This window comes from Arachis ipaensis, chromosome B6 (genome assembly GCF_059453495.1).
Source record: "Arachis ipaensis isolate K30076 ecotype BB chromosome B6, ASM5945349v1, whole genome shotgun sequence".
Lineage (NCBI taxonomy): Eukaryota > Viridiplantae > Streptophyta > Magnoliopsida > Fabales > Fabaceae > Arachis > Arachis ipaensis.
Genome location: NC_142441.1, coordinates 105317381 through 105389469, shown reverse-complemented (window position 1 = coordinate 105389469; position 72089 = coordinate 105317381). Strand labels below are relative to the sequence as shown.

Genomic DNA, 72089 nt, shown 5'->3' with positions numbered 1-72089 from the left:
AGAACCCATGGACGGCCATTCTTGAGATCTGGAAAGTCTAAACCTTGTCTGTGGTATTCCGAGTAGGATCTGGGAAGGGATGGCTGTGACGAGCTTCAAACTCGCTAGTGCTGGGCGTAGTGACAGACACAAAAGGATAGTAAATCCTATTCCAGTATGATCGAGAACCGACAGATGATTAGCCATGCAGTGATAGCGCATTGGACCATTTTCACAGAGAGGATGGGATGTAGCCATTGACAACGGTGATGCCCTACATAAAGCTTGCCATGGAAAGGAGTAGGAATGATTGGATGTAGACAGTAGGAAAGCAGAGGTTCAGAGGAACGAAAGGCATCTCTATACGCTTATCTGAAATTCTCACCAATGAATTACATAAGTATCTCTATCCTAGTTTATTTTTCAATTATGTTTTAATTATCAAATCTCCATAACTATTTGAATCCGCCTGACTGAGATTTACAAGGTGACCATAGCTTGCTTCAAGCCGACAATCTCCGTGGGATCGACCCTTACTCACGTAAGGTTTATTACTTGGACGACCCAGTGCACTTGCTGGTTAGTTGTGCGGAATTGTGACTAAGTGTGATTCATATTTGAGAGCACCAAGCCATTGGCGCCATTGTTGAAGATCACGATTTCGCATACCAAGTTTTTAGCGCCGTTGCCGGGGATTGTTCGAGTTTGGACAACTGACGGTTCATCTTGTTGCTCAGATTAGGTAATTTTATTTTAATTTTAAGCTTTTTATTTCTTATTTTCGAAAAATACAAAAAAATTTCTTCTTTTTTGTTCTTCCCAAAATAATTTTCAGAAAAAAAAACCAAAAATATTGTGTTTCTTGTTTGAGTCTGGGTCAAGTTTTAGGTTTGGTGTCAATTGCATCTTTTTAATTTTCTAAAAAAAATTATTTTCGAAAATTTCATGCATTGCATTCTTCATGATCTTCAAGTCGTTCTTGGCCAGTCTTCTTGTTTGATCTTCATATTTTCTTGTTTTGTGTCTTTTCTTATTTTTCATATGCATTCTTGAATTATTAATGTCTAAAGAATAAAAAATTTTTATGTTTGGTGTCTTGCATGTTTTCTTTTCTTGAAAATTCTTGAAAAATAAGTCTTGATGTTCATCTTGACATTCAAAGTGTTCTTGGTGTTCATCTTGACATTCAAAGTATTCTTGCATGCATCATGTGTTTTGATCCAAAATTTTCATGCATTGAGTCTTTTTGATGTTTTTCTCTTTCTTTATTAAAATTCAAAATTAAAAAAAAATTATCTTCCCTTTTTCACTCATAAATTTTCGAAAATTTGAGTTGACTTTTTCAAAAATTTTTAAAATCTAGTTGTTTATGAGTCAAATCAAATTTTCAATTAAAAATTCTATCTTTTTCAAATCTTTTTCAAAAAATCAAATCTTTTTCAATTTTCTTTCATAATTTTCGAAAATTTCAAATTAATTTTCAAAATCTTTTTCTTATTTTTATTCCATATTTTCGAATTCAATGCTAACAATTAATGTGATTGATTCAAAAATATTAAGTTTGTTACTTGCCTAATAAGAAAGGTTCAATCTTTAAATTTTAAAATCAAATATTTTTCTTTCTTGTTAGTCAAGTAATCAACTTTAATTTTTAAAATCAAATCTTTTTAAAATTCTTTTTCAAATCTTTTTCAAATTAAATTTCAATCACATCTTTTTCAAAATTTAATTTCAAAATCTTTTCTAACTTTTTATCTTTTCAAATTTGAATTTCAAATCTTTTTCAATTAACCACTTTACTTTTTATTTGATTCTTATCTTTTTCAAAACTACCTAACTAACTCCCTCTCTAATTTTCAAAAATCCCTTCCCTCTTTCTCAAATTTCCTTTTTAATTAACTAATTGTTTTGATTTCAATTTTAATTTTTGAATTTTAACTTTAATTTTAAAATATTTTTATTTTATTTTATTTAAATTTTCGAAAATTCTTCTCCCTCACCTCCTTCTATTTATTTATTTAATTACTAACACCCTTCTTCATCTAAGAATTCGAACCTACTCCTCACCCTTGTGTTTGGATTCTCCTTCTTCTATTCATACCATCTTCTACTCACATAAAGGAATCTCTATACTGTGACATAGAGGATTCCATATTTTCTGTTCTCTTCTTTTTCATATGAGCAGGAACAAGGATAAGAACATTCTTGTTGAAGCTGATCCTGAACCTGAAAGGACTCTGAAGAGGAAGCTAAAGGAAGCTAAAGCTCAACTCTCTGGAGAAAATCTGACAGAAATTTTCGAAAAGGAAGGAGACATGGCCGAAAATAATAACAATGCAACGAAGATGCTTGGTGACTTTACTGCACCAAATTCCAATTTACATGGAAGAAGCATCTCAATTCCTGCCATTGGAGCAAACAACTTTGAGCTTAAACCTTAATTAGTTTTTCTGATGCAACAGAACTGCAAGTTTCATGGACTTCCATCTGAAGATCCTTTTCAGTTCTTAACTGAATTCTTGCAGATCTGTGATACTGTTAAGACCAATGGGGTTGATCCCGAGGTCTACAGGCTTATGCTTTTCCCATTTGCTGTAAGAGACAGAGCTAGAAAATGGTTGGACTCTCAACCCAAGGATAGCCTGAACTCTTGGGATAAGCTGGTCACGGCTTTCTTAGCCAAGTTCTTTCCTCCTCAAAAGCTTAGCAAGCTTAGAATGGATGTTCAAACCTCCAGACAAAAGGAAGGTGAATCCCTCTATGTAGCTTGGAAGAGATACAAGGAACTGAGCAAAAGGTGTCCTTCTGACATGCTTTCAGAATGGACCATCCTGGATATCTTCTATGATGGTCTGTCTGAACTATCAAAGATGTCACTGGACCATTCTGTAGGTGGATCCATTCACCTAAAAAAATGCCTGCAGAAGCTCAAGAACTCATTGACATGGTTGCAAATAACCAGTTCATGTACACTTCTGAAAGGAATCCTGTGAATAATGGGACGCCTATGAGGAAGGGAGTTCTTGAAATTGATACTCTGAATGTCATATTGGCTCAGAATAAAATATTGACTCAGCAAGTCAATATGATCTCTCAGAGTCTGAATGGATTGAAGGAATCATCCAACAGTACTAAAGAGGCATCTTTTGAAGAAGAAGCTTATGATCCTGAGAACCCTGCAATAGCAGAGGTGAATTACATGGGTGAACCCTATGGAAACACCTATAATCCCTCATGGAGAAATCATCCAAATTTCTCATGGAAGGATCAACAAAAGCCTCAACAAGGCTTTAATAATGGTGAAAGAAACAGGTTTAGCAATAGCAAGCCTTTTCCATCATCCACTCAGCAACAGACAGAGAATTCTGAGCAGAATCCATCTAGCTTAGCAAATATAGTCTCTGATCTATCTAAGGCCACTTTAAGTTTCATGAATGAAACAAGGTCCTCCATTAGAAATTTGGAGGCACAAGTGGGCCAGCTGAGTAAAAGAGTCACTGAAACTCCTCCTAGTACTCTCCCAAGCAATACAGAAGAGAATCCAAAAAGAGAGTGCAAGGCCATTGATTTAACCATCATGGCCGAACCTACAGGGGAGGGAGAGGACGTGAATCCCAGTGAAGAAGACCTCTTGGGACGTCCAGTGACCAATAAGGAGTTTCTCTCTGAGGAACCAAAGGAATCTGAGGGTCATCTAGAGACCATAGAGATTCCATTGAACCTCCTTCTACCCTTCATGAGCTCTGATGAGTATTCTTCTTCTAAAGAGAATGAGGATGTTACTGAAGAGCAAGTTGCCAAGAACCTTGGTGCAATAATGAAGCTGAATGCCAAGTTATTTGGTAATGAGACTTGGGAAGATGAACCTCCCTTGCTCATCAATGAACTGAGTGATCTGGATCAACTGACATTGCCTCAGAAGAAACAGGATCCTGGAAAGTTCTTAATACCTTGTACCATAGGCACCATGACCTTTGAGAAGGCTCTATGTGACCTTGGGTCAGGGATAAACCTCATGCCACTCTCTGTAATGGAGAAACTGAGAATCTTTGAGGTGCAAGCTGCTAGAATCTCATTAGAGATGGTAGACAACTCAAGAAAATAGGCTTATAGACTAGTAGAGGACGTGCTAGTAAAGGTTGAAGGCTTTTACATCCCTGCTAATTTCATAATCCTAGACACTGGGAAGGAAGAAGATGAATCCATCATCCTTGAAAGACCCTTCCTAGCCACAGCAAAAGCTGTGATTGATGTGGACAGAGGAGAGTTGGTCCTTCAACTGAATGAGGACAACCTTGTGTTTAAAACTCAAGGATCTCCTTCTGTAACCATGGAGAGGAAGTATGAAGAGCTTCTCTCACTGCAGAGTCAACCAAAGCCCCCACAGTCAAACTCTAAGTTTGGTGTTGGGAGGCCACAACCAAACACTAAGTTTGGTGTTGGGAGGTTCCAACCTTGCTCTGATTATCTGTGAGGCTCCATGAGAGCTCACTGTCAAGCTATTGACATTAAAGAAGCGCTTGTTGGGAGGCAACCCAATGTTATTTAATTATATCTATTTTATTTTTTCTTTGTTATTTCATGTTTTATTAGGTTGATGATCATGTAGAGTCACAAAAACTACTGAAAAAGATCAAAAACAGAATGAAAAATAGCATTAAAAATAGCACACCCTGGAGGAGAGGTATGCTGGCGTTAAACGCCAGAAACAAGCATCTGTCTAGCGTTTAACACCAGAAACAAGCACCAAGCTGGCGTTTAACGCCAGAACCAAGCATCTACATGGCGTTAAATGCCAGAAACAAGCTGCATTTGGGCGTTTAACGCCATAAACAGGTAGCAGTCTGGCATTAATCGCCAGGATTGCACAGCAAGTGCGTTTTACACGCCTAATTGGGGCAGGGATGTTAATTCCTTGACCCCACAGGATCCCCACTTTTTCTTCTCTGCTCTTCACACCTTTTCATAACTCTCTTCCCCAAATACCCTTCACCAATCAACTCAATCACTCTTCTCCATCACCTCTTCACCACTCACGTCCATCCTCTCTTCCCCAAAAACCCACCTACCTTCAAAAATTCAAACTATTTTCCCTCCCAAACCCAACCCTAATGGCCGAACCTTAACCCTCCCCCACTCCTATATAAACCCCTCATTCTTTCTTCATTTTCACACAACACAAACCTCTCTTCTCCCCCTTGGCCGAAACAACCTCTCTCTCCCTCTCCTCCATTTCTCTTCTTCTCCTTCTTCTTTCTTTCTTCTTTTGCTCAGGGACGAGCAAACAATTTAAGTTTGGTGCGGTAAAAAGCATTGCTTTTTGTTTTCCATAACCATCAATGGCACCTAAGGCCAGAGAAACCTCAAGAAAGAGGAAAGGGAAGGCAATTGCTTCCACCTCTGAGCCATGGGAGATGGAGAGATTCATCTCAAAGGTCCACCAAGACCACATTTATAAAGTTGTGGCCAAGAAGAAAGTGATCCCTGAGGTTCCTTTCAAGCTCAAAAAGAATGAGTATCCGGAGATCCGACTTGAGATCCAAAGAAGAGGTTGGGAAGTTCTCACCAACCCCATTCAACAAGTCGGGATCCTAATGGTTCTAGAGTTCTATGCAAACGCATGGATCACTAGGAACCATGATCAAAGTGTGAACCCGAATCCAAAGTATTGGCTTACTGATGTGCGGAAAACGATCCGACACAAAACTTACCGGCAAGTGCACCGGGTCGCATCAAGTAATAATAACTCACGGGAGTGAGGTCGATCCCACAGGGATTGAAGGATTGAGCAATTTTAGTTTAGTGGTTGATTTAGTCAAGCGAATCAAGATTTGGTTGAGTGATTTGTGATTTGCAGAATTTAAATTGTATGAGAAGTAAAGGGAATGGGTAATTTGCATGAAATTAAAGAGAACTGAAATTTAAAGTGCTGAATCTTAAAGAACAAGAAATTAAATGGCAGAAACTTAGAACGCAAGAAATGTAAATTGTAGAATCTTAAAGTGCAAGAAATGTAAATGGCTTGGATTGTAAAGGGAATTGGGAATTGGATTTGCAGAAATTAAATAATGAAAAGTAAAATTCAACAAGCAGAGGAGTAAAGGATGACTTGAATTGAACCGGATCTTAAAACAGAAATGTAAATGAGCTTGAAAGCAGTAAACAGAGAATGTAAAATTTGAATTCAGATCTCAGAACCCAAGAGACTAGATAACCTAGTCTAGATCTCAATGCCTTCCTAGATCCAACAAGAACAATTGCAAAGGAAATGTAAATTGCAAAGAAAGTAGATGAAGAAGCAATTAACCGAAACTGAAATTCAATTAAGCAGAGAATTAAACAAGATCCCAAGGTGAGATTGAAACAGATTTCCTTCAATTCTCCAACCCAAGATCCAAGACAATTGTAATTGAAATTAAAAGCAAGAAAACTAAGAGGAAGGGAATTCAATTCTCCTTCCCCGAGACTTAGAAATTAAAATTCACTCAATACCAAAAGCTCTCCGAAAACTCTCTATGAAAACTAAAAGGGAAAGCTCCCCGAAAAACTTAAATCCTATGCTATTTATACACTTTCTTCAAATGGTCTTCAAGCCTTCAATTGGGCCTTTGCTCTTGATGGAATTGGGTTGATAGAGGCCTTGGTTGATTGCTCTTGGAGTTTGGAGAAGAACCGAAGTGAACCGGGTTTGGAATCATGAAAGCTTGAGTAAAAGTTTGAGTAAAAGTTTGAGGCAAACTTTTACTCAAACTTTTCACATCAGCCACCCTCTTTTGCTGATACCAACGTTGGGGCAAAAGTTTGGGGTCAAACTTTTGCTCCAACGTTGGCCTCCCCTTGTACACTCATGGCGCCAACGTTTGCCAAAAAGTTAGAGGCAAACGTTGGCGCAAACTTTTGCTCTCCACGGTGTGTTGTTCATGCGCCAACGTTCGCCAAAAAGTTAGAGGCAAACGTTGGCGCAAACTTTTGCTCTCCAGGGTGTTGATTTGTGATGCCAAAAGTTTGCCAAAAAGTTTGAGGCAAACTTTTGGTCCAGCTTTTTGCCCAAAAGTTTGCACAAAAGTTTGAGGCAAACTTTTGGTCCAGCTTTTTGCTCCCTGGTTCATTTTCACTTATTCCAAAAGTTTGAGCTAAAGTTTGAGGCAAACTTTTGCTCAAACTTTTTGTCCTCTCTTCCTCCTAGCCATTCCTCCTTGCTTCAACCTTTCTCCAAGCTTTCTTCACCTATCATTAATCAACCAAACACATCAAAGCTATGCTCAAAATCATGAGATATTCATTCTTTCATAATATGTGAAAATTATAGCATAAAACCTCATGAAATTGCATTAATTCATACATGGTTGATTAAATCAAAGGAAACATGAAAATCTACCCAATTGGCTTGCTTATGGCTCAAGAAAGTGCATAATTCAATTGAAAACAAAAGAAAAAGGCTAGTGAAACTAGGCTAAGATGACTTGTCATCACAACACCAAACTTAAAGCTTGCTTGTCCCCAAGCAAGAAATGATTTATTGAGAAGAAAGAATGAAATGGAAGAGGATGTTCATGCTAGTAGAGTGTTTTTGGTAGTTCATGGGGTTTTATGTGGATATGTAAACACTCACCTCTTATTGACTCTTAAGCCTAGAAAGTCTCCTTCAAGCTTCAAGTAACATACTGCTATGACCTCTCATTATTTCTTTATCCTTGGCTATTATTTTGTTCATAAGCTTTATTTGAGTGTCATGTGTAGCAAGTTCATTTCCTTTTCTTTATACTTGACACATTATTCACTATAGACACTTGGCTCACATTCCTTCTTAGAACATTGATGCCCAGCACCTCTTTGGGCTACTAAATTCCTTGTAGTTAGGTTGCTCTTGATAGTGGACTTTCAGCTGATGATCCCGGGTTAGTTAACCCAAGTCATCAAGTGTTGATGCACTCCAAAGAGCTTAATAATCCAAGCAGATCCTAATACAAAGACACCACAGGCATATATTCTAAGGTTCAAGCTATTGGTGTCCAGCTTTGTTTCTTTTTGTTTTTCTTTTGTTCTGCCACTCTTTGGCTATTTCTTTTTCTCCCCCCCTTTTTTTTTCTGTCTTTTTGTTTTCTGTCTTACCAAGGACTTTTATTTGATTGAGATTCATAGACAGTAGGCCACTTTATACTTAGAAGGAGACATCCTAGTTCTTTTATTCACTAAAGTGAGCTATTATACTATCACACACACACACCACCACTTACTTTTATTGTACTTCTATCTAACAGAGAACTATCTCACTTCACATTCAAACATTTCTTTTATTGAATTGAAAATGCAGGGGACAAAGCATGCGTTTTGTTCAGTGAAAGTAAACACACAAGCACACACATAGACTAGCTTACTTATTCTAAGAGTGATTTTACTTGTATTAGATGAACACTTTAACAAAACACAAGTCAAAACATTTTTCAACAGTAAGAGTTAAGTGTAAATACAACCTATTGGTTTGCAGTTCCTTTGTCCTTCCTTCTGTTGTGCCCTTTTGAGTTATGATGCATAGTGTCTTCAAATGGTGGAGAATTCCCTACATAATTCTTAAAAGTTGCTTGCTTCTCAAGCCCTTAGATGACCAGTTAGTATGCATGAATTGATTGTGGCTTGTGGATTCAATTTGGTGTGGGAACACCAAACTTAATTTCTTGCCACTTTTCTGGATACAGCAGGTTAACTCTAGGCAAAATTTTGTGTCCTTGCTAAAGGTTATGAAGTTTAAGACTAAAAAAAAAGCAGTTAAGTGGTTGAATAATCTGTTTGATTGCTTGGAACTAGCAATGTGCAGGAAGTTAAAATGTGCTTTTGAATGAGGTTTTGGTGGAACACCAAACTTGGAATCCTCCATTCTCCCTTGAGTTGTTTTTGGTGTGCAACACCAAACTTAGCTCCTTGCAATACATATTAATTATTCAACATTTTTATTGAAAAAGCTATGAAAAGAAAACTACCTCAGGTTGGGTTGCCTCCCAACAAGCGCTCTTTTATTGTCACTAGCTTGACATCTTTCAATTCCTTTCAAGAAGGCTGTAGGTTCTGGACCTCTTTTTCCTTATCCCATTGTCCTCCCAAATACAGCTTTGCTCTGTGACCATTTGCTGTGAATTGATTCTTTGTTGCTTCATCTAGTAGTTCAATACTCCCATAAGGAAAAACCTTTGTTACCAAGTATGGACCAGTCCACTTTGACTTCAGTTTGCCAGGGAAAATCTTAAGCCTTGAATTATACAGGAGCACTTGCTGTCCTGGCTTGAATTCCTTCTTTGTGATCTTCTTGTCATGCCACCTCTTAGCTCTTTCCTTGTATATCTTAGCACTCTCATAAGCTTCTATCCTGAATTCATCTAACTCATTTAGTTGCAACAACCTTTTTTCTCCTGCAGCTTGGAAATCAAGGTTGAGGAGTTTAGTGGCCCAAAAAGCTCTGTGTTCAAGCTCTACAGGGAGGTGGCAGGATTTGCCATACAATAGCTGAAAGGGTGACTTGCTAATAGGAGTTTTGAAAGCTGTCCTATATGCCCATAATGCATCTTCTAGCTTCCTAGCCCAATCTTTTCTTGTGCTTCCCACTGTTTTCTCTAGAATCTTCTTTAATTCCCTATTTGCTAGTTCAGCCTGGCCATTAGTCTGAGGGTGGTAAGGTGTGGCCACTTTATGGATTACTCCATATTTGTGGAGGAGCTTCTCCATCTGTTTGTTGCAAAAGTGACTACCACCATCACTGACAAGACCCTTGGGCACTCCATATCTTGTGAAAATATGCTTTTTAAGGAATTGGAGGACAATCTGTGCATCACAGGTGGTCGTGGCTATGGCTCCCACCCACTTTGAGACATACTCCACTGCGACTAAGATATATCTGAAAGAATAGGAAGGGGAAAAGGGCCCCATGAAATCAATTCCCCATAGATCAAATAATTCCAGTTCCAAGATGAAGTTTTGAGGCATCTCATTCCTTCTTGTTAATCCTCCTGCTTTCTGGCATTCATTACATTGGTGAACATATTCTCTGGCATCCTTGAAGATAGTTGGCCAATAGAAGCCGCTCTGCAATATCTTTGCAGCTGTTTTCTCTGGGCCAAAGTGTCCACCATAAGCTGAACCATGACAGTGCCACAGGATATCCCTCATTTCACTCTCAGGGACACACCTTCTAATTACTCCATCAGAACATTTCTTGAACAGGAAGGGTTCATCCCATAAGAATTTCTTTCCCTCATGGATTAACTTCTTCACTTGTTGCTTAGAGAACTCTTGAGGTATCTTTCTTCCCACTTTGTAGTTTGCTATGTCAGCAAACCAAGGTGCTTGCTGGATCTGCAACAGGTGCTCATCTGGGAAGCTTTCATTCACGGGTTGAGATGTTTTTTGAATTGCTTCATGTGGTAGTCTCGACAAATGATCAGCAACCCGATTTTCAGTGCCCTTCCTGTCTCTTACCTCAATGTCAAACTCTTGTAGGAGAAATATCCACCTGATAAGTCTAGGTTTAGCATCCTGTTTTGACATCAAATACTTAAGTGCAGCATGGTCAGTATAAACCACAACTTTGGATCCTATCAAGTATGATCTAAACTTATCAAATGCATAAACTACAGCTAGCAACTCCTTCTCTGTTGTGGTGTAATTTTTTTGGGCCTCATTCAACACTTTACTTGCATAGTATATGACATGATGTAAGTTTCCCTTCTTTTGCCCAAGTACAGCACCAATTGCAAGGTCACTTGCATCACACATAAGTTCAAAAGGTAACTCCCAATCTGGAGGTGTGATGATTGGTGCTGTTGTGAGTCTGTTTTTCAAAGTTTTAAAGGCATGCTGGCAGTTTTCATCAAAGACAAAAGGGTTATCAAGCACTAATAGATTACTCAAAGATTTGGCTATTTTTGAAAAATCCTTGATAAACCTTCTGTAGAATCCAGCATGCCCCAAGAAACTTCTAACAGATTTCACATTAATTGGTGGAGGGAGTTTTTCTATGATTTCAACCTTTGCCTTATCAACCTCTATCCCTTTTCTTGAAACTTTATGGCCAAGAACAATCCCTTCGGGTACCATGAAATGGCATTTCTCCCAGTTCAAAACTAAATTAGTTTCTTGGCACCGTTTCAAAATAAGGGTTAAATGGTTTAGGCAAGCATTGAAATTATCACCAAAAACAGAGAAGTCATCCATGAAGACTTCTAAAAACTTTTCGACCATATCAGAGAAAATGGAGAGCATACACCTTTGAAATGTGGCAGGGGCGTTGCAAAGCCCAAAGGGCATCCTCCGGTATGCAAAGACTCCAAATGGACATGTAAAGGCAGTCTTCTCTTGGTCCTTGGGGTCCACCACGATTTGATTATACCCAGAATATCCGTCCAAAAAGCAATAATAGGCATGGTCGGCCAACCTTTCCAGCATCTGATCAATGAATGGGAGAGGGAAATGGTCCTTCCTGGTGGCATCATTCAATCTTCTATAGTCTATGCACATCCTCCACCCAGTCACTGTTCTAGTAGGGATTAACTCATTCTTCTCATTAGTGATGACCGTCATTCCTCCTTTCTTTGGTACAACTTGAACCGGGCTTACCCATGGGCTGTCAGATATTGGGAAGATTATCCCTGCATTCCACAACTTCATTACTTCCTTCTGGACAACTTCCTTCATTGTGGGATTTAGCCTTCTTTGTGGTTAAACCACTGGTTTGGAATTATCTTCCAAGAGGATCTTATGCATACACACTGCAGGGCTGATTCCCTTCAGGTCGTCAATGGTCCATCCTAAAGCATCTTTGTGAGCTTTGAGTACATTAAGGAGTTCTCTTTCTTCCTTCTTTGTCAGGGATGAATTAATGATCACTGGGAAGCTCTCCGATGTGCCAAGGAATGCATATTTGAGATGGGTGGGTAATGGTTTCAGTTCTTGTTTTCGTACTTCTTCCTTCTTGTCTTGTTTTTCATCTTGCTCAATAGAAGTCTCAGCTACTTGTTCCTCTGTTGCCCCTTGATTTCCTTCTTTCTCTTGAGGACTTTCTTCCAGCATTTCTTCCACCAAACTCTCTATCATGTCCACTCTCACATAATCCTCTTGCTCGGGAATGTGTTGCATTGACTTGAAGACGTTTATGACCATTTTTTCATTGTGGACCCTGAAGATCATTTCTCCTTTTTCTACATCAATAGTGGCTCTTGCTGTGGCTAGAAATGGCCTTCCCAAAATGATTGAATTGTTTCCTTCCTCTTCAGTATCCAAAATCACAAAATCTGCTGGGAAAATAAACTCCCCAACCTTCACCAACAGATTCTCCACAATTCCAGTGGGTGTTTTGATTGATCTGTCAGCCATGACCAATGACATCCTGGTGGGTTTAAGCTCTTCTATAGCAAGTTTTCTCATCATTGAGAGAGGCATTAAGTTGATGCTGGCACCAAGGTCACAGAGAGCTTTGTTGAGAATTATTCTGCCAATGGTGCATGAGACTACAAAGCTTCCTGGATCCTTGAGTTTTGGTGGAATGCCCCTTTGAATCAAAGCACTGCATTCCTCGGTGAGTAACACGGTTTCCTTCTCAAGCCAACTTCTTTTCTTGTTGATAAGCTCTTTCAAAAACTTGGCATACAGAGGCATTTGCTCAAGTGCTTCAGCCAAGGGAATATTGATTTCCAGCTTTTTGAAAGTCTTAAGGAACTTATGAAAATGTTGGTCCTTAGTTTCTTTGTTGAACCTCTGGGGATATGGCAGTGGAGGTGTGATACTTTTTCCTATTTGTTGCTGTCCCTGAGTTACTTCTTTTGAACCGTGTGGTTGGTTGTCCTTCTCTTTGAGTTTCTCAATGCTCTTGTTTGGCATCACAACTTGATCCTTGCTTTCATCTGCCTTTGTTTGTTCCTCATCTTCTATTGGCCTTTTGCTGCTCTCTGCTTGCTTCTTTGTAGTGTCATTATTGCTCATCAATGTTCTCCCACTCCTCAATTGTATTGCCTTGCATTCTTCCTTAGGATTTGGAATTGTGTCACTCGGCAGAGAGCTTGAAGGTCTCTCAATAGAGATCTGCTTGGAGATTTGCCCCATCTGCCTCTCTAGGCTCTTTATGGAGGCTTCATGGTTCTTGGTTGTCATTTCCTGGTGTTTCAACATTTTATCCATCAAGGTCTCCAAGTTAGTGAGTCTTTGAGATTCAGGTGACACTTGAGGTGGGTTATGAGATGTGGGTGGTGGATGGTAGGCATTTTGGTTGGTGGGTTGGTTATTGGATTGGTACTGGTTGGGGTTGGGGTAGTTGTTTTGAGGTTTTCTGTAGGGGTTCTGGTTAGTTTGCTGCTGGTTGTGGTTTTGGTTGCTTCTTGGGTTGTTTTGGTTTGAGTTCCTCTGCCATGGTTGTTGGTTTTGGGTGTGATTATGTCCCCATCTGAGGTTTGGGTGGTTCTTCCAGGATAGATTGTATGTATCACCATACACTTCATTTGGTCCTTGGTTGTGCATATACTGCACTTGCTCTTGTTGTTGTTCTTCTTGAGTTTCTTCATTTTGCCCCCATGTGGATGATGGTTGGCTTGTGTTAACTGCTGCAACTTGGAGGCTATCAATCCTCTTGGCCATTTGCTCAAATTGTTGTTGAATTTGCTGCTGCATCATCTTGTTTTGAGCCAATATTGAGTCCACTCCTTCTAGCTCCATTACTCCTCTCCTTTGTGATGGTTGGCGATTTCTTTGGTGAGCAAAGAAATATTGATTGTTGGCCACCATGTCAATAAGATTTTGAGCTTCTTCTGCTGTTTTCATCAGTTGCAATGATCCTCCAGCTGAGTGGTCAAGTGATTCTTGAGCCTTTAGAGTGAGTCCTTCATAGAAGTTCTGTAGCTTGTCCCACTCAGTGAACATTTCTGGTGGACATTTCCTCAGCAGAGCCTTGTATCTTTCCCATGCTTCATACAGATTTTCAGCATCCAATTGTGTGAATGTTTGCACCTCAGTTTTCAGCCTGATAACTCTTTGAGGTGGATAGAATTTGGCTAGAAATTTAGTCACCAAATCATCCCAGCTAGTGATGCTTCCTTGAGGAAAAGTTTCAAGCCATTGTGCGGCCTTGTCCCTTAATGAGAACGGGAGCAGCAGAAGCTTGTAGGTCTCAGGATTCACGCCATTGGACTTGACAGTGTCACAAATCCTTAAGAAGGTAGATAGATGTTGATTTGGATCCTCCAATGGTCCTCCCCCAAACGATCAGTTGTTTTGGACCAATGTAATGAGTTGTGGCTTCAATTCAAAGTTATTTACATTGACATTAGGGGTGAGAATGCTACTTCCACAATGTCTAGCATTTGCAAAGGTATAGGAGGCCAAAACTCTCCTCTGGGGTGGGTTGTTGTTGTTATTGTCTGCTCCACCAGGTGGATTGGTTGAATGTTCCTCCATATCTTGGAATTCTTCTTCTGATTCCTCTTCTCCAACAATATTTTTCCCTCTTTCAGCTCTTCTTAACCTCCTGAGAGTTCTTTCGTCTTGTTCATGAAAGGTGGGTGTGGTTCTTCTTGTACCTGACATACAAGCAGAACATAAGAAACACTCAAACCAGTGACACTTCAATCTACTGCTAGAATGAAGTTTTAGTTAGCTTAAGCAAAAATTCAAACAGTTAGTGGGTTAGTCAAAAATTAAAGAAATAGGAAATAAAAATGCTAGATCTAGATCACCACTTCACTTAATCATTGTCAATCTAATCAATCCCTGGCAACGGCGCCAAAAACTTGATGTGCGGAAAACGATCCGACACAAAACTTACCGGCAAGTGCACCGGGTCGCATCAAGTAATAATTTTAGTTTAGTGGTTGATTTAGTCAAGCGAATCAAGATTTGGTTGAGTGATTTGTGATTTGCAGAATTTAAATTGCATGAGAAGTAAAGGAAATGGGTAATTTGCATGAAATTAAAGAGAACTGAAATTTAAAGTGCTGAATCTTAAAGAACAAGAAATTAAATGGCAGAAACTTAGAACGCAAGAAATGTAAATTGCAGAATCTTAAAGTGCAAGAAATGTAAATGGCTTGGATTGTAAAGGGAATTGGGAATTGGATTTGCAAAAATTAAACAATGAAAAGTAAAATTCAACAAGCAGAGGAGTAAAGGATGACTTGAATTGAACCGGATCTTAAAACAGAAATGTAAATGAGCTTGAAAGCAGTAAACAGAGAATGTAAAATTTGAATTCAGATCTCAGGACCCAAGAGACTAGATAACCAAGTCTAGATCTCAATGCCTTCCTAGATCCAACAAGAACAATTGCAAAGGAAATGTAAATTGCAAAGAAAGTAGATGAAGAAGCAATTAACCGAAACTGAAATTCAATTAAGCAGAGAATTAAACAAGATCCCAAGGTGAGATTGAAACAGATTTCCTTCAATTCTCCAACCCAAGATCCAAGACAATTGTAATTGAAATTGAAAGCAAGAAAACTAAGAGGAAGGGAATTCAATTCTCCTTCCCCGAGACTTAGAAATTAAAATTCACTCAATACCAAAAGCTCTCCGAAAACTCTCTATGAAAACTAAAAGGGAAAGCTCCCCGAAAAACTTAAATCCTATGCTATTTATACACTTTCTTCAAATGGTCTTCAAGCCTTCAATTGGGCCTTTGCTCTTGATGGAATTGGGTTGATAGAGGCCTTGGTTGATTGCTCTTGGAGTTTGGAGAAGAACCGAAGTGAACCGGGTTTGGAATCATGAAAGCTTGAGTAAAAGTTTGAGGCAAACTTTTACTCAAACTTTTCACATCAGCCACCCTCTTTTGCTGATACCAACGTTGGGGCAAAAGTTTGGGGTCAAACTTTTGCTCCAACGTTGGCCTCCCCTTGTACACTCATGGCGCCAACGTTTGCCAAAAAGTTAGAGGCAAACGTTGGCACAAACTTTTGCTCTCCAGGGTGTGTTGTTCATGCCCCAACGTTTGCCAAAAAGTTAGAGGCAAACGTTGGCGCAAACTTTTGCTCTCCAGGGTGTTGATTTGTGATGCCAAAAGTTTGCCAAAAAGTTTGAGGCAAACTTTTGGTCCAGCTTTTTGCCCAAAAGTTTGCACAAAAGTTTGAGGCAAACTTTTGGTCCAGCTTTTTGCTCCCTAGTTCATTTTCACTTATTCCAAAAGTTTGAGCTAAAATTTGAGGCAAACTTTTGCTCAAACTTTTTGTCCTCTCTTCCTCCTAGCCATTCCTCCTTGCTTCAACCTTTCTCCAAGCTTTCTTCACCTATCATTAATCAACCAAACACATCAAAGCTATGCTCAAAATCATGAGATATTCATTCTTTCATAATATGTGACAATTATAGCATAAAACCTCATGAAATTGCATTAATTCATACATGGTTGATTAAATCAAAGGAAACATGAAAATCTACCCAATTGGCTTGCTTATGGCTCAAGAAAGTGCATAATTCAATTGAAAACAAAAGAAAAAGGCTAGTGAAACTAGGCTAAGATGACTTGTCATCACATACCATGGTTCGGGGGAAATGCTTAATTTCAGTCCGGAAAATGTAAGGCTGGCGTTCAACTTGCCAATGATGGAAGAGAATGCACACCCCTACACAAGAAGGGTCAACTTTGATCAAAGGTTGGACCAAGTCATCATAGACATATGTGAGGAAGGAGCTCAATGGAAAATTGACTCAAGAGGCAAGCCGGTTCAATTAAGAAGGCATGACCTCAAACCAATGGCTAGGGGATGGCTAGAGTTCATTCAACGCTCAATCATTCCTACTAGTAACCGGTCTGAAGTTACTATAGACCGAGCCATCATGATCCATAGTATCATGATTGGAGAGGAGGTGGAAGTTCATGAGATTATACCTCAAGAACTCTACAAGGTGGCTGACAAGTCCTTCACTTGGGCAAGGTTATCCTTTCCTCACCTCATTTGCCACCTCTACAATTCGGCTGGAATTGACATAGAGGGAGACATCCTCATTGAAGAGGACAAACCCATCACTAAGAAAAGGATGGAGCAAATAAGAGATCATGGACCTCAACATGAGCATGAGGAAATTCCTCACCATAAAATCCCTTAGATGCCTCAGGGGATGCACTTTCCTCCACAAAATTATTGGGAGCAAATCAACACTTCCCTAGGAGAATTAAGTTCCAACATGGGACAACTAAGGGTGGAGCACCAAGAGCACTCCATCATCCTCCATGAAATTAGAGAAGATCAAAGAGCTGTGAGGGAGGAGCAAGAAAGACAAGGAAGAGACATAGAGGAGCTCAAGAGCACCATTGGTTCTTCAAGGAGAGGAAGACGCCACCCTCACTAAGGTGGACTCATTCCTTAATCTCCTTGTCTATTTATTTTCTGTTTTTCGGTTTTTGAGCCTTATATGTTATTTATGTTTGTGCCTTTACTACATGATCATTAGTGTCTAAGTGTCTATGCCTTAAAGTTATGAATATGAATCCATCACCTCTCTTGAATGAAAAATGTTTTAATTACAAAAGAACAAGAAGTACATGGTTTCGAATTCACCCTTGAAACTAGTTTAATTATTTTGATGTGGTGACAATACTTTTTGTTTTTTGAATGAATGCTTGGACAGTGCATATGTCTTTTGAAGTTGATGTTTATGAATGTTAAATATGTTGGCTCTTGAAAGAATGATGAAAAGGAGAAATGTTATTTGATAATCTGAAAAATCATAAAAATAATTCTTGAAGCAAGAAAAAGTAGTGAATACAAAAGCTTGCAGAAAAAAATATAAAAAAAAGAGAAAAAGAAAAAGAAAAAACAAGCAGAAAAAGCCAAAAGCTCTTTAAACCAAAAGGCAAGAGCAAAAAGCCAATAGCCCTTAAAACCAAAAGGCAAGGGTAAATAAAAAGGATCTAAGGCTTTGAGCATCAGTGGATAGGAGGGCCTAAAGGAATAAAATCCTGGCCTAAGCGGCTAAACCAAGCTGTCCCTAACCATGTGCTTGTGGCGTGAAGGTGTCAAGTGAAAACTTGAGACTGAGCGGTTAAAGTCAAGGTCCAAAGCAAAAAATAAAAAAAGTGTGCTTAAGAACCCTGGACACCTCTAATTGAGGACTTTAGCAAAGCTGAGTCACAATCTGAAAAGGTTCACCCAGTTATGTGTCTGTGGCATTTATGTATTCGGTGGTAATACTGGAAAACAAAGTGCTTAGGGCCACGGCCAAGACTCATAAAGTAGCTGTGTTCAAGAATCAACATACTGAACTAGGAGAATCAATAACACTATTTGAATTCTAAGTTCCTATAGATGCCAATCATTCTGAACTTCAATGGATAAAGTGAGATGCCAAAACTATTCAAGAGGCAAAAAGCTACAAGTCCTGCTCATCTGATTGGAGCTAAGTTTCATTGATATTTTAGAATTTATAGTATATTCTCTTCTTTTTATCCTATTTGATTTTCAGTTGCTTGGGAACAAGCAACAATTTAAGTTTGGTGTTGTGATGAGCGAATAATTTATACGCTTTTGGCATTCTTTTTACATAGTTTTCAGTATAATTTAGTTAGTTTTTAGTATATTTTTATTAGTTTTTAAATAAAAATTACATTTCTGGACTTTACTATGAGTTTTTGTGTTTTTCTGTGATTTCAGGTTTTTTCTGGTTGAAATTGAGGGACTTGAGCAAAAATCAGATTCAGAGGTTGAAGAAGGACTGCAGATGCTGTTGGATTCTGACCTCCCTGCACTCAAAGTGGATTTTCTGGAAATACAGAACTCCAAATGGCGCGCTCTCAATTTCGTTGAAAAGTAGACATCCAGGGCTTTCCAGCAATAGATAATAGTCCATACTTTGCCCAAGTTTAGATGACGCAAACTGGTGTTGAACGCCAGTTCCATGCTGCGTTCTGGAGTTAAACGCCAGAAACAGGTTACAAACTGGCGTTCAACTCCAAGAGAAGTCTCTACACGTGTAAAGCTCAATGCTCAGCCCAAGCACACATCAAGTGGGCCCCATAAATGGATTTTTGCATCATTTACTCATTTCTGTAAACCCTAGTAACTAGTTTAGCATAAATAGGACTTTTTACTATTGTATTTAAATCTTTGGATTATCTTTTGATCCTCTAATCACGTTTTGGGGGGCTGGCCATTCGGCCATGCCTGGACCTTATCACTTATGTATTTTCAACGGTAGAGTTTCTACACTCCATAGATTAAGGTGTGGAGCTCTGCTGTTCCTCATGAATTAATACAAAGTACTACTGTTTTTCTATTCAATTCAAGGTTATTCCTTCTCTAAGATATCCATTCGCACCCAAGAACATGATGAATGTGATAATTATGTGACGCTCATCATCATTTTCACCTATGAACGCGTGCCTGACAAACACTTCCGTTCTACATGCAAACAAGCTAGAATGAGTATCTCTTAGATATTTAATACAGAGGACCGAGTCCGAGATATTAGAATCTTCGTGGTATAAGTTAGAACCCATGGACGGCCATTCTTGAGATCTGGAAAGTCTAAACCTTGTCTGTGGTATTCCGAGTAGGATCTGGGAAGGGATGGCTGTGACGAGCTTCAAACTCGCGAGTGCTGGGCGTAGTGACAGACGCAAAAGGATAGTAAATCCTATTCCAGTATGATCGAGAACCGACAGATGATTAGCCATGCAGTGACAGCGCATTGGACCATTTTCATAGAGAGAATGGGATGTAGCCATTGACAATGATGATGCCCTACATAAAGCTTGCCATGGAAAGGAGTAGGAATGATTGGATGAAGACAGCAGGAAAGCAGAGGTTCAGAGGAACGAAAGGCATCTCTATACGCTTATCTAAAATTCTCACCAATGAATTACATAAGTATCTCTATCCTAGTTTATATTTCAATTATGTTTTAATTATCAAATCTCCATAACTATCTGAATCCGCCTGACTGATATTTACAAGGTGACCATAGCTTGCTTCAAGCCGACAATCTCTGTGGGATCGACCCTTACTCACGTAAGGTTTATTACTTGGACGACCCAGTACACTTGCTGGTTAGTTGTGCAAAATTGTGACTAAGTGTGATTCACGTTTGAGAGCACCAAGCCATTGGCGCCATTGTTGAAGATCACGATTTCGCATACCAACGTGACACGCCACTAGAGCGCCAATCAGACGCCAGCTGGGAGGTCACACTTATTGAGCTTATTTTCCCTCCAAAATATAATTTTTCTTTTTTACTTTTGTAATTCTTTTATTTTACTAGGAGTAGTATAAATACCTCCAAGGAGTACTGAAGAAAGGGGTTGAGCAGTCAGTTTTAGATCCACTTTTACACTTCACTTTTGAGTACTTTTTGAGCTATGAGTAGCTAACTTCCCTCTCATTGAGAGAGGGAGCTCTGTTGTACTTGATGGGTTGATAATAGTGAAATTATTCTTCTCTTCATCTTCTCTTTGATTTGCTAGAAGAAATTTCATTTTTAATGCTTAGTGTTCAATTATCTTGGGAAATAGATTGAATGCAATTGGGTTTCATGGGAACCTTGGGAAAGGAAACATGAAACCATGCTTGAAATACCTTCTCACACTTGAGTAGAATATGGGTTTTGGTGTTAGGATATGTGACATATAATCCTCCCTCTACTTGGACCTATGATGGTGTGTGGTATAATCAGGGACCAAGCATATCTCTCTTCATGAGCAATTAGACCAAGGAAATGGCTATTGATCAAGATATGAGAGATTGAGTCACCAAGGGATTGGGGCTCAATCAATCATGATTGCCAAGAGGTCAATGAGTTGCATGATTGAAGAGGATATAAGCTAGATTTGATCCAAAGAGACAACATCTCCTAATCTCAATGAATTTCTCCATTCTTATCTATCCCTTTCTTTATAGCTTAATTTTACATTCAGCAATTCCCCATTCACATTTACATTCAAGTCATTTATGATTCTGCACTTTACATACTGCCATTTCTATTTCTGCACTTTATTGCTTTTCTTTATATTCTAGTCATTTACATTTATGTCATTTACAATTCTGCACTTCACAATCTTATTGATCCACTTGACTAATTCATCAATTAATTAAAACTGCTCGAATTCGCCAATCTCTGTGGATACGATCCCACTCCACTGTGGGTTATTACTTGACGATAATTTTTGTGCGCTTGCCAAAATAAATAATTCACCAATTTTTGAATGGGGTGTGAATTGGACTCATCAGAAGGCAATAGGAAAGCAGAGGTTCAGAAGCAACAAGCATCTCCATATGCTTATCTGAAATCCTACCAATGAATTACATAAGTATTTTTATTTTATTTTCTGTTTTACTTATATTTTAATTATCAAAACGTTATAACCATTTGAATCCGCTTGACTGAGATTTACAAAGATGATCATAGCTTGCTTCAAGCCGACAATCTCCGTGGGATCGACCCTTACTCACATAAGGTATTACTTGGACGACCCAATGCACTTGCTGGTTAGTTGCATCGGAGTTGTGAAAAGTGTGAATCACAATTTCGTGCACCAAATATACACACCCAAACAATGTCACATAGATGCAAATGATGAATGCCTGCCCTATGGCTGATGAGTCTCATCTGTCGGTTATAAAGCCAAACCCGACATGTCTGGTAGCTAACCCTGGACAGAACACCAAACACTGAGCAAGTGGGACAACGCTGCAACCCTTGCATCTTACCCGCGTACCCGGAGCAGGGGACAACTTCACCTACCTCTTACCCAGGTGGTGTTACAGTTCTCAACCTGGAGCAAGCAGCGATAGAATTCCACCCTTGCTTCTTACCCGGAGTTTCGAACTCTCAACCAGAGCAAGTAGATAACACCACTGCCTCTTACCCGGTATTCTCGCCTCTTACCCGGAGCAAGTGGATAACACCACTGCATCTTACCCGGAAGCATATCACAATCAAATTCAACTTATGTTCATTATCATTCCAACTCATTCATAACCATTCATAATCATTTCACACTTTCTCAACAATCCACATCAAGTAAATCATCATTCATGCCATATATTACTTTTTCCTTAAATCACCTTTCTTTGAAAACAACATTCAAACTCATATTTTTCTCAATTTCAAAATCCTTCTCATATCTCAAGCTATTTCAAGCTTCCAAGCCACTTTTTCCTCAAACTCAATTCCCTTTTTAAAAGAGAGCTACTTTATGTGACATTTTCTCAAAACTTACAAACAATTCCAAAATCATATCAAATGGAAATTTTCTTTGAAAAGACTCAAAATCCTCCTCTTTGAAACCATCCTTTTAACTGCTTTTAAACGGGAGATTTCAATTAATTATTCCGGCAAGGTCTCAAGTCTTCAAGGGAGAACAACCAAATCCCTTTTCTTAAATTTTTTAAATAGTTCAAATGAAATAATATAAGTCTTAGGTTCAAATTTTCTAAATAACTTTTCAAATAAAGTCTTGGATTTTATAGAAATTTCAGCAGCATCTCCCCTAAAATTTGGACTTTGCCACCCTTTCCGGGTCCCAACCAAAACATTCCGCAACCATTTCCAACGGATTCAAAACCAAATTAGTTTTCCAATAAAACAAAATCCAGACTTTCAAACTTTAAAAATCATATCAAACCAAACCAATTCAGAAATCTCCAATTTTAACAAATCAATTAATAATTAAATCAATACACAACCATATTCATCCAAAACAAGCCAGGCAATTCATAAGACCTGCATAATCACTAAAAATGCATTTTTGCACATCCATATCAATTTATAACAATTCCGATTACAAAATTAAGTTTTTAGAAAAAGCCCCTACCTTGACAAGCAAAACCATAACCCAAGCGCCTCACAGAAATCTTTTTGTCTCGACCCGAATTCAACAACCAAAATCCCAGCTCCGCCTCAATAGCAGAAACAGCCTCAACACCACATATAAGCTCAGTTACTAATTCCTAACACATCAATATCATGGAAATCTTAAAACTCATAACTGAAAAATAATGACGAGGATTCCGAGATAGAGGCACTTATTGGAAAAAAAAGGAACGGCATAGCAGCCACAGCAACACTTACGCGACACGCAATCATCAGAACTCAAACCTACGTTACCAAACCTCAAAGTCTTTAACCAAACATAACCGAACACTAATACAGGAGTTTTTAAAACATAAAATACTTTCTGAAATGGCAAAACGAAGCAGCGGCGGGTCTGAACTAGTTTGGCAGCGGCCCCGGCAGCCACCCCAAGCGGCAGCGGTGATCGGACTCCGGTGAGGTGACTGAAACCCACTTACAGAGACGATAAAGTTTCCGAAATCTTAAATGAATGAAAACCAAACTCAAAAACCCTTACCTACAGAATTTTCTGGCGACGGCAGCAGGGTTTCAAGCGGCAGGAGCAGCGGTGTCTGGCGCAGATCTCCCCTCTCTCTCCTCTGCTCCCGTGCTTTCTCTCTCTCTCTCTCTCTCTCTCTCTCTCTCTCTCTCTCTCTCTCCGTGCGACCCGATGGCCTCTTTCTTGACAGCACGGTGGCGGCAGAGATGACTGGGAAGTGCGATGACAGCAGCTGGCCTCGCGTTGGACGGTGACGACGAAGACGAGGTGGCTCCAAGCCCGCAACCACCCACTCGCGAGCCAGCTCTCACCGTGACTCAGCTTTGACGGCGGCTCTATGGTGGACCAGCAGCGACAGCAACGCAGCTCCACGGGACGGCGACACCTCCTCCTTGCGTGGCTCTCTCCCTCGGTTCTGGCCTTCTTCTCGATGGTGACGAGCGGCGAGCAGCTCGGCAGCGACGGCGAGGCCCACCGGTGCTGGCTCGTGCCTCTCTTCCTCTCCTTCTTCTCCGTTCTGCTCTTTCAAATCTCCCTCTCTTCTCCCCTTCCCTGATTCTGCTTTCCCTTTCCCTTTCTTTCTTTGTTTCTTGCAACAGCTGCTACTGTGTTGTGTGGTTTTGCTCGAAAGGAAAAATAGGGCAGCGGCTAAGGTTTCATTGGATGAAGGGGGAATTGTGATTTAATAAAATTAGGGTTTGGTGTATAAAAATTGGGAACTTTGGGTTTAATTTGAAACTAATTGAATCTCTAAAATTACTTTAATTGTATCAAAATATTATTTGGCTTGGAATCAAATACTCTAATTGAAAATATAATACAATATAATTAATTTTTTTTATTATTAAACCTAAAGTAGTTATTTATAAAAACATTATCATATAAAATCTCATTATTTTACAACTACTAATTTTATAATTTAAATATAGAAAATAATTCAATAATTATAAAATTAGATAAAATTCTAATTTAAATTTTCAAACATCATCATTATTGAATTTCTAAGACTTTTATATAGTAAATAGGAAAATAATCCAAAATTATAGAGTTTGGATAAAAACCTCCACTTATTTCAAATCCAATTAATCAAAACTACCTTTAATTATCTTCAATGAAACAATTTCTGAAATTAAAACTGTAAATAAAATATTATTTGAAATTAATTTAAAATAGGACTTTTTTTTGGTAAAAAATTCTGGGTTTTACAAAAATCAGTCGCTATTTTTTAATTTAGCAACCGAATTAGCAACCAAAACAAAGAAAGGAATCTTCTTGGGACTTTTAATCACAAAATCGGTCGCTATTTTTTAATTTAGCGACCGATTTTTCAACCGATCAATAGGTAAATAGAATGAAACTTGATTGGTTACTAATTCGGTCGCTAAAGTTATGGTCACTGAATCGGTTGCTAATTTTTAAGTTAGCAACCGATTTTATAAACTAATCGGTCGAAAAATCAGTTGCTAATTTAAAATATATTATCTTAATTACCCTTACTAACCCTAACTCACCCACACTCTCGTCTTCTCCAATCAGATACCATTCTCATCTTCTCTGAGCGCCATTGTTGCCTACTTCGCCGCTGTCTTCTGCGTCTCGCCGCCGTCTCCTGAGGTCCCGTCGGCGTCATCTTCTGCGGTCTCGATGCCGCCTTCTGAGGTCTCATCACTGTCTTTTTCTGCACTCTCGGTGTCGTCGCCTTCGTTGTTGAGATCTCAGCGGCGTCTTTTGTCTTCTGATATCTCGGTGCCGTCTTCGTCGTCTTCAAGTAGGTAACTTCCTAATCGTCATCTTCAAGCAGATAACCTCCTAATCGCCGATTTTGATCAATTCTGTTAGGTTTGGTTTTTTTCCCTCTGGTTAGGGGTTTCAGCGATGTGGTTCATTAAATTTGCTTGTTGATCCGTTGCTTTCTCTGTCTTGATTCCTTTTTCCGTTGATTTTGGGAGATTAACTTGTTTTTGATATGTTTTCTCTGCCGTGATTCTCATTCTCTCTCTCTCTCTCTCTCTCTCTCTCTCTCTCTCTCTCTCTCTTAGATGTTCTTAATCGATTATTGATTGGGAATTTGACTTGAGGAAGCACAGGAAGGCAAAATCATCATCAAAACGTAGTCTTCAATTTCCCACTATGTAGTTCGCCTTACACTTAAAGGATCCATCAACATGCAGGTTCACCCTTCTCTTTCGCTACACCAAAAATACGCAAACTTTATACTTAGTATTTTATTGAAGCTTTAATTCATGGTTTTGTTGGCTTTATTCTTGTGTATGGTGAAGGTTCGGGGAGGATCAGCTAGGGTTGTTGAGTCATTCTATGGAGTTATTAAGCCAATTCCTATTTTGTAAGTTTGCTTCTTGTTCTCATACTGTGTAATTTGACAAGCAAAGTGTGAATTTTATTGATGTTGTTGATTTTCTTTAGCTTTCAAAATATGGCAAATAGTGTTATTGATTTCTGGCTTCCTTATCTAAACAAAATAATAAATTGTAAATGATTTCTACCTTATTCATTTTTGCATATATGATCTTTCTTGATGGGCCAACCATAATGCATAACCTTGTAATTATAGATTTGCATATCAGTCTGCTTATTTGGGATTTGATTCAGTTTCTATATAACTATGATTAATTATTGGAATAAATTTTTACAAAAACTAGGGATTGACATTTCAAAAATAAAGAGTAGCAACATTGACTTCTTAAAAACTTTCACTGAAGTAAATAGGAAACTCTTTCCAAGTTAGAAGATAATTTTGATTCTTGTTTTTTATAAGAAGAAAAAATAAATAAACAATGCTGACATGCCATTTCATTCTGTGTATATTTTAATGAAAAGAGAATAGTACACTAGTTATATGGTAAATTCTACACTGCTCCTTTAATTATCATATACTATTCTCTTAGGTGCTTTAATAACAGTGCTTTGTGTTATGTTTTGTTCTGGATCAGGATCTGTTGTTTAATATCTGATATGATGGAAGGGAACATTAACGTGTGTGATTTTAGGGAAAAAGTGTTAAACAAAAGTTTGATAGTGTAATGAGATCTTGCTGTAGAGTAATGTTATTATGACTTATTTGATTTTAAAATTTGGAGATTACATTAATTTGCATATGAAAATTCCATTAATTAAATTGTTTGTTTTCCTAAGAATAACATTGTAATAAAATAATATAATTCAGGTACTAACAGTTGAATTAATGAAGACATGCATTTAGTGAGCCACCACGAGACCAAAGGTGGAACAATAAGTTTCATAAAGTGGGAACTTTATGTGTTAAGAAAGGTATACATAGCTTCAAAAAGTTTCATCTGATCCATTTTATTTAATAGAAGAGACCTTGAATTCAAAGCCAAGGAGAGTTGTAAATTGGAGTTACAACAAATTTCTGTTGCAGGTACTGGTAGAGTGCTTGCATTCTATATTCTCTTCCAAATCCACTCTGCTTATACCCTCCATAAGGAATGTCACTCCCAAATATGAAATAGCAGTTGATTCAAACAATGCCTGTACGAATGGATCTGGACATTGTGTTTACAATATCCAAATTCTTTGTCACAATTCCTGCTGCTAGCCCATACTTGGTGTTATTAGCCCTCATAATTTCCTCTTCAATAGTCCTGTTTCAATTTTCCATCCATTATTGTAATAGTAATAGTGTACAAAGAAAACATAAAGCAGTAACTTGTGTAACTTACTTGAATTTCATTAGTGACATCACAGGGCCAAATATTTCATCTTGTACTATAAGCATGTCCTCCTGAAAATGGTTGGTTAAGAATAGAAGGGAAATATTTGACAACATGATGGTCAGTTATCTTGTTTTCCTTAAGAAGGTTGATTCAAATATTTGACAATATGATGGTTGTTCTCACTGATCAACTGAACTTTTTGCTGTGCTCTTCATTCGGAGACCAAAAATAAGAGGAAATCAAAGTCATAAAGAGATACATAATAATTATGGCAAGAAGATTGTCCTTCTGTAAGAATCTACTTCCAATCTTGTTGCTTATTGATATAGAGTGCAATGATATGGGGTTACTCACTTTGTTCAAAGCAGCTACCAATAAAGGCATGAACAACCATGTGTTTGTTTCATATGCTTATGCTATTGCTACTATTGTTCTTATTCCTGCACCTTTCATCTCCAAAAGGTTAGAATTTATTAAATTATTCTTGTTCCAAATTGATCATATGGTTAATTATTATGCTCTCGCATCAACATGATATAATATATCTATCTACATGTTTTGTTCATTTCTGTTTGCAGATCAAGAGTGGTTCTTCCACTCGGTTTCTCCATGCTTTCCAAAATTGTCCTTATTGGGATCATAGAGTAATGAAGGCACTCTAGCTTTATTACTTTAAAGTATGATCAAAGTAATTGTTATGCCCTTTTGGTATTAGAATATTGGATTTGGATCTTTAATTTTAAACTGCTGGTTGCACTTTAGAAAGTAAAATGCATAGTATTTAAAGTCATTGATTTTTCATCATAGATTAGATTTATTAAATTACAAATATATATGTATAACCTTTTTGTGAAATTTGAAACTACGTAGATGTGAAGGCAACATTGTTTTAGTTACCAGTTTCTTACCATATAGTTTCCTTAATGATTAAAATCATAGTTTTGATACAGTATAGTTATAAAGCAATCATTTGTTTTCAGGAAGCTATTTTGGATCACTTTTGAGACATTTAAATTGAAACTAAATTTGATTTTACAGACATTAGATACATTCAGTAGTGTTAGTGTTATCGCAAAGTGCCCTATTAAGAAAAATCAAAATTGAATATATGAAAAAAAATCAAATTAAAAGAAAGAGCAACATGTGTGAGAATGTTGTGTGCTGAATTTATTGTTAATTTGCAGCCGAACTCTATCAAATCTATTCTGAATATTTCCTTCTTGTAGCTGTTGATTCATCAGAGAGAATGAGGAAGGAAAGTAAAAAAGCATACCAATTTTTGACGTGGTGCCTTCGAAAGAAGCTCGAATTATACCAGAGTGTACAAGCTGAGATAGATACAGTTGCTTGGTCTAAGTAGATATTAAATAGAGCATAGTTATGTTGTTCATGAATTATTTTTATCATGTTTTAGCCTATAATGTGGATCATAAAATTTGATGTATTTAAGAATTTTCAATATATTAAATTCTATATTTCTATGTAGACATTGTGAATATTTTGGTATTTATTTGAAAAATTAATCTATGCTTGATTCTTTTTAAATTTTGTGGAAATATAATTATTTATGGAAAATAAGTTTTAATAGTGGTAAATGTGGAATTAGTAAAAATTTATAATTATAAAATTAGGAACAACAACCGATTTAGTGACCAATTTATATTTAGTTCAGGAATTAGCGACCAATTTAGCGACCGATTTTAGATTTTCAAATCAGGCATTAGCGACCGATTTCATGGCGTCCGATTTAGCGGCCGAAAAGTTGGTCACCATTTAGCGACCGGTTATGTTAGCGACTGATTTAGCGACCGATACTCTTTGGTGAAGGTTTGGTGGCCTTGTTCAAAAATCGGTCACTAAAACCGGTCGCTAAGGGTTTAGCAACCAATTTTCAAGAAAAATCGGTCATTAAATCGGTCGCTATTCCGGTAATTTCTTGTAGTTAATTATTGGGCATGATATTGAGTTTTTAAAATAAATAGTTATCTTTCATTGTTATCTTCATTGAGATGAAGAAATATAAGCGAAAGCATGGTTAGTGGGAAGCCATTCCAAGTCTCTGGTGTGGGTAGTGGAATTTATTTTAATGATGTAACAACTAAGGTAGAATGCATGATCAAAAAGTAAATTAACTGCATGAAAAGGTAAGTAACATTAGTTCATTAACAAGAGTACAATGCGATATGGAAAGGATTGCTAAGGCATTTGCAACGGCAGATAATTTTACTGGAATCGGCACTTGGAAACGTCACGAGCGGCGGTCTCTGGGTGTAGGTCTGGTGCCTAGACCGTCCATCATGGGTTACTACAACTGGCACCGTTGTCGCGATGATGTCGGAGTTGGTCGAGGTCGAATATACGTTCGTAGAGTGCATCCTTGGTGTTAGGGACATCGTTAAGCCTAGATTGTAGGGAGCAAAGCTCTTGGGCCAAGTTGATGTACTTTGTTTTCCACGTCTCCAAGAGGTCATAGTTGTAGTCATCAACGAATGTGTCAAGAACCTCGGATAGGACACGAAGGCATAGCCTAGCCGCGTCCTCGTGGCTTGTGTCGATGTCGTATGCGTATCTGCCAGACACCACCAAGGCATCCGTTGCTCCGGAGGGGACGACAGAGGGCGAGGTGTCGATAACATCTTCAGTCATGTGGTGTTGTCTGCCTAATGATTCTGTATATTGGAGGAGGAATATCTAGTGAGTCACAAGCTTTTCTCACCCAGTCCCTCATGCTTACCGCCAACAAAGGCTCGCGATCTGGCTTTTCAGGGACCACCTCGTTGGCTAAAGGGAAAGAATATGGATTGGCAAGTAAAGATAAGTAGGTGCACGGGAGTTGTTACGTGGAAAGAGAAACACAATAGGTTAGGGTACTTACGACGGAGTTGTATTGGTGGCAGCTGGTGTCGCTCGAGGTTGTAACATTTATGCAAAGCTTTCAATGCAACCATTTGGGAAGCACGGTAGTCGTTCGTAGCAACGAGTTCAGGTGCAAGATCGTTATCCAGCCGCCACTTTCCATGCTCATGGTTGCCTCTACCAAAATATACCTGCCATGCCTCATCCGCTTCGTCTATTGTATCGTAAGTCCACCAAACGCTATTCTCGTAGTCTTCAATCTAGACATGGACATCTTCAATGGTGGTATATATGCCAGGTATCCATCCGTCGAAGACACAGTGATAGTACGGGGATAATCTAGAGTCCATTGAAGGGGTTCGATGGATAAAAGGTTTTGGAAAAAGTCGTTGGTATAGTATGGTTAAGTAGTAAGTGGTAAGGGTTGCACTATTTCGGGCAAAAATTGGCGGGTTGGGATTCAAATATATTCTTTTTCTTTTAGTTGGAGAGGATGTGAGGCTATGAAGGTGTTGAGTAAGTGGGAGGAGAAGCCTATGCGAATTTCTTGTCGTAGTTTCGGTTAGTCAGATAATTAGAGCTATAAAAAAGAATGGTTGCATTTGGGTTAACCCATGGAGGCAATGCCGACATTGTTAGCTAGCACCAATTTATGATCGGACCATCAGGGTCAAAGTGGTATGAATGGTTGTGATCTTCAAATCAATTGCATAAGGAACATAGGTAATATTTCCAATTTGTTGGTAACAGAGCAATATTGTCCATCATGGACGTTGGAGGGAGTGATGAGTCTCATCATAGAAATAGCCAATGCAAGAAAAGATAATCAGATGGATTAGATGAGATTAATATGGATCAAAGAAAGCAAAATTCAGAATCAACAGTTGAGGATATTCTCGTGATATGTTGCCAAATATGTCATTTCATGTCGACTGTGTAGAGAATGGTCCCTGCAGTCGTTCTTTCAAGTCACGTGCTGGTCAGACTATTAAAATGATGATTTGGGGTCTACTCCTAGTTTCGGTGAAGGCATTACTGCAGGAACCAGTTTGCGAGAAAAGGTGTTTCTCACCATGCCTTTAGGACTTGATGCAGAAATGTAATTTTGGAGTCCTTCACACTCATTCACAGTTTGCAAGTGTAATAGAAGGAAGTGAAAATGATAATTAACTTGGAAAAAAGAGAATATACAGGTAATACTTGAAATACACCTGAGTTGTCTAAATTATTTAGCCTAAAGTATCAACAGTAATTGCGGAGGAAAAGTTTCCAAAAAAATAAAAAAAAAATTAGTATTTTCTAAAACCAAATTTTATATCTTGATTTTTCGAAACTCTTATTCTTTTTTTTTTTTGATATAGGTATGTCGAGAGGGTTGCAAATTTTGTTGAAGTTCGCCTACTCTATTAACTGATTTAAATTAATGTACTCGGTTGATTTAAATTTTAGATAAATATATTTGGTTGTCTCAACTCTAAGAAGATTAAAATAACGAGATTTAATTTATAATTCTTTAATAGTCACCAGATTAATGTATAGCGTAAAAAAAATTATAATTTTTAATTTAAAAATAATATGAGTACATTAATATTTCATTCTAAAGTTACTAATTTTAAATAGTTAATTTTTTTTAAAATTGAATAAACATAATTAATCATTTGAGAACAAAATTATGACTAGGTTTATTTTTATGAAATTAAAGGAAATTATTAATTTAAATAACATGTGTAGAATTTTTAAGTTTGCTTAAATGATAAGTTAAATTTTCATATTATCTGAGTTAAATACTGAATAAAAATATACCAATACGACCCGAAATGTACGAATATATGAGCATGTTCGCTGCACTGGAGGATGAACTTGTTAGTTTCTGTGATGTATGTTGATGAAGTGGGCAAAGTTTAACAAAATCTGCAAGTTTGCCGATACGGTGCGCAAACTTGCTCGAGCTCGTAAAAAAAATAACTGTTAAAAAACAAAGGTGAGAAAATTTGTTTTAGGAGAATTTTTTTTGTAGATATTTTACTTGTTTTAAGTAAAAAATTTAATACTTTTTGCCATATTTGTTGAAATTCTAAGTTAAATATGAATATTGATTTTTGAAATAGAATAAACATATTTTAATTTTTTTGCATCTAAAAATAATATTCCATAAATTTTAGAATTATTTAGATTCATAAGTTATAGCGAGTATATAATTGTTTAGGATGGATTGAACTAAGTACTTATTTTTATTGAAAATACGAATTTAAAAATATCATATTCAATTCTCAATAGTCAACCTCTCATTGAATTTTTGTATGTTCAAAAGATTTTTGAAAAAATTAGGTAATTTGTAGGTATGTAATTTTTTGTAAAAATTTAATTAATTCAAGATATTTGTTATCGTTTATCAAAAAAAGTAAATTAACATGAGAATTTAATATTTCTATACTCTTAAAGTATTATTTATTTATCTTTCTAGCATTCTTTATCATGCAATTATTACATTAATATAATTTAATCCAATAAAGTTATTTACCATTATTTGACTGAATCAAAATTCTATTTTATCTAAAAATTCTAGGATTTCTAAGCCTCAAGATCATCCATGTTAAATCGTTAGGAAATATAACGGAAAGTGCAGAAGCATCCCTTCATTCGAGAGCATGATTGAGATCAGAGAGCCTGGCTACTGTGGTTCTTTGATCGTCGTTAACCAATACTGTTTGTATCCTTGACATGGCTGAATCACAATTTCACTGTGGGAAAAGAGCTACGGAAGCTAATTTGATGTCTTTGAGACCCAAATCCTGAAGTCATTATGTATATTTGAGTGTCACATTGATTAAACCCTGAAACTTAACTAAAAATAGTATCTATGGTTTTAATCTCATTTATCCAAATAAAAAATAATAACGACTTACTTAATTCTTAATTCTTGTCATGAAATGTTGCTTATCTAAATAATTCCTAGTCACATAATATATCATAGAATATAACATCACAAAGGTGATGAACATTGTAACGAAGACACCAATAGTAACTAGAATATGAAATCAGAAATTTCAGAACCAGTAATCCCAAAAATGAAAACCACAATACTCTTTCTAGAATACACAATTAAAAAAAATTACAAAATGGAGAAAACGGAAGACCTACCTCACGCTGGTGAGGGAAGCACGAACAGAGGAGACGGTGATGGGGGAACGGTGGTGGTGACAGAGGCACGGTAAACACAGTGAGAGTGCGCTCGAACAGAGGAGATGACCTCACGCTCCTGTGACGGCGCCGAACTTCCACATGCGACGGGGCTGTGGGGTTGAGGTGGCTACGGTGGTTGACCTGACTGCGGGCGGCCGGGCTGGGTCACCGGGTGGCTAAGGCTTCAATTGTTGATTCCTTTCGGTTTCAGAGAGGAGAGGGGGTGGGAGTGTTAATGCCCATTACCCAACACAAGTCTCCAAGCCGAAGCCCTCTTTTGCCATTCTATTTTAGCCACGGCTTATTTGCCATTCTAAGCAGGACAATTATGACATTTCACTTGCTTTGAGGGTTACTTTTGTCTATTCAACGTTCATTACAAGACAAATCTCTCATTGGCTACCTATTCGTACACGGCATACCTTATGCCTCTTTTTTCGATTGCTATACCTAATAACTTTCTTAACATATAAATTATCAATATAATTTTTTATTGTATAGATTAATTATTAGTTACACCTAGCTGTCATCTTTATAAGTTATTGGTTGCTAGACACAGTGGTTATTACTCACTATCCAAGCTTCTAATGTATTTGATATATTGACAACTTTAGTGATTTATATATATATTTTTAGTAATTTTTTATTATCTAAATTAAAGTTTTTCTATATTTTTATGTTTTAAATGAAGTTTTCCTGACAAATCATAAATTTAGAGTTGTTTTAAAATTATTGCCAATTGCGTCAAAACATGTATTGCCCACCCCAATGTCTGCTGTCTTGGCAGAGTTATTGATCACTTGCATCATCTACCTCTTTCCCCTATCTAAAAGGACCATAAAAATATTGTAATCTCATTCAATCAATGCAATTTCATGAGCTAAATGATGAATATTATGGTACATTGCTTTGAGATGAGTTTTGTTTGGATTCCAGGTGAAAAGATCAACAAAAGAAGAAGGAAACAAGAAAAGTGTGCTACGCGTGTGTGCTGGGCATGCCACTTGGTACAAACGCTAGCAAATTCAATGGGCGTGGCACACCAGCAAAGGGGTGTGGCACGCCAGTTGACAATCCCAGAGAAGCAAAGAGGAAGAATTTATATGGGCGTGGCACGCCAATTACCGGGCGTGGCACGTTAGTTGTCAAGACCAGAGAAGAGTCCATGAAGCTTTACTATGGGCGTGGCACGCCAGGGCCCAGTGTGGCACGCCAACTATATTTTCTAAAGAAGCAACGTTGGAGTTTTACTATGGGCGTGGCACGCCAGGGTCAGGCGTGGCACGCCAACTATATATTCCAGAGAGCATCTTTGAAGACACACAAGGGGATGTCGCACGCCAGGCTGGGCATGGCACGCCAATTCCATTATAAACACTGGGCGTGCCACTTGGGCTCAAAGGCGTGGCACGACAGTTCATTGTTCCAGAGAAAAAAGTTGAAGGTTCAATACTGGGCGTGCCACTTGGGGTTGAAGGCGTGGCACGCCAACCTTATTTGGGTCTTGGGCATGTCACTTGGGTTCTAGGCGTTGCGCGCCAAGCTTGGAGAAGCTCAATAACAAAATAGGCGTGCCACTTGGAGTCGAAGGCATGGTACACCAACCTTGCTCAAATCTGGGGTGTGCCACTTGAGTTCTAGGCGTGGCATGCCAAGCTTAAAGATTCAAATATCAACACTGGGTGTGCCACTTGACTTCGAAGGCGTGGCATGCCAGCACAAGCTCACAAAGAAAAAGAAGACTGGGCGTGCCACTTGGGAGTTTAGGCGTGGCACGCCAAGACTAGATGACCATGGGCGTGCCACTTGAATGCTGGGCGTGGCACACCAGTTTACTGGATCAAGAGGGACTTGTTCTTGCATCAAGGGCATGGCACGCAAGCTACTAGGCATGGCACGCCAATGTTACTTTCTAGAGAAGAAGAATGAAGCATCATCAAGGGCGTGGCACACCAGCTACTAGGCATGGCACGCCAGTGTTACTTTCCAGAGAAGAAGGATGAAGTGTTTACTATGGGCGTGGCACACCAGATATGGGCGCGCCACGCCAGTTCAAGATTCCAGAGAGAAAGAGGGAAGGAAAGACCCTGGGTGTGCCGCTTGGACTCGAAGGCGTAGCACACCAGGTTAGCTGGATGAAGGTGGCGTGCCACTTGGAAGCCAGGCGTGGCACGCCAAGCCAAGCTGAGGAGCTAGGCGTGGCACGCCACTCAAACGCCAAGCACATGGTGCATTTCCATTAGTTTTTCCTTTTCTTTTGAATTGTAATTTTCTTTTCTTTTTTGTACTTTTTAATTCTAGTGATAGGAGTAGTATAAATACCCCTTAGAAGTACTGAAAAGGGGGTTGGGTGGACTGGCTAGTTAGTCTTGGAGTTGATAGTTTTACTTTTACACTTCACTTAATCTTCTCCATCTCTTGTACTTTTCTCTAAGCTATGAGTAGCTAAAATCCTTCTCATTGGGAGAGGGAGCTCTATTGTACTTGATGGATTAATGATAGTGAATTTCTTTTTCTCTTCATCTTCTCTTTGATTTGCTAGAAGGAATTTCGTTTTTCATGCTAGTGTTCAATCATCTTGGGAAAGAGGTTGAATGCAAAATGGGCTTCATGGGAACCTTGGAAAAGAAAACATGAAACCATGCTTGAGATCCCTTCTCACAATTGAGTAGATCTGGGTTTTGGGATTGGATATGGTGAGATGAAATCCACCCACTATTTGGATCTATGAGGATGTGTGGTATAATCAAGGACCAAGCATATCTCTCTTCATGAGCAATTAGACCAAGGAATTGGCTGATTATCAAGATTTGAGAGATTGAATCACCAAAGAATTGAGATTCAATCAATCATGATTGGCAAGAGGTCAAAAAATTTCATGATTGAAGAAGATATGACTAGATCTAATCCAAAGAGAACAACATCTCCCAATTCCAATGAGTTTCCCCTATTCTTATCTTTCCTATTCTTTATATCTTTTCTTTAATTTCTGTCATTACCCATTCTCTATTTACTATTCAGTCATTTATGTTTCAACACTTTACATTCTTGTCATTTACTTTTCTGTACTTTATTGCTTTCCTTTACTTTTAAGTCATTTACATTTCTGTTATTTAAATTTCTGCATTCAACAATCTCTATTGATTAGCTTGACTAATTCACCCATTGATTAAAGTTGCTCAATCTACCAATCTCTGTGGGATTCGACCCCACTCCTAGTGGGTTATTACTTGACGATATTTGGTGTGCTTGCCAAAGAACAGATTCATTATATAGTGAGTGAAATCTGGTCATCAAGTTTTATGGCGTCGTTGCCGGGGATTGGTTTGAATTTGATAATGACTAAATTGATGGGTAGTTAGATTAAGCAATTTTGTTTACCTTGCTAATTCCTTTAATTTCAGTTTCTTATTTTCTTCTTTTCCTTTAGCATTTGATGTTTCCAGCTGATTCACTGTATATATTTCCATTTTAGCATACTAACCCTCTAACTGTTTGATCAATTGCACTAATCAATCTAACCATAAGTCTTAACAAGAGTGATTCCTTCACTTGTCTTTTGCTTGTTTGTTACTGAATGTATGACAGGTAGAAGAGGAGAAACTTTATCCTCTTTTGATAGTGAACCTGAGAGGACCTTCCTTAGACTAAGAAGGGAAGCAAGAGGTAAAGGAATAGTTAGAGAGGAAGTAGTGGAGGAAGATCTAGACGTTACTATGGAGGAGGAAATACATAATCATGTTGAGGAAGGTGCTGGTAACCATGTTGGGCAGGAGAGAAGAGTTCCAGGCTCTTACATCAACCCAAACTCAGGAAATTGTGGAAGAGTTCTAGGCTTTAACAATTTCGAGTTAAAGCCTCAACTCATCACCCTTATTCAAAACAACTGCTCATTTGGAGGAAGTGCACAGGAAGACCCCAACCAACATTTAACCACATTCTTGAGGATCTGTGATACAGTGAAGACTAATGGTGTCCACCCGAATACCTATAAGCTGTTATTGTTTCCTTTTCTTCTCAGGGATAAAGCATCAAAATGGTTAGAATCATTTCCTAAGGAAAGTTTAACAACTTGAGAAGAAGTAGTGAACAAGTTCTTGGCAAGATTCTACCCTCCCCAAAGAGTTAATAGATTGAGAGTTGAGGTGCAAACCTTTAGACAACAAGATGGAGAAACTCTCTATGAGGCATGGGAGAGATACAAGGAGTTGACAAGAAAATTCCCTCTGGACATGTTCAATGAATGGGTACAACTGCACATTTTCTATGAAGGATCGTCACAAGAATCAAAGAAGGCTTTAGATAAACTCTTCAGGAAGCTCACTCAACAAGAAGAAGACAATTGAAAAGGCCATAGACATAATAGAAACTATGGCCAATAATGAGTATTTCTATGCCTCTGATAGAAACCCAAGAAGGGGAGTAATGGAGCTCAATTCTATGGATGCTCTGCTGGCTCAAAACAAGGTGATTACAGCTCAACTAGCAGCCCTAACAAAGCAAATGGAGAAGAATCAAGTCTCATCTATTCATGCTCAAGCACCTATGCAAGAAGAAGATAACCCAGAAGTTGAATATGAATGGGAGCAAGCCAACTATATGAACAACTCATCCAGACCACCATATGACCCCAACGCCAAAACATACAATCCAGATTGGAAGAACCACCCAAATTTTGGGTGGGAAACCAACAAAACCACAGCCAAGATCACAAACCATACCACAACAACCAATACAACAACCCCAGCTATCAATCTAATAACCATAGACCCTACCATAACTCACAAAATGCAACCTACCACTCCAACCAACCACCATTCTCAAAATGTATCATCCTCAGCCCTACAACCATGTGATAGTAGCAACAACTTTGCAAGATTGGAGGCTGCTATGTCACAATTGGCAGAGAGTATTGCCACTATTGCAGAGAGACAATTGTAGGCTGACAAAAAGATAGAATCAATCCAAGAGAAAGCCAGATCCAACATAAGGAACCAAGGGACAACAATTTCAAAACTGGAAGCACAACTAGGGAGCTTGTCCAAATAGATACCAATGCCCATACATACATTTTCAAGTGATACCATGGCCAACCCAAGAGGAGAATGCAAGGCCATTACACTAAGAAGTGAGAAGGTAGTTGAGGAGATTTCCTCAAACCATAACTTGCAAAAAGAAGAAGCTGCAGATGACTCAGAAACCAAGAAGAAAGAAGAGACACTTGATCCAGCCCCACCAAAGCAAGTCTTGAAGCCCTATGTACCAAAAGCACCCTACCTACAAAGACTGAGAAAAGATGGAAGGGACAACCAGTTTTCTAAGTTCTTGGAGATCTTTAAAAAACTTCAAATTAACATACCTTTTGCTGAGGAACTAGAGCAAATGCCACTCTATGCCAAGTTTCTAAAGGAGCTCATGACAAGGAAAAAAAACTGGGGAGAAAAGGAAACTGTAGTGCTCATAGAGGAATGTAGCGCCATCATACAAAAGAAGCTTCCCCAAAAGATGAAAGATCCAGGAAGCTTCCAAATCCCTTGCATCATAGGGGATATAAGCATTGAAAAGGCATTGTGTGTCCTAGGAGCTAGCATCAATCTTATGTCCTTGGCCATGATGAAAAGAATGAAAATTGAAGAGGCTAAACCAATAAGAATGGCACTTCAATTAGCTGATAGAACATTCAAGTTTCCTCATGGGTGGTGGAGGACTTGTTGGTGAAAGGTGAATTCATATTCCCAGCAGACTTTGTTGTGCTTGATATGGAAGAAGAGTCCAATGCATCAATCATACTAGGAAGACCATTCCTAGCTACTGCTGGGGCCATAATTGATGTACAAAAAGGAGAGTTAGTCCTAAGGCTACATGATGAGAAGATGGTATTCAATATTTTCAAAGCAATGAGCTACCCAAAAGAGTCTATTGGTGAATGCATGATGGTGGACACAATGGAGAAGCTAGTTCAAGGAGTCCTAGAAGAGGAACAATGTGAAGAAGTAAGGAGCAAGATCAACAAGCATCAGGTGGTGAACTACCACAAGAAATCATAGAAGGCTCAATCATGCTAGACAAGACAAGCAAGAAGGAAATGGAAGCACCAAAGTTGAAGTTGAAGACCCTGCCTCCAAGCTTGAAGTATGCCTACTTGGGTGACAACAACACATACCCAGTCATCATTAATTCAAGCTTGAGTGAGGAGCAAGGAGAGGAGCTCATCAATGTACTGAGACAACACAAGGATGCCATAGGATGGACACTTTCAGATTTAAAGGGGATTAACCCTTCAATGTGCATGCATAAAATCCTTCTTGAGGAAGGTGCTAAGCCCTCAAGACAACCACAGAGAAGATTAAATCTAACAATGAATGAAGTGGTTCAAAAAGAAATGCTGAAGTTGTGGCAAGCAGGGGTGATCTACCCAATCTCAGATAGTCTTTGGGTAAGCCCAGTGCAAGTAGTCTCCAAGAAGGAAGGAATCACTGTTGTGCCAAATGAAAGAAATGAATTGATACCAACAAGAACAGTGACTGGATGGCTGATGAGCGAATAATTTATACACTTTTTGGCATTGTTTTTACATAGTTTTTAGTATAATTTAGTTAGTTTTTAGTATATTTTTATTAGTTTTTAAATAAAAATCACATTTCTGGACTTTATTATGAGTTTGTGTGTTTTTCTGTGATTTCAGGTATTTTCTGGCTGAAATTGAGGGACTTGAGCAAAAATCAGATTCAGAGGTTGAAGAAGGACTGCAGATGCTGTTGGATTCTGACCTCCCTGCACTCAAAGTGGCTTTTCTGGAGCTACAGAAATCCAAATGGCGCGCTCTCAATTGCGTTAGAAAGTAGACATCCAGGGCTTTCCAGAAATATATAATAGTCCATACTTTGCCCGAGTTTAGATGACGCAAACTGGCATTCAACGCCAGTTTCATGCTGCATTCTGGAGTTAAACGCCAGAAACAGGTTGCAAAGTGGAGTTAAACGCCAGAAACAGGTTACAAACTGGAGTTCAACTCCAAGAGAAGCCTCTACACGTGTAAAGCTCAATGCTCAGCCCAAGCACACACCAAGTGGGCCCCAGAAGTGGATTTCTGCATCAATTACTCATTCTGTAAACCCTAGTAACTAGTTTAGTATAAATAAGACTTTTTACTATTGTATTTACAATCTTTGGATTATCTTTTGATCCTTTGATCACATTGTGGGGGCTGGCCATTCGGCCATGCCTGGACCTTATCACTTATGTATTTTCAACGGTAGAGTTTCTACACTCCATAGATTAAGGTGTGGAGCTCTGCTGTTCCTCATGAATTAATACAAAGTACTACTGTTTTTCTATTCAATTCAAGCTTATTCCTTCTCTAAGATATCCATTTGCACCCAAGAACATGATGAATGTGATGATTATGTGACGCTCATCATCATTCTCACCTATGAACGCGTGCCTGACAAACACTTCCGTTCTACATGCAAACAAGCTAGAATGAGTATCTCTTGGATATCTAATACAGAGGACCGAGTCCGAGATATTTGAATCTTCGTGGTATAAGTTAGAACCCATGGACAGCCATTCTTGAGATCCGGAAAGTCTAAACCTTGTCTGCGGTATTCTGAGTAGGATCTGGGAAGGGATGGCTGTGACGAGCTTCAAACTCGCGAGTGCTGGGCGTAGTGACAGACGCAAAAGGACAATAAATCCTATTCCAGTATGATTGAGAACTGACAGATGATTAGCCCGCAGTGACAGCGCATTAGACCATTTTCACAGAGAGGATGGGATGTAGCCATTGACAACGGTGATGCCCTACATAAAGCTTGCCATGGAAGGGAGTAGGAATGATTGGATGAAGACAGCAGAAAAGCAGAGGTTTAGAGGAACGAAAGCATCTCTATACGCTTATATGAAATTCTCACCAATGAATTACATAAGTATCTCTATCCCAGTTTATATTTTATTTATGTTTTTATTATCAATTCACCATAACCATTTGAATCCGCTTGACTGAGATTTACAAGGTGACCATAGCTTGCTTCAAGCTGACAATCTCCGTGGGATCGACCCTTACTCACGTAAGGTTTATTACTTGGACGATCCAGTGCACTTGCTGGTTAGTTGTATCGAAATTGTGAAAAAGAACTAAAATTATGAACGTGCGTATTAAGTTTCTAGCGCCGTTACCAAGGAATGAACGATCACGATTTCGTGCACCAAGTTTTTGGCGCCGTTGACGGGGATTGTTCGAGTTTGGACAACTGACGGTTCATCTTGTTGCTCAGATTAGGTAATTTTATTTTAATTTTAAGTCTTTGTTTTTAATCTTTTTATTTTTGAAAACTTTTCAAATATATATATATATATTTCTTCTTTTTCATTTTTTCCAAAATAATTTTCGAAAAAAAAACCAAAAAGAAAAAATTTTACAAAATCATAAAATCAAAAAATATTTTTGTGTTTCTTGTTTGAGTCTAGAGTCAAGTTTTAAGTTTGATGTCAATTGCATCTTTTTAATTTTCTAAAAAAATTTTATTTTCAAAAATTTCATGCATTGCATTCTTCATGATCTTCAAGTTGTTCTTGGCAAGTCTTCTTGTTTGATCTTCATATTTTCTTGTTTTGTGTCTTTTCTTATTTTTCATATGCATTCTTGAAACATTAATGCCTAAAGAATAAAAATTTTTAAGTTTGGTGTCTTGCATGTTTTCTTTTCTTGAAAATTTTTCAAAAATAAGTTCTTGGTGTTCATCTTGACATTCAAAGTGTTCTTGGTGTTCATCTTGACATTCATAGTGTTTTTGCATGCATTTTTGGTTTTGATCTTAATTCTTCATGTTTTGTTTCATTCTTGCTGTTTAATGAAAAAAAAAGAGAGAAAAACATCAAAAAGATATCTTTTCATTTTTTCTCTTTCATCATAAAAATTTCAAAAAAATCAAAAAAATATCTTTCCCTTATTCTATCATAAAATTTCGAAAATTTGGGTTGACTTTTTCAAAAATTTTTCAAAATTAGTTGTTTCTTATGAGTCAAATCAAATTTTCATTTTAAAAACTCTATCTTTTTCAAAAAAAAAAAAAAAATCTTTTTCATTTTTCTTTCATAATTTTCGAAAATTTCAAATTGATTTTCAAAAATCTTTTTCTTATTTCTATTTCATATTTTCGAATTTAATACTAACAATTAATGTGATTGATTCAAAAATATTAAGTTGTTACTTGCCTATTAAGAAAGCTTCAATCTTTAAATTTTAAAATCATATCTTTTAGTTTCTTGTTAGTCAAGTAATCAACTTCAATTTTCAAAATCAAATCTTTTTAAATTTCTTTTTCAAATCTTTTTCAAAATAAATTTCAATCACATCTTTTTCAAAATCAATTTCAAAATCTTTTCTAACTTCTTATCTTTTCAAATTTGATTTTCAAATCTTTTTCAATTAACCACTTAACTTTTTGATTGATTCTTATCTTTTTCAAAACTACCTAACTAATTCCCTCTCTCTAATTTTCGAAAATCCCTTCCCTCTTTCTCAAATTTCCTTTTTAATTAACTAATTGTTTTAATTTTAATTTAATTTGATTTCAATTTTAATTTTCGAATTTTAACTTTAATTTTAAAACATTTTTATTTTATTTTATTTTTTTTCGAATTCTTCTCTTCCTCACCTCCTTTTATTTATTTATTCATCTACTAACACTTCTCCTCCACCCAAAAATTCGAACCCCATCCCCCTCTCTGTGTTCGAATTTTTCCTCTTCTCCTTCTTACATTCTTCACTTCTTATACTTGCATAAGAAATCCCTATACTGTGACATAGAGGATTCCATATTTTCTTTTGTGTTCTCTTCTTTTTCATATGAGCAGGAATAAGGATAAGAACATTCTTGTTGAAGCCGATCCTGAACCTGAAAGGACTTTGAAGAAGAAGCTAAGGGAAGCTAAAGCTCAACTCTCTAGAGAAAATCTGACAGAAATTTTCGAAAAGGAAGGAGACATGGCCGAAAATAATAACAATGCAAGGAAGATGCTTGGTGACTTTACTGCACCAAATTCCAATTTACATGGAAGAAGCATCTCAATCCCTACCATTGGAGCAAACAATTTTGAGCTTAAACCTCAATTAGTTTCTCTGATGCAACAGAACTGCAAGTTTCATGGACTTCCATCTGAAGATCCTTTTCAATTCTTAACTGAGTTCTTACAGATCTGTGATACTGTTAAGACCAATGGGGTTGATCCCGAGGTCTACAGGCTTATGCTTTTCCCATTTGCTGTAAGAGACAGAGCTAGAATATGGTTGGACTCTTAACCTAAGGATAGCCTGAACTCTTGGGATAAGCTGGTCATGACTTTCTTAGCCAAGTTCTTTCCTTCTCAAAAGCTTAGTAATCTTAGAGTGGATGTTCAAACCTTCAAACAGAAAGAAGGTGAATCCCTCTATGAAGCTTGGGAGAGATACAAGGAACTGACCAAAAAGTGTCCTTTTGACATGCTTTCAGAATGGACCATCCTGGATATATTCTATGATGGTCCGTCTGAGCTATCAAAGATGTCACTGGACCATTCTGCAGGTGGATCCATTCACCTAAAGAAAACGCCTGCAGAAGCTCAAGAACTCATTGACATGGTTGCAAATAACCAGTTCATGTACACTTCTGAAAGGAATCCTGTGAATAATGGGACGCCTATGAGGAATGGAGTTCTTGAAATTGATACTCTGAATGCCATATTGGCTCAGAATAAAATATTGACTCAGTAAGTCAATATGATCTCTCAGAGTCTGAATCGATTAAAGGAATCATCCAACAGTACTAAAGAGGCATCTTCTGAAGAAGAAGCTTATGATCCTGAGAACCCTGCAATAGCAGAGGTGAATTACATGGGTGAACCCTATGAAAACACCTATAATCCCTCATGGAGGAATCATCCAAATTTCTCATGGAAGGATCAACAAAAGCCTCAACAAGGCTTTAATAATGGTGGAAGAAACAAGTTCAACAATAGCAAGCCTTTTCCATCATCCACTCAGCAACAGACAGAAAATTCTGAGCAGAATCCATCTAGCTTAGCAAATATAGTCTCTGATCTATCTAAGGCCATTTTAAGTTTCATGAATGAAACAAGGTCCTCCATTAGAAATTTGGAGGCACAAGTGGGCCAGCTAAGTAAAAGAGTCACTGAAACTCCTCCTAGCACTCTCCTAAGCAATACAGAAGAGAATCCAAAAACAGAGTGCAAGGCCATTGATTTAACCATCATGGCCGAACCTACAAGGGAGGGAGAAGACATGAATCCCAGTGAGGAAGACCTCCTGGGACGTCCAATGATCAACAAAGAGTTTCCCTTTGAGGAACCAAAGGAATCTGAGGCTCATCTAGAGACCATAGAGATTCCATTGAACCTCCTTATGCCATTCATGAGCTCTGATGAGTATTCTTCTTCTGAAGAGAATGGAGATGTCACTGAAGAGCAAGTTGCCAAGTACCTTGGTGCAATCATAAAGTTGAATGCCAAATTATTTGGTAATGAGACTTGGGAAGATGAACCTCCCTTTCTCATCAATGAACTGAGTGATCTGGATCAACTGACATTGCCTCAGAAGAAACAGGATCCTGGAAAGTTCTTAATACCTTGTAACATAGGCACCATGGCCTTTGAGAAGGCTCTATGTGACCTTGGGTCAGGGATAAACCTCATGCCACTCTCTGTAATGGAGAAACTGGGAATCTTTGAGGTGCAAGCTGCCAGAATCTCATTAGAGATGGCAGACAACTCAAGAAAATAGGCTTATGGACAAGTAGAGGACGTGCTAGTAAAGGTTAAAAGCCTTTACATCCCTGCTGATTTCATAATCCTAGACACTGGGAAGGATGAAGATGAATCCATCATCCTTGGAAGACCCTTCCTAGCCACAGCAAGAGCTGTGATTGATGTGGACAGAGGAGAATTGGTCCTTCAACTGAATGAGGACAACCTTGTATTTAAAACTCAAGGATCTCCTTCTGTAACCATGGAGAGGAAGCATGAAAAGCTTCTCTCACTGCAGAGTCAATCAAAGCCCCCATATTCAAACTCTAAGTTTGGTGTTGGGAGGCCACAACCAAACTCTAAGTTTGGTGTTGAACCCCCACATTCAAACTCTAAGTTTGATGTTGGGAGGTTCCAACCTTGCTCTGATTATCTGTGAGGCTCCATGAGAGCTCACTGTCAAGCTATTGACATTAAAGAAGCGCTTGTTGGGAGGCAACCCAATGTTATCTAATTATATTTATTTATTTTCTATTGTTATTTTATGTTTTCTTTAGGTTGATGATCATGTGGAGTCACAAAAACTACTAAAAAAATAAAAAATAAAATGAAAAATAGCATTAAAAATAGCACACCCTGGAGGAGAGCAGTCTGGCGTTTAAACGCCAAAACCAAGCATCTGTCTGGCGTTTAACGCTAGAAACAGGCACCAAGATGGCATTTAACGCCAGAAACAAGCACCAAGCTGGCGTTTAACGCCAGAACCAAGCATCTACCTGGCATTAAACGCCAGAAACAGGCAGCAGTCTGGCGTTAAACGCCAGGATTGCACAGCAAGGGCGTTTTTACACGCCTAATTGGGGCAGGGATGTTCAGTCCTTGGCCCCACTTAATCTGTGGACCCCACAGGATCCCCTCAGGATCTGTGGACCCCACAGGATCCCCACTTTTTCTTCTCTCCTCTTCACACCTTTTCATAACTCTCTTCCCCAAATACCCTTCACCAATCAACTCAATCACTCTTCTCCATCACCTCTTCACCACTCACATCCATCCTCTCTTTCCCAAAAACCCCACCTACCTTCAAAATTCAAACTATTTTCCCTCCCAAACCCAACCCTAATGGCCGAACCTTAACCCTCCCCCCACTCCTATATAAACCCCTCATTCTTTCTTCATTTTCATACAACACAAACCTCTCTTCTCCCCCTTGGCCGAAACAACCTCTCTCTCCCTCTCCTCCATTTCTCTTCTTCTCCTTCTTCTTTCTTTCTTCTTTTGCTCGGGGACGAGCAAACATTTTAAGTTTGGTGTGTTAAAAAGCATTGCTTTTTGTTTTCCATAACCATCAATGGCACCTAAGGCCAGAGAAACCTCAAGAAAGAGGAAAGAGAAGGCAATTGCTTCCACTTCTGAGCCATGGGAGATGGAAAGATTCATCTCAAAGGTCCATCAAGACCACTTCTATAAAGTTGTGCCCAAGAAGAAAGTGATCCCTGAGGTTCCTTTCAAGCTCAAAAAGAATGAGTATCCGGAGATCCGACTTGAGATCCAAAGAAGAGGTTGGGAAGTTCTCACCAACTCCATTCAACAAGTCGGGATCCTAATGGTTCAAGAGTTCTATGCAAATGCATGGATCACTAGGAACCATGATCAAAGTGTGAACCCAAATCCAAAGCATTGGCTTACTATGGTTCGGGGGAAATACTTAGATTTCAGTCCAAAAAATATAAGGCTGGTGTTCAACTTGCCAATGATGGAAGAGAACGCACGCCCCTACACAAGAAGGGTCAACTTTGATCAAAGGTTGGACCAAGTCCTCATAGACATATGTGAGGAAGGAGCTCAATGGAAAATTGACTCAAGAGGCAAGCCGGTTCAACTAAGAAGGCATGACCTCAAACCAGTGGCTAGGGGATGGCTAGAGTTCATTCAATGCTATATCATTCCTACTAGTAACTGGTCTGAAGTTACTATAGATCGGGCCATCATGATCCATAGTATCATGATTGGAGAGGAGGTGGAAGTTCATGAGATTATACCTCAAGAACTTTACAAGGTGGCTGACAAGTCCTCCACTTGGACAAGGTTAGCCTGTCCTCACCTCATATACCACCTCTGCAATTCGGCTGGAATTGACATAGAGGGAGACATCCTCATTGAAGAGGATAAGCCCATCACTAAGAAAAGGATAGAGCAAACAAGAGATCATGGACCTCAACAAGAGTATGAGGAAATTCCTCACCATGAAATCCCTGAGATGCCTCAGGGGATGCACTTTCTTCCACAAAACTATTGGGAGCAAATCAACACCTCCCTAGGAGAATTAAGTTCCAATATGGGACAACTAAGGGTGGAGCACCAAGAGCACTCCATCATCCTCCATGAAATTAGAGAAGATCAAAGAGCTATGAGGGAGGAGCAAGAAAGACAAGGAAGAGACATAGAGGAGCTCAAAAGCAATATTGGTTCTTCAAGAAGAGGAAGACGCCACCCTCACTAAGGTGGACTCATTCCTTAAGCTCCTTGTCTATTTATTTTCTATTTTCGGTTTCCATGCTTCATGTTTAATTATGTTTGTATCTTTACTATATGATCATTAGTGTCTAAGTGTCTATGCCTTAAAGTTATGAATATGAATCCATCACCTCTCTTAAATGAAAACTGTTCTAAAAACAAAAGAACAAGAAGTACATAGTTTCAAATTCATCCTTGAAACTAGTTTAATTATTTTGATGTGGTGACAATACTTTTTGTTTTCTGAATGAATGCTTGAACACTGCACATGTCTTTTGAAATTGTTGTTTATGAATGTTAAATATGTTGGCTCTTGAAGAATAAGGAAAAAGGAGAAATGTTATTTGATAATCTAAAAAATCATAAAATTGATTCTTGAAGCAAGAAAAAGCAGTGAATACAGAAAGCTTGCGAAAAAAAAAGAAAAAAAATAGCGAAAAAAAAGAAAGAAAAAGAAAAAGAAAGCAGAAAAAGCCAAAAGCTTTTTAAACCAAAAGGCAAGAGCAAAAAGCCAATAGCCCTTAAAACCAAAAGGCAAGGTTAAATAAAAAGGATCCAAGGCTTTGAGCATCAGTGGATAGGAGGGCCTAAAGGAATAAAATCCTGGCCTAAGCGGCTAAACCAAGCTGTCCCTAACCATGTGCTTGTGGCGTGAAGGTGTCAAGTGAAAACTTGAGACTGAGCGGTTAAAGTCAAGATCCAAAGCAAAAAAAGAGTGTGCTTAAGAACCCTGGACACCTCTAATTGGGGACTTTAGCAAAGCTGAGTCACAATCTGAAAAGGTTCATACAGTTATGTGTCTGTGGCATTTATGTATCCGGTGGTAATACTGGAAAACAAAGTGCTTAGGGCCACGGCCAAGACTCATAAAGTAGCTGTGTTCAAGAATCAACATACTGAACTAGGAGAATCAATAACACTATCTGAATTCTAAGTTCCTATAGATGCCAATCATTCTGAACCTCAATGGATAAAGTGAGATGCCAAAACTATTCAAGAGGCAAAAAGCTACAAGTCCCGCTCATCTGATTGGAGCTAAGTTTCATTGATATTTTGGAATTTATAGTATATTCTCTTCTTTTTATCTTATTTGATTTTCAGTTGCTTGGGGACAAGTGATAAACCCATATTTCATGAGTTCTTTTGTGCTTAATTTGAGTGATTTATACAATCCTTCACCTACTTATTCACATTAATTGCATGGTTTTACTTTCCCTTTCTTATTACGTGATGTATGTGAAAAATATGTTTCCTAAGCTTTAAAATTAATTATTTTAATTACCTTTATTTCCATTCGATGCCGTGATTAGTGTGTTGAGTAGTTTCAGATTTTCTAAGGCAGAATGACTTAAAGGATGGAAAAGGAAACATACAAAATAGGAAGGAGAAGGCAAAACGGAGCTTTAAAGAAACTGGTATCCACGCGACCGCATGGACGAAGCGATCGCGTGCCAAGCACGAATCAGCAGCGACGCGACCGCATGACTGACGCGACCGCACGCCTTAAGCAGAACGCACATGACGCGATCGCATGACTGACGCGACCGCGTGGCAAGGAAAATCTCTGAATGACGCGACCACGTGACCCACGCGGACGCGTGATAGAGGCCACGTATCAGAATTTGCAGAAAACGCTCATAGCGATTTCTGAAGCCCTTTTTGGCCCAGATCCAAGTACAGACAGCATAGACCAGAGGTTATAAGGTGTGGGAATGCATCCATTCAAAGAGAGCTCGCATATTTTATTTTTCAATGATTTAGATTTAGTTGAGAGGGAGATCTTCTCCTCTCTCTCTCTTTTAGGATTAGGATTTAGGATTTCTTCTTGCTTTAAGAGTGACTCTCAATCCAGGTTTTATATTTCTTTGTTTTAAACTTCCCTTTCACTTTATTTATCTATTTCAGTATCTGAGTTGGCTATTTACCTTTATAATTGAATCTATGAATTCTTCCATGTTACAGACTGTTATTTGAATTAATAATAATTGAGGTATTTTCAGTTTATGATTATTCTCTTTGATTTAAGCTACCATTGCTTCCCATCTAAGGATATTTTTATTATTCCAGCAATTTTACTTTTTCCCTTTTTGGTCCTGGTTAAGAAATCAGTAACTCGACAGTTATTAAACTCAACATAACTGATAATCGTTATCTTGCTAATTGAGCTGAACTTAAGTAATCCCAACCTTTTCTTAGGAAATAAATAGGATTCAAAGGTCAATTTAATTAGTCCCCTGACTTTCCTTTGCCCTAGTAAAGGTTGACCAAGTGGAGTTTAGATTCAACTTTCATTATAGTTGAGAGAGATAACTACGTTGGACCTCAAACTTCTCTTACCTTACCAAAAATCTGCTTTACAGTATTTATTTATTTTAATTGCCATTTACTTTACTTGTCATTTAAATTACTTGCTTCTCATCTTCTAAACCCCTATTACAACCTTTATAGCCAATAATAAGAACATACTTCCTCGCAGTTCCTTGAGAAGACAACCCGAGGTTTGAATACTCGGTTAACAATTTTTAAAGGGGTTTGTTACTTGTGACACCCAACACGTTTGTATGAAAGGACTTTTGTTGGTTTAGAAGCTATACTTGCAACAAGGATTTATCCCCAAATTTCTAGACCACACAAAAGTTTTCTCATCTTTGCCCGAGTTTAGATGATGCAAACTGGCATTCAACGCCAGTTCCATGCTGCATTCTGGAGTTAAACGCCAGAAACAGGTTGCAAAGTGGAGTTAAACGCCAGAAACAGGTTACAAACTGGCGTTCAACTCCAAGAGAAGCCTCTACACGTGTAAAGCTCAATGCTCAGCCCAAGCACACACCAAGTGGGCCCCAGAAGTAGATTTCTGCATCAATTACTCATTCTGTAAACCCTAGTAACTAGTTTAGTATAAATAGGACTTTTTACTATTGTATTTACAATCTTTGGATTATCTTTTGATCCTTTGATCACATTTTGGGGGCTGGCCATTCGGCCATACCTGGACCTTATCACTTATGTATTTTCAACGGTAGAGTTTCTACACTCCATAGATTAAGGTGTGGAGCTCTACTGTTCCTCATGAATTAATACAAAGTACTACTGTTTTTCTATTCAATTCAAGCTTATTCCTTCTCTAAGATATCCATTCGCACCCAAGAACATGATGAATGTGATAATTATGTGACGCTCATCATCATTCTCACCTATGAACGCGTGCCTGACAAACACTTCCGTTCTACATGCAAACAAGCTAGAATGAGTATCTCTTGGATATCTAATACGGAGGACCGAGTCCGAGATATTAGAATCTTCGTGGTATAAGTTAGAACCCATGGACGGCCATTCTTGAGATCCGGAAAGTCTAAACCTTGTCTGTGGTATTCCGAGTAGGATCTGGGAAGGGATGGCTGTGACGAGCTTCAAACTTGCGAGTGCTGGGCATAGTGACAGACGCAAAAGGACAGTAAATTCTATTCCAGTATGATCGAGAACCGACAGATGATTAGCCATGCAGTGATAGCGCATTGGACCATTTTCACAGAGAGGATGGGATGTAGCCATTAACAACGGTGATGCCCTACATAAAGCTTGCCATGGAAGGGAGTAGGAATGATTGGATGAAGACAGCAGGAAAGCAGAGGTTCAGAGGAACGAAAGCATCTCTATACACTTATCTGAAATTCTCACCAATGAATTACATAAGTATCTCTATCCCAGTTTATATTTTATTTATGTTTTTATTATCAATTCACCATAACCATTTGAATCTGCCTGACTGAGATTTACAAGGTGACCATAGCTTGCTTCAAGCCGACAATCTCCGTGGGATCGACCCTTACGTGGGTAAGGTTTATTACTTGGACGACCCAGTGCACTTGCTGGTTAGTTGTATCGAAATTGTGAAAAAGAACTAAAATTATGAACGTGCGTATTAAGTTTTTAGCGCCGTTACCAAGGAATGAACGATCACAATTTAATGCACCAATGGCACATGTGCATAGATTATAGGAAGCTCAATGAAGCCACAAGGAAGGATCATTTTCCTCTACCCTTCATGGATCAAATGTTGAAGAAGCTAGCCGGACATGAATATTACTGTTTCTTGGATGGATACTCAGGCTATAATCAGATTGTAGTAGACCCTAAAGACCAAGAGAAGACTTCCTTTACTTGTCCTTATGGTGTCTTTGCATATAGAAGAATGCCCTTTGGATTGTGCAATGCACCTGCCATATTACAAAGGTGCATGCTATCTATATTCTCAGACATGATTGAAAGGTTTATTGAAGTGTTTATGGATGATTTTTCTGTGTTTGGTGATTTATTTTCCAAGTGCTTACACCATCTTGCCTTGGTGCTAAAGAGATGCCAAGAGACCAACCTAGTTTTGAACTGGGAAAAGTGTCATTTTATGGTCACCGAAGGGGTGGTCATTGGCCACAAAATCTCTAAGAAAGGCATAGAGGTAGACAAGGCCAAGGTGGAAGTGATTGAGAAATTACCCCCACCTTGCAATATCAAAGCAATTAGAAGTTTCTTGGGACATGCTGGGTTTTATAGAAGGTTCATTAGAGATTTTTCAAAGATGGCCAAACCTTTAAGTAACTTGCTTGTCTCTAATGTACCTTTTATCTTTGATAAAGAATGCATGCCAGCCTTTGATGAGTTAAAAAGTAGGCTCTCCTCTGCACCTATTATAGCACCACCTAGCTGGGATCTTGATAAACCCATATTTTATGATATATTTTGTGCTTAGTTTGAGTGATTTATTCAACCCTTTACCCACTTATTCATATTAATTGTATGGTTTTACTTTCCCTTCCTTATTATATGATGTATGTGAAAAACATGTTTCCTATGCTTTTAAATTAATTATTTTAATTACCTTTATTTCCATTCGATGCCGTGATTAGTGTGTTGAGTAGTTTCAGATCTTCTAAGGCAGAAATGACTTAAAGGATGGAAAAAGAAACATACAAAAATGGAAGGAAAGCGCAAAACGGAGTTTCTGAAGAAACTGGCATCCACGCGATCGCATGGGCGACGCGGACGCTTGCCAAGCGCAAATCAACAGCGACGCGGTCGCATGACTGACGCGACCGCGCGCCTAAAGCAGAAAACATATGACGCGGCCGCATGACCGACGCGACCGCGTGACAAGAAAAGCTCCGAATGACGCGACCGCGTGACCCACGCGGACGTGTGACAGAGGCCACGCACCAGAAATTACAGAAAACGCTCATAGCGAATTCTGAAGCTCTTTTTGGCCCAAATCCAAGTCCAGAAGGCATAGACCAGAGGTTATGAAGTGAGGGAATGCATCCATTCAGGGAGAGCTCGCCAATTTTTACTTTCCATGATTTAGATTTAGTTTTGAGAGAGGTTCTCTCCTCTCTCTTTAGGATTAGGATTTAGAATTAGGATTTTTATTCACTTTCAGGATTATCTCTTTTGATCAGGTTCAATATTCCTTTTATTTACTTTTGCAAGCTACTTTATGAATTCTTTCATGTTACAGATTACTCTTTTATTAATGTTAATTGAGGTATTTCAGTTTAATATTGATTTCTTTTATTTATGCTATTGTTGCTTTTACTCTGAAGACATCTTTATTCCAAGTAGATTTATTTTTCTCCTTTTGGTCTTAGTTAAGAAATCAGTAACTCAGGAGTTATCAAACTCAAACATGATTGATAATTGTTATCTTTGTTAATTGAATTCAACTTCCATAATCCCAATCTTTTCTTAGAAAATAAATAGGATTCGAAGATCAAGCCAATTAATCCCTTGACCTTCCTTTATCTTAGTAAAGGTTAACAAAGTGGAATTAAGATTCAACCATCATCATCATTGATAAGGATAGCTAGGATAGGACCTCCAATTTCTCATACCTTCTCGAAACCCCAAATTTACAAGACTCATAACAAATAATAAGAACATACTTCCCTGCAGTTCCTTGAGAAGATGACCCGAGGTTAAATACTCGGTTATCAATTTTAAGGGGTTTGTTACTTGTGACAACCAAAAACGTTTGTACGAAGGGATTTTTGTTGGTTTAAAGACTATATCTACAACGCGATTATTTTTATGACATTCTTTCCACGCTTCAAATCGAAGTGCACGGATTGGTATCATGCTCAATTGAATGGATCTCGGAAAATGTTTGGTCACTATGGTGAGAATCTACTTTCTAAACCCCCCGGATGGAAAAATATAGATCAAAACGAAGGCGGATTTAGAACCAAAGTTTGGGATCCTGGAAAATATTCTGATATTCATCACCCAGGGAGCCTGAAAATCTGTTTGAAGCTGCTCAGAAGCTTCACATGCCTAGTTTGGGACCCCGGAGGCTGCTGGCATTCCAAACATTGGTGGAGATTTCTGGATGAATTTAAACACAAGCCACCATAACAAGAAGCTCATCTAATGTTCAACTTAAGGACTTTAACTAAAAATGCTAGGTGGGAGACAACCCACCATGGTATGATCGTTCCTTTTGCAATTTTAATTTTATTTAGTTTTGTTTGTTTTTGAATTTTATTTTATTTTATTGAACCTGGAATCATGCATAGCATTCACATTAAGCACTGCATTCTGCATATTGCATTCCGCATTCTGCATAAAAAAAAGAAGGTGCGCGACGCGACCGCATCATCCATGTGATCGCGTCAATGGCGAAATACACTTCCCACGCGACCGCGTCCTCCACGCGGCCGCGTGAGCTGGAAATCGGCGTAAGGATCCAACGTCTAGAAAGTTGGGCTGGAATCGTGCGGCCATTGTGCGTCTAGCACAAAATGGCCCACGCGATCGCATGCCCCATGCAATCGCGTCACTTGCACACAATCAATCCCACGCGACCGCATGAGCGACGCGATCGCGTCGCATGGATTACACAAATCCCAAAAAGGAGACAGAGAGTTGGGCTGGAACGACGCTGGATTCGTGCGTTTAGCACAAATTCCAGCGACGCGATCGCATGCCCCAGGGGATCGCGTCCTACCCCCTTTTATCCCTTCCATGCGATCGCGCGACCCACACGATCGCGTCACCCCCCATTTCGCACCAGCCACGCGAAACCCTATTCTCGCGCCCCCCCATCCACCAGCACCACCACCCCTTCCCCTACCCCCCATTTCCCATTACCCCTTTTTTCCCCTGCCCCGAACAACCGCACCGCAGTCCCCACCACCGCCAGCCACCGCGCCAAACGCCATCACCACCACCGCCAGCCACCTTTCTGCCCAATCTCATTCTACGGCCTTCCAGGTTCCGCAAAACGTCACCCTTTTATCTATCCGTAGTTAGTTCATATTTTCTATTTATGTTCCTGTCTAGGCTAGTTAGATATGCATGTTGTAGTGGATTTTAGGTTGTTAGGTAGCCTAGGATGTGGTTAGTAGATTTAGGTCTATTTATTTGCGCTGTTCATGTTTATTGCTTTATGTTTTCGCAATCCTGCTGCCGTTGTAATGTTAGTTCATATGCTGTACTCTCCTGTATATTGCTGCTCTTTACATTGATTTTTCATGATTATATTCCTTATATGTAACTGCAAGCTTTAATTTTAATTCATATGAACTATTTGATTGCTGTTTATTTTCCGGGACAATCCAATTTTAGCCGGAATGCTGCCCAAATTTCTGTAAAATATTTCCCTTCATGTCTTGGTTTTGGCATTTTCAACTGTGCTTTCCTTATATTTCACCAAACCAATTCATGAATGCTTAGGCACGCATTCTTATTTTCTTTGATCTCCTGGTTCTAAATTGCAATTTTGATGTTTGATTCTATTTTTTGTTATTTCTATATCTATCTGAATCATCATCCACTTGTTTTCCTTGTTTGGTCTTGAGTTACTTATCGCTTCTAATTGTGAATGCTTGTTACTTAAAAAAACTTATCCTTATGCCACTTACCTTAACCCATTTTTCACTAACTCACTAATTCTAATTTTCTGACACTCTTTTTCAATTCTAACCAAACTCACCTTTTAAAATCTCTTTTCTGGTTTTTCATTTTCTTTTAACTTTCTAACCATGGCATACTGATAATTTTTCCTACTTAACATGCCTTCTATTACATTTTGGATTGTGAATTCTTCCTTTCAAACTTTTCACTCCTATACAATCCTTCATACACATTCACTTAACTCTTTACCTCATTCTAATTCTCCTTTGCCACTTTGTGTTTCTTTTGACTATTTGCCTATTTGTTTTCCTATTTTTATTATATCCTGGTTTTCTGTTTTTCAGGATGTCAGATTCCCAGAGAAAGGAAAAAGGAAAGGCTACCACTGGCAAACATAAAAGAGGAGAACCATCTTTGTCTATCATAGATCTCATGCATGATGCCTCCTGGCAGGAGAAAAACTTCACCCCGCAGGAGAAGGCTGACCAACTGCTTCCTACCACTGATCCAATAAAATTTGCAAACCGATATTGTGAGCTCAAGTATCCGGTGTTTGCAACCTCCAGGAACCTATACCTAGAGAGAACTCTGAAGATCCCAGAAGAACTCCAGCAGTACACCTCTGACCAAATCAAACAAAGAGGCTAGTTCTTCCTGGAGAGACCTCTGACTGAGGTCAATGCATCTAGGGTCAGGGAATTCTACTGCAATTACTTCAAAACCTCCCTAGATGCAGTGAACCTCAGAGGAAAGCAAATTCTGGTTACTAAGGAGGCGATAGAAGATGTTCTGAAACTTCTGCCTAAGACTGATCAGACAGATGGTTATCAGAAAGCTGAGGAGGATATGCGCTATATGCGATTTGACTGGGATGCAGTAAAGGCGAGGATCACCCTTGACCCGACAGTTCCTTGGATCATGGGTCAGAACACCACCATGTCCAAGGGAATCAAGCGGATTTACCTGAACGATGAGGCTCGGCTATGGCATCAGATATTCAGCAACTACATTATGCCGAGTACTCACGAGACTGAGATACCAGCCGCTATGATCACCCTCCTTTGGTGTGTGTTGGAGGGTAAGGACCTGTACTTGCCACGCTTTATCCGGCACTATATGGCCGGGGTCCACGTCCGAGGCACTCTTCCCTTTCCCTATCTGGTTACACAGCTGGGCCGTCGAGTTGACGTGCCATGGGAGGATGCTGATGAGAGGCCACCTGCTGCAGAATGCAAGAAGATTATCCCGCACAGCAGGAACTTTCTGGCCTTAGGCTACAGACCTCCATTCCTGACTGCCACTGCTGAGACAGCCACACCTTCTGCCGGCTCCTCTTCCTCCACAGCCACACCTGCCACCACCACTGCACCTCCACCTGCCCCAGAGCCCATCTATCTCTAGTACACCGCTTATTTCGACGACTTGACCAGATGGAGCATCACAACAAGCGACGCTATGAGCACCTGAAGCTGATGATACGATCCGGCGACATCCCCTCCGAGCCTGACACACCATCCGAGGCATCTGAGGAGGAGGCGGATGCGCCCGAGGCAGAGACCATCCCACCTCAGGAGACCGAGCAGGCAGGCACAGAGTAGGCCGCATCACAGCAGGTGGCTGAGCATCATATTCAGGCTGTAGACCCTGAGATCCCTATCCAGACAGCACCTCCTCCGCAGCAGTCAGACCCTCAGCCAGTCACCACCACAGAGACCCCAGCTACCATCTCTTCCAGTGATGACACCCTTTCACACCCTGCTTGAGTGAGCATCAGGGACGATGCTTCATTTTAAGTGTGGGGAGGTCGCCATCTCTGGCGTATTATCTTGGTGAACCACTACAGACTCTTTTTCTTTTATCTTGGATATTTTTCTGTATTTTTCTCTCTATTTTATTTTTATTTTCTGAGTATTTATACATTGTTACTTTTATGTATTTTTACTCTATTCCTGCATTCTGCATTTTTAGTTCATATTTTAGTTATTTAGTTTAGCTTGCAATTCTAACTTAGTAGTTATAGAAATTGTGGATTAATTAGTAGAGTTTACCCTTTTAGCATATGATAGCTTAGTTTAAATTGAAAATATAGAAAGGAAGTAAACTAGAGACTTTAACAGATTTAAAACAATCCACACACCTTGTATATATAGCATTACATGTTAGTTAGTTAACAACATTTCATCAAGGAGAAACATTAAAACCTTATAGGCCACCCTAAATAATTTTTTTATGAGAATAATGGGAATTTTTAACTAAACCTGCATAACATATATAAATGATATATGATGTTTGAGTTAGAGAACACACAGCCTGTGAGTCTTGAGCATTAATTGTATGGTTGCATTCAAACCATAATTTCATCCCTGTGTGTTTCGCTTCTTTTTTTATTCTGATGTTCTTTACTTTGTTTTAATCTATATGTCCAGTTGTAAAATATAGATACATACCAAGAAAGTGATTGAGGATATTATTTGATTTTAACCCACTTGTCCCAAAAATAGCCTACCTTTTACATCACCTTTGTTAGCCCCCTTGAGCCTTTAAATCCATTTTTTTTCTATAAACCACATTACTAGCCTTAAGCAGAAAAACAAATAAAAATCCCAAGTTGAATCCTTGGTTAGCTTAAGATAGAAAATCTTGTATAGTTTGAAATGTGGGAAACCTATTGGGAACATGGATGATAAAAAACAAAAGGTAGAAGAGTTGAAAAGAACAAAAATAAATCAAAATGAGAATTTTTGGGAAGCATGCTCATGAGAAATCAAATTGAAAGAATTACCATGTGCATTCAAAAAAAAGAGTTATTTATTTTTCAAGCATATGAATAAGGGGATACAAAAGAATTCCCCAAATGCAAAAATAAAAACAATGCACATGGGATAAAAAAAATAAAAAAATTGAAACATGAGCATGTAACATCAAAAGTGGGAAAAGATGGGAAAATAGGTAAAGTAGCTTTGTTTTACTAAGTATGTATGTTAGGTGAGATCTTAGTCTAATTGAGGATTCACTTATTAGCTCACTTAGCCTTATACATATATCCTTACCTTTACCTTGGCCCCATTACAACCTTAATTAAAGACCTCATGATTTTTGATATGTCTATATTCTATAATTGTTGATTGGTTAGATGAAGAACAAAGTTATAGAAAGTAAGAATAAAAAGAAGAATAGAGTGATTAACCCAATAAACACTGAGTGACTAGAGAGTAAACATAAAATCTAGTGAGGGTTCAATAACTCATCAACATATATCTATGCTTAATTTATTAATTGTTTTGCAAGTTTGTGAAATATTTTTCTTTCCCATCTCATTTGCAAAAGTGCTTTATTATTTAAGGGTTGGCTATGTATATATATGATTCCTTGAGAATGTGAATTAATTTAACTACATGTAAGCTTTATATTTGAGTGAATAAATTATAATTGCATGACTCATTTAGGTAGTTGCATTTAGAATAGGTTGCATTGCATAACATTCCACCACTTTAATCTTACCTTACTCTTTACCTTGGATTTAGCATGAGGACATGCTATTGTTTAAGTGTGGGGAGGTTGATAAACCCATATTTTATGATATATTTTGTGCTTAGTTTGAGTGATTTATTCAACCCTTTACCCACTTATTCATATTAATTGCATGGTTTTACTTTCCCTTCCTTATTATGTGATGTATGTGAAAAACATGTTTCCTATGCTTTTAAATTAATTATTGTAATTACCTTTATTTCCATTCGATGCCGTGATTAGTGTGTTGAGTAGTTTCAGATCTTCTAAGGCAGGAATGACTTAAAGGATGGAAAAGAAAACATACAAAAATGGAAGGAAAGCGTAAAACAGAGTTTCTGAAGAAACTGGCATCCACGCGATCGCATGGGTGACGCGGAGCATGCTAAGCGCGAATCAACAGCGACGCGGCCGCATGACTGACGCGACCGTGCGCCTTAAGCAGAACACATATGACGCGGCCGCATGACCGACCCGACCGCGTGACAAGAAAAGCTCCGAATGATGCGACCGCGTGACCCACGCGGACGCGTGATAGAAGCCACGCACCAGAAATTGCAGAAAATGCTCATAGCGAATTCTGAAGCCCTTTTTGGCCCAAATCCAAGTCCAGAAGGCATAGACCAGAGGTTATGAAGTGAGGGAATGCATCCATTCAGGGAGAGCTCGCCAATTTTTACTTTCCATGATTTAGATTTAGTTTTGAGAGAGGTTCTCTCCTCTCTCTTTAGGATTAGGATTTAGAATTAGGATTTTTATTCACTTTCAGGATTATCTCTTTTGATCAGGTTCAATATTCCTTTTATTTACTTTTGCAAGCTATTTTATGAATCCTTTCATGTTATAGATTACTCTTTTATTAATGTTAATTGAGGTATTTCAGTTTAATATTGATTTCTTTTATTTATGCTATTGTTGCTTTTACTCTGAAGACATCTTTATTCCAAGTAGATTTATTTTTCTCCTTTTGGTCTTGGTTAAGAAATCAGTAACTCAGGAGTTATCAAACTCAAACGTGATTGATAATTGTTATCTTTGTTAATTGAATTAAACTTCCATAATCCCAATCTTTTCTTAGGAAATAAACAGGATTCGAAGATCAAACCAATTAATCCCTTGACCTTCCTTTATCTTAATAAAGGTTAACAAAGTGGAATTAAGATTCAACCATCATCATCATTGATAAGGATAGCTAGGATAGGACCTCCAATATCTCATACCTTGCCGAAAGTTTGCTTTATAGTTATTTATTTATTTTAATTGCCATTTAATTTACTTGTCATTAAATTACTCGTTCCTCATTCTCGAAACCCCAAATTTACAAGACTCATAACCAATAATAAGAACATACTTCCCTGCAGTTCCTTGAGAAGACGACCCGAGGTTAAATACTCGGTTATCAATTTTAAGGGGTTTGTTAATTGTGACAACCAAAAACGTTTGTACGAAGGGATTTTTGTTGGTTTAGAGACTATATCTACAACGCGACTGTTTTTATGACATTCTTTACTGGCAAACATCCTAACGTCAGATCTACCTTTTAAACTGATGTGTGATGCATCAGACTTTGCTATTGGTGCTGTTCTAGGACAAAGGAGAGACAAGCTAGTACATGTCATCTATTATGCTAGCAAGGTTCTTAATGAGACTCAAAAGAACTACACCACCACAGAGAAGGAACTCCTTGCCATAGTTTATGCATTTGATAAGTTTAGATAATATCTCATTGGTTCTAAAGTCATTGTGTTTACTGACTGGTGCACGAAATTGTGATCATCAACAATGGCGCCAAAGACTTGGAGCTCTCAAATGTGAATCACACTTTGTCACAATTCCACACAACTAACCAGCAAGTGCACTGGATCGTCCAAGTAATACCTTACGTGAGTAAGGGTCGATCCCACGGAGATTGTCGGCTTGAAGCAAGCTATGGTCATCTTGTAAATCTCAGTCAGGCAGATTCAAATGGTTATGGAGAATTGATAATTAAAAGATAAACATAAAATAAAGATAGAGATAGAGATAGAGATACTTATATAATTCATTGGTAGGAATTTCAGATAAGCGTATGAAGATGCTTTGTTCCTCTTGAACCTCTGCTTTCCTATTGCCTTCATCCAATCATTCATACTCCCTTCCATGGCAAGCTTTATGTTGGGCATCACCGTTGTCAATGGCTACTTCCCGTCCTCTCAGTGAAAATGTTCCAAATGCGCTGTCACCGCATGGCTAATCATCTGTTGGTTCTCGATCATGCTGGAATAGGATCCATTGATCCTTTTGCGTCTGTCACACGCCCAACAATCGCGAGTTTGAAGCTTGTCACAGTCATCCCTTCCCATATCCTACTCGGAATACCACAGACAAGGTTTAGACTTTCTGGATCTCAAGAATGACCGCCAATAATTCTAGCCTATACCACGAAGGTTCCAATCTTAGATTAGAAACCCAAGAGATACGCATTCAAGCCATTGCTAGTAGAACAGAGGTGGTTGTCAGGCACATGTTCATAGGTGAGAATGATGATGAGTGTCATGGATTATCATATTCATCAAGTTAAAGAACGAATGAATATCTTAGAGAAGAAGTAGGCGTGAATTGAATAGAAGAACAATAGTAATTGTATTAATTCATGAAGAATAGCAGAGCTCCACACCTTAATCTATGGTGTGTAGAAACTCCACCGTTGAAAATACATAAGAACAAAAGGTCCAGGCATGGCCGAATGGCCAGCCCCCGAACGTGAAAATAAAGATCAAAAGGTATATATGAAAAGCGTATAAATACAATAGCAAAAGGTCCTATTTATAGAAAACTAGTAGCCTATGGTTACAGAAATAGGTAATTAATGCAGAAATCTTCTTCCGGGCCCACTTGGTGTGTGCTTGGGCTGAGAATTGAAGCTTCCATATTTAGAGACTTTTCTTGGAGTTAAACGCCAGCTTTTGTGCTAGTTTGGGCGTTTAACTCCAGCTTTTATGCCAGTTCTGGCGTTTTGACGCCAGAATTTCTATGCTGAATTTGAACGCATATTTGGGCCATCAAATCTTGAGAAAAGTATAGACTATTATATATTGCTGGAAAGCCCAGGATGTCTACTTTCCAACTCAATTAAGAGAGCGACAATTGGGCTTCTGTAGCTCCTGAAAATCTACTTCGAGTGCAGGGAGGTCAGAATCCAACAGCATCTGCAGTCTTTTTTCAGCCTCTGAATAAGATTTTTGCTCAGGTCCCTTAATTTTAGCCAGAAAATACCTGAAATCACAGAAAAATATAGAAACTCATAGTAAATTCCAGAAATGTGATTTTTATTTAAAAACTAATAAAAATATAATAAAATCTAATTAAAATATACTAAAAATATATTAAAAACAATGCCAAAAAGCGTATAAATTATCCGCTCATCACTGACCATGCAGCCCTTAAGTACTTGTTATCCAAGTAGGAATCTAAGCCTAGACTGATAAGATGGGTCTTGCTACTTCAAGAGTTTAATATTGAGATTAAGGATAGAAGTGGAGCAGAGAACAAAGTGGCCGACCACTTATCAGGGATCCCAAATGAGGTTGATGAAGCACACAACCTTGCAGTAAATGAGAGATTTCCGGATGAGCAGTTGATGATGATCCAAGAAGCCCCCTGGTTTGCAGATATAGCCAATTTCAACGCTATTAGAGAGCTACCTTCTAACATCAACAAGCATATGAGAAGAAAGCTCATCAATGAAGCCAAACACTACATTTGGGATGAACCTTATCTCTTCAAGAGGTGTGCTGATGGAATTCTAAGAAGATGCATCTCTCATGAGGAAGGACAAGATGTCCTTTGGCATTGCCATGGATCCACATATGGAGGACATTTTAGTGGAGAAAGGACTGCAGCCAAGGTGGTGCAATATGGATTCTTTTGGCCTACAATATTCAAAGATGCAAAAGAGTTTGTGACAAGGTGCAATGAATGTCAAAGAGCTGGCAACTTACCCAAGAAAAATGAAATGCCACAAAGATTCATCATGGAATTGGAGTTTTTTGATGTATGGGGTATTGATTTCATGGGACCATTCCCAACCTCATACTCAAACAATTACATATTGGTGGCTGTAGACTATGTATCCAAATGGGTAGAAGCCTTAGCAACATCAACAAATGACAACAAAGTGGAGATTAACTTCTTGAGGAAGAACATACTCATCCGGTTTGGGGTGCCAAGAGCTCTTATAAGTGATGATGAAACTCACTTTTGCAACAAGCAACTTGAGACACTCCTCCTAAAATATGGTATCAAGCACAAGATAGAAGCCCTATACCACCCACAAACCAATGGTCTAGCTAAAATTTCAAATAGAAAGCTCAAGAGAATCATTGAGAAGACTGTTGAAAACTCAAGAAAGGATTGGTCCAAGAAGCTAGATAATACATTATGGGCCTATAGGACGGCTTTTAAGACACCCATTGGCATGTCTTCATACCAATTGGTGTTTAGGAAGGCTTGTCATCTACCAGTGGAGGTTGAACATAGAGCATTTTGGGCTCTAAAGATGTTGAACTTTGATAATTAAGCTACTGGGGAAAGAAGATTGCTACAGCTCAATGAGTTAGAAGAATTCAGAACTCAAGCCTATGAAAATGCCAAGATTTACAAGGAGAATACAAAGAAATGGCATGACCAAAAGCTAGCAAGAAGAGAGTTTGTAGAGTTTCAAAAGGTACTGTTGTACAACTCAAGGCTCAAGTTTTTCCCAGGGAAGTTGAAGTCAAGATGGTCTGGTCCATTTACAGTCATCAAGGCTTCTCCTTATGGTCCTGCGGAGCTTATGGAGGATAAGACACAAAGGACTTTCACTGTCAATGGCCACAGGCTTAAGCATTACTTGGGGGACTCATTGGATGAGCAAAGAGTGAACTATACCCTCAGCTAAAGAGGATGAATTGTCAAGCTAGTGACATTAAAGAAGCGCTAGTTGGGAGGCACCCCAATACGCATATCCTTTCAATTTCTTGCTTTCTAGAGTAGTTTATGTTTAGTTACTTAGATTTTTTAATTTTCAATTTCATTTGTAGTTGATTAGTGATAGTTCCCTTGCTTTGAATTTTAAAGGTTTTTCTAATTTACTGGATTTGTAAAGTTGCATGCTGCATTATTTGAGGATGATTAATTGGGCTGAGAAACTAGCTAAAGAGCTAAGTTTGGTGTAGCCACTAACCCACTTAATATTGAGCTTACATCGAAACAATTGGATTAATCTTGGGAGTAATCCCAAAATTAAGTTTGGTGTGGCCACCATCATAAGAGAGTCATACGTACAGCCATTTGATTCATGTTTGGAAGCAATTAGTAAATTGGTGGGTAGATAAATGACCACTTTATTGTGTACGTATGGATTGGAAGTGGAAGAGTGTGAAAGAATTAAATTTATTCCACTCATAATGTACATAATAAAGCCTAATCATGAAACCAAATTACTATATGCAATGAATCCAAGTTTGGTGTCCGAAAGACGCCCATTAAATGCCAATTCCATGGAAGAATATGAAGCAATTTGTTTTGATTACTAATAAAGGTTTCAAAATTGGATTTTCAGGAAAGAAGTGGGGCCCACATGACATTGATAGCTCATTAAGTCAAGGAGTCAAAGTGTACTTATACTTTGAAACTCAAATACCTGAAGAAAGCTGAAGAGATAGGGGTTAGCGGATCTTTCCATACTAGGCACCACCCCCAAGTGGGAAAACATTCAATTTTTTATTCCAATTTGATGCCAGGGCATCTTAGGCTAGCTTCACTAGCCTTTTTCTTTGTTTTTAATAGGTTTTATACACTTTTTTAAGTTATAAGTAAGCAATTAGGTTAGAAAGTCATGTATGCCTAGATTCATCCAACCATGATTAATTTGATGCAATTTCATGAGAATTGTGGTATAATTACTTGTGTGCTAAGAATGATGAGAATTCTCATGATTTTAGCAAGGCTTTGATACATAAATTGGTGGATGACAGGTGAAGCAAAGCATGGGAGGAAGTTGAAGAAGGAGCATGGAAAGGATGAACAAGAAGCAACATTGGTGGCCAAGTTGGACCACCAACGTTGCCTCAAACATTGAGAAGGAAGCAGAGCAAGATTTTGCATAATTTGCTGGTGCCCACGTTGGAGGGAATGTTGGCAAGCCAACGTTACCCCCAACGATGTGATAAAATGTGCTTTCTGGAGATTTTGAAAATTTGCAGCGACGCGCACGCGTGCTATACGTGTACGCGTGGATTGGAAATTCTGACAATCCACGCGCACACGTAGCTGACTGGTGCACGAAATTGTGATCACACTTTTCACAACTCCGGTACAACTAACCAGCAAGTGCACTGGGTCGTCCAAGTAATAAAACCTTACGCGAGTAAGGGTCGATCCCACGGAGATTGCCGGCTTGAAACAAGCTATGGACATCCTGTAAATCTTAGTCAGGCGGATTCAATTGGTTATGAGTTTTGATAATTGAAAGATAAATAAAACGTAAATTAAAATAAAGATACTTATGTAATTCATTGGTGGGAATTTCAGATAAGCGTTTGGAGATGCTTTGTTGCTTCTGAACCTCTGCTTTCCTATTGTCTTCATCCAATCATGCGTGCTCCCTTCCATGGCAAGCTGTATGTTGGTGGATCACCGTTGTCAATGGCTACCATCCGTCCTCTCAGTGAAAATGGTCTAGGTACAGTTTCTGTACGGCTAATCAACTGTCGGATCTCTCGTCTCGGATGAAAAATACCAGGCACAGCTACCGCACGGCTAATCATCTGTCGGTTCTCACTTGTGTCGGAATAGGATCTCTATATCCTTTTTCACATTGTCACTGTGCCCAACATTCTGAGTTTGAAGCTCGTCACAGTCATCCCATCCCAGATCCTACTCGGAATACCACAGACAAGGTTTAGACTTTCCGGATCTCAGGAATCTGCCAATTGGTTCTAGCCTCTACCACGAAGGTTCTAAGCTCACATATTCGAATGCTCTATTGTCGGGAGAGGCAAGTCAAATCCGTTGATCAGAGACCCAAGAGATTATACTCCGGCTGTCGTCCAACGACTATGTTGAACATCATGTAGACCGCTTGTGGTTGTCAGGCACGCGGGTCTTGGCTAAGCGAGTAACGAAGATAGTGGGTGATTGTCATGGGTCACCCCTTCATTCTGACTTAACCGAATAAAGTACAAGAGTATATCTTGGAGAAGAAGTAAGCGTGAATTGAAAGAGAAACAATAGTACTTGCATTAATTCATGAAGAACAGCAGAGCTTCGCACCTTAATCTATGAGGTGTAGAAACTCCACAGTAGAAAATACATAAGAGAAAGTGGTCTAGGCATGGCCGAATGGCTAGCCTCCCAAATGTGAAAAATGGCATAAGCCTAAAAGTCCAAAGATCCCTAAAACAATAGGAAAGACTAGTATTTATACTAAACTAGTTACTAAGGATTACAGAAATTGAGTAACTAAGTGCAGAGAGTGCAGAAATCCACTTCCGGGGCCTACTTGGTGTGTGCTTGGGCTGAGCATTGAGTTTTACACATGCATAGGCTTTTTCTAGAGTTAAACATTAGCTTGGATGCCAGTTTGGGCGTTTAACTCTAGTTCTGGTGCTAGTTCCGGCGTTTTATGCCAGAAAAGGGTCTCAGGCTGTCATTAAACGCCAGTTTGGGCCATCAAATCTCGGGCAAAGTATGGACTATTAAATATTGCTGGAAATCCCAAGATGTCTACTTTCCAATGCAATTGAGAGCTTGCCATTTGGTCTTCTGCAGCTCCAGAAAATCCACTTCGAGTGCAGGAGGGTCAGAATCCAACAGCATCTGCAGTCCTTCCTTAGCCTCTGAATCAGACTTTTGCTCAGGTCCCTCAATTTCAGCCAGAAAATACCTGAAATTACAGAAAAACACACAAACTCATAGTAAATTCTAGGAATATGATTTTTTCATAAAAAATAATAAAAATATACTAAAAAGTAACTAAAACATACAAAAACTACCTAAAAACAATTCCAAAAAGCGTATAAATTATCCGCTCATCACAACACCAAACTTAAATTGTTGCTTGTTCCCAAGCAACTAAAAACAAAATAGGATAAAAATAAGAGAAAATACAATAAATTTCAAAAATATCAATGAAGATTAGTTTTAATTAGATGAGGGAGACTATTAGCTTTTTGCCTCTGAACAGTTTTGGCATCTCACTTTATCCTTTGAAGTTCAGTATGATTGGCATCCATAGGAATTCAGAATTCAGATAGTGTTATTGATTCTCCTAGTTTAGTATGTTGATTCTTGATCAAAACTACTTTATGAGTCTTGGCCGTGACCCTAAGCATTTTGTTTTCCAGTATTACCACCGGATACATAAATGCCACAGACACATAACTGGGTGAACCTTTTCAGATTGTGACTCACTTTGCTAGAGTCCCCAGTTAGAGGTGCCCAGAGTTCTTAAGCACACTCTTTTTGCTTTGGATCACGACTTTAACCACTCAGTCTCAAGCTTTTCACTTGGACCTTCATGACACAAGCACATGGTTAGGGACAGCTTGATTTAGCCGCTTAGGCCAGGATTTTATTCCTTTGGGCCCTCCTATCCATTAATGCTCAAAGCCTTGGATCCTTTTTACCCTTGCCTTTTGGTTTAAAGAGCTATTGGCTTTTTCTTCTTACTTTTTTCTTTTTCTTTCTTTTTTCTTTATTTTTCGCCATTATTTTTTTTCGCAAGCTTTGTGTTTTTCACTGCTTTTTCTTGTTTCAAGAATTAATTTTATAATTTTTCAGATTATCAATAGCATTTATCTTTTTTCATTATTCTTTCAAGAGCCAACAATTTTAACATTCATAAACTTCACTATCAAAAATATGCACTGTTCAAGCATTCATTCATAAAACAAAAAGTATTGCCACCACATCAAAATAATTAAACTATTTTCAAGATAGAATTCAAAATTCATGTACTTCTTTTTCTTTTTCAGAAAATATTTTTCATTTAGGAAAGGTGAAGGATTCATGGAACATTCATAGCTTTAAGACATAGACACTAAACACTAATGATCTTGTAATGAAGACACAAACATAGTCAAAACATAAAGAATAAAAACCGAAAGCAGAAAAGAAAATAAACAAGGAGATTAAAGAACGGGTCCACCTTAGTGATGGCGGCTTCTTCTTCCTCTTGAAGAACCAATGCAGTTCTTGAGCTCCTTTATGTCTCTTCTTTGCCTTTGTTGCTCCTCTCTCATGGCCTTTTGGTGCCATTAGTGGTTATGGAAAGCAAAAAGCTGAGCTTTTCCACACCAAACTTAAAAGCTTTGCTCGTCCTCGAGCAAAATAAGATAGAAGGGAGTAGAAGAAGAATGATGCAATTAATTTTGAAAACTGATTACTGTATACAAGAGAAATTAAAAAGAGTTGAAAAGAATTTGAAAAGATATGTAAGTTTTGAAAATGTTTTGGAAGGAATTGAAAAGAATTGAAAAAGAATTAAAAAGAATTGGAAAGATTATTAATTTTTGAAAATAGAAATTGAAAGATGAACGTTTAAAATATGTTTGATGCAAAAAATTATGAATTAACACATGAAAAATTGAAAAAATTCGAATTGGAAACAAAATTACCTCCCTTGTGTCATCCTGGCGTTAAACGCCCAGAATGCGATCCATTCTGGCGTTTAACGCCCACTTGACTGCCTCTTTGGGCGTTTAACACCCAGCCAAATACCCTGGCTGGCGTTAAACGCCAGGAATCCTTCTTTACTAGGCCTTTTTTTTAACGCCCAGAATGCTGCCATTTCTGGCATTAAACACCCAGAATGCTGCCCCTTCTGGCGTTTAAAGCCCAGAATGCTGCCTGCATGGGCGTTAAGTGCCCATTCTGCTATCCTTATTGGCGTTTAAACGCCAGTAAGCCTGTCCTCCAGGGTGTGCTGTTGTTGATGCTATTTTTGACTCTGCTTTAATTCTGCAGCTGTTTTTGTGACTCCACATGATCATCAACCTAAAAAAAACATAACATGGCAATGGAAAACAAATGTCTATAAAAAAAATATAAATATAGTTAAATAACATTGGGTTGCCTCCCAATAAGCGCTTCTTTAATATCAATAGCTTGACAGTGAGCTCTTAGAGAGCTTCACAGACACTCAGAGCATGATGGTAGTCTCCCAACACCAAACATAGAGTTTGAATGTGGGGGCTCTGCTTGACTCTGTATTAAGAGAAGCTTTTCATGCTTCCTCTCCATGGTTACAGAAGAAGACCCTTGAGCCTTAAACACAAGGTAGTCCTCACTCAATTGAAGGACTAACTCTCCTCTATCCACATCAATAACAGCCCTTGTTGTGGCTATGAAGGGTCTTCCAAGGATAATGGATTCATCCTCATCCTTCCCAGTGTCTAGAATTATGAAGTCAGCAAGGATGTAAAGGTCTTCAACCTTCACTAAGACATCCCCTACAAGTCCATAACCCTGTTTCATTGATTTGTCTGCCATCTCTAGTGAGATTCTTGAAGCTTGTTCCTCAAATATCTCTAGTTTTTCCATTACAGAGAGTGGCATGAGGTTTATACATGACCCCAGGTCACACATAGGTATTAAGAACCTTCCGGGATCTGGTTTCTTCTGAGGTAATTTCTGCTGAACCAAGGCATTCAGTTCATTGATGAGCAATTGAGGTTCATCCTCCTTAGTCTCATTACCAAATAACTTGGCATTTAGCTTCATGATTGCTCCTAGATACCGAGCAACTTGTTCTTCAACAATATCTTCATCCTCTTCAGAGGAAGAATACTCATCAGAGCTCATGAATAGCAACAGTAAGTTCAGTAGAATCTCTATGGTCTCTGTATGAGCCTTAGATTCCTTTGGTTCCTCATTAGGGAATTCCTTAGTGGTCAGTGGACGTCCATTGAGGTCTTCCTCACTGGAAATCACTGCCTCTTCCTCCTCTATAGGTTCGGCCACTTTGGATATATTGATGGCCTTGCACTCTCTCTTTGGATTCTCTTCTGTATTGCTTGGGAGAGTACTAGGAGTAGTTTCAGTAACTTTTTTACTCAGCTGACCCACTTGTGCCTCCAAATTTCTGATATGGGACCTTGTTTCAGTTATGAAACTGAGAGTGGTCTTAGATAGATCAGAGACTATGGTTGCTATGTCAGAGAGGCTCTGCTTAGAATTTTCCATCTGTTGCTGAGAAGATGATGGAAAAGGCTTGCTATTGCCAAACCTCTTTCTCCCACCATTATTGAAGCCTTGTTGAGGCTTCTGTTGATCCTTCCATGAGAAATTTGGATGATTTCTCCATGAAGGATTATAGGTGTTTCCATAGGATTCTCCCATGTAATTCACCTCTTCCATTGCAGGATTCTCAGGGTCATAAGCTTCTCCTTCAAAGGAAGCTTCTTTAGTACTGCCGGATGCAGCATGCATTCTAGTCAGATTCTGAGAAATCATATTGACTTACTGAGTCAATATTTTATTCTGAGCCAATATGGCATTCAGAGTATCAATCTTAAGAACTCCTTTCTTCTGAGTCATCCCATTATTCACAGGATTTCTTTCAGAAGTATACATGAACTGGTTATTTGCAACCATTTCAATGAGTTCCTGGGCTTCTGCAGGTGTTTTCTTCAGATGAAGAGATCCACTAGTAGAGTGGTCAAATGACATCTTGGACAATTCAGATAGACCATCATAGAATATACATAAGATGCTCCATTCTGAAAGAATGTCAGAAGGACACCTTCTGATCAATTGCTTGTATCTTTCCCAAGCTTCGTAGAGGGATTCACCTTCCTTCTATCTAAAGGTTTGGACTTCCACTCTAAGCTTGCTCATCTTTTGAGGTGAAAAAAATTTGGCCAAGAAAGCATTGACTAACTTTTTCCAAGAGTTCAGGCTTTCTTTAGGTTGTGAGTCCAACCATAGAAGTTGGTTGCTCCAATTACCGGAATTGAGATACTTCTTCCATAGAAGTTGGAAGTTAGTCCAGTAAAGTCACCAAGCATCTTTTTGCATCTCTAGCATTGTTGTTGGGTTCGGCTGCCATGTCTGCTTCTTTTTTGAAATTTTCTGTAAGGTCCTCTCCGGAGTGTTGTGCTTTAGCTTCTCTTAGCTTCCTCTTCAGAGTCCTTTTAAGTTCAGGATCAGCTTCAACAAGAATGTTCTTATCCTTGTTCCTACTCATATGAAAAATAAGAGAACAAAGAAAGAATAGGAATCCCTATGTCACAGTATAGAGATTCCTTTATGTGAGTATTAGAATAGAAGAATAGAAGAATGAAAAGAGAGAGGAGATGTGTAATTCAAACAGAGAGAAGAGAGAGGGGTTCGAATTATGAGTAGAAGAGAAGTGGTAGTAATTAAATAAATAAATAGAAAGAGATGAGAGAGAGAGTATTCGAATTTTAAGAAGAGGGAAAAGAAAAATATTTTTATTTTTATTTAATTAATTAAGTTAGTTTTGAAAATATTAACAGAAATAAAATAAAATTAGAATTTAAAACAATTAGTTAATTAAAAAGAATTTTAAAAAAGTGGTTAGTGATTTTCGAAAATTAGAACTGGAAAAGTAGTTAGGTGGTTTTGAAAAAGATAAGAATTAGTAAACTTTTTTTTCTTTAAAATTAAAACAAATAATTCAAGTAGTTAGTTGAAAAAGATTTGAAAATAAATTTTGAAAAGATAAGAAGTTAGAAAAAGATTTTAAAATTAAGATTTTAAAAAGATATGATTGAAATTTATTTTGAAAAAGAATTAAAAAAAATTAAAAAGATTTTGATTTTTAAAATTAAATTTGATGACTTGACTAACAAGAAACTAAAAGATATGATTCTAGAATTTAAAGATTGAACCTTTCTTAACAAGACAGTAACAAACTTGAAATTTTTGAATCAAAACATTAATTGTTAGCAAGGATTTTCGAAAATATGAAAGAAAATTAAGAAAACAGATTTTGAAAAATTAGTTTTAAAATTTTCGAAAACAATAAAAGAAAAATGAAAAAGATTTTGAAAAATTTTAAGAATGAAATTTGAAAATCATAAAAAAAATGAAAAAGAATTTATTTTGAAAAAGATTTGAAAAGATAAAGTTTTTAAATTGAAATTTTGACTTGACTAACAAGAAACAACCAAATTTTAAAAATTTTTGACCAAGTCAACTCAAAATTTCGAAAATTATGAGAAGAATAAGGAAAAGATATTTTTTTTACTTTTGAATTTTTAATGAGGAGAGAGAAAAACAATAAAATGAAACAAAACATAAAAATTTAAGATCAAACCAAATAATGCATGCAAGAACACTTTGAATGTCAAGATGAATACCAAGAACACTTTGAAGATCATGATGAACATCAAGAACATATTTTTGAAAATTTTTAAGAAAAGAAAG

The 72089-nt window shown here is 38.3% G+C and overlaps 1 protein-coding gene, 1 long non-coding RNA gene and 3 other non-coding genes across 7 annotated transcripts; 3 read left to right on the top strand and 2 right to left on the bottom strand.

Annotated features, from left to right (window-relative positions):
• Positions 1 to 24764: 24764 nt before the first annotated feature.
• Positions 24765 to 27234, top strand: LOC107604678 (uncharacterized). 2 transcript variants are annotated; one of them, XR_001612335.3, is made up of 5 exons: positions 24765 to 25043; positions 25311 to 25442; positions 25551 to 25615; positions 26456 to 26559; positions 26672 to 27234. It is a non-coding gene; the product is annotated as an uncharacterized LOC107604678 (transcript). The 2 variants fall into 2 exon arrangements; XR_015886227.1 differs by having other exon boundaries at positions 26456 to 27234.
• A 50-nt stretch (positions 27235 to 27284) lies between these two features.
• On the top strand, positions 27285 to 28451 carry LOC148562164 (uncharacterized). Of its 2 annotated transcripts, none has more exons than XR_015886228.1 (2): positions 27285 to 27643; positions 28193 to 28451. It is a non-coding gene; the product is annotated as an uncharacterized LOC148562164 (long non-coding RNA). The 2 variants fall into 2 exon arrangements; XR_015886229.1 differs by having other exon boundaries at positions 27285 to 27654.
• An 8684-nt stretch (positions 28452 to 37135) lies between these two features.
• On the bottom strand, positions 37136 to 37241 carry LOC148562163 (small nucleolar RNA R71). The gene has a single exon (XR_015887941.1). It is a non-coding gene; the product is annotated as a small nucleolar RNA R71 (small nucleolar RNA).
• Positions 37242 to 38090: 849 nt separating this feature from the next.
• LOC148562161 (uncharacterized) lies at positions 38091 to 63594 on the top strand. Its single transcript, XM_088490823.1, has 3 exons — positions 38091 to 38456; positions 62122 to 62647; positions 63236 to 63594. The coding sequence occupies exons 1-3, from the start codon at positions 38091 to 38093 to the stop codon at positions 63592 to 63594; spliced, it is 1251 nt and encodes a 416-aa protein (XP_088346949.1).
• Positions 43387 to 43494, bottom strand: LOC148562162 (small nucleolar RNA R71). Its single transcript, XR_015886777.1, has one exon. It is a non-coding gene; the product is annotated as a small nucleolar RNA R71 (small nucleolar RNA).
• Positions 63595 to 72089: the final 8495 nt, after the last annotated feature.

Excerpts from the sequence above, each read along its gene's own strand:
- LOC148562161 (XM_088490823.1), top strand. The coding sequence starts at position 38,091 with ATGGCCAACCCAAGAGGAGAATGCAAGGCCATTACACTAAGAAGTGAG. Across the intron at positions 38,457-62,121 it reads ACTGGGGAGAAAAGGAAACT|GAATCTAAGCCTAGACTGAT; the intron begins GTAGTGCTCATA and ends TTATCCAAGTAG. Across the intron at positions 62,648-63,235 it reads CAATGAATGTCAAAGAGCTG|CTACTGGGGAAAGAAGATTG; the intron begins GCAACTTACCCA and ends TTGATAATTAAG.